Genomic DNA, 71,411 nt, shown 5'->3' with positions numbered 1-71,411 from the left:
TAGGGATCTAATGGGTTTTTACTAATTTTATGCAGAAATATTACCATGTGTGGGCTCCATAAATCTGTCTCACCCTGTTACTAGTTACTTTCCCCAGATGCTTTGAACTCTTGCAAAAAGTTGCTTAACCAAAAAAACACAGCTGCCACATGTTGTAATTTCCTCTTTGGGGGCATCTGTTACCGTCTTTACAAAGGTTTTGCCAACTTTTCTGAGGATTTTTTCTCTATTTGTTGTATTCCTCAGTATCTTTTTAATTTTATCCCAGAAAACCAAACTGCTTGTTACTGTGTTTTCAGCACCTTCCCAATACCCTGAAGGATGCAGTTGCATAAACTCAGGTTATATTCAACGCTTAGTAAAGAAATTAGATTTCCCAGTCCTTTGAACTCTATCAGACAAGTTTTCCAATGTTTAGTGGGTGTCTGGCTTTTTGTCTGACCAACATTGGTGTCGAATTCAAGGGAGGAAAGGAGAGAGGAAAAACTTCCATAAGAAAATAAATGTAAAAAAAAAAAGAATAAAAGGTCACGATGTGAAATTTACCTTTATGTTCTACTGCCCAAATGCTTCCCCTTGTGCTCATGAGTGCTTCTCCTGACTTCAAAGGGGTTATTTTCGGAGAAGGTGAGTAGGACTTGGCCCATATTCCTGATGACAAACACTGACATTCCTTGGGTGACCTCTAAGCCCAACACATCAAAAGTTTTGCTTAAGTTGCACCTACAAAATATGTCTGCAGAGGCACAAACAGCTTCTCTATTGTAAGACAAGCAGGCACATGCCAAAATTTATGAAGCAACAGGCAGAAGGCCATGAAGATCTCTGTGCTCTCAAGAACGGGGTCTTTGAGATGGAAATAAGTGAAATTTAGACTGGGGTAGTGTGCACCACAAAGCAATGGGGGAGCATTTTCAGGGTCCCCCCACGGTGAAGAGCGGCCATCTGGAAAATGCCCGGCCGTGCCCTGCCGTGGCGGTGGTCCGACATTCGACACAGGGAATGGGAACAGCGGTAACGCGGTCCTGATGGGTCTGTAACGCACATCGGGGTGCTGGAGGAGTCGGGGTGGTGCGCTGGAGGAATGCTGCCTCCCTGTGAAATGAAAAATTACCCAGAAGTTTGTGTTGCAATGCAAAATTATTTGCATGAGTGCTCCTGGGTTACAGCCGCATCCCCTCCTCGCTGACCTGGTGCGTGCTGGTGCAAACAAATTGCTTCTCCTCTCCAACATCCAGCAGTGCTGTAGATCACCACTCTTTGCTCTTTCCAGCCCAGAAACTTCCCCACTTTTGGAAAAAGAAGCAAAGTTTGGCAGGAAGGGCACTGGCTGTGTCTCCAGTAGCCACCGCCGGCTCCTCAGGCTTACTTCTAGGTACCCTCCTGCTTGTCCTCAGCCACCACGTGCGGAGGTGAGTCACGGTGGGTTTCCAAACACTGCAGTGGTATGGAGATACGACACAAACAACCGCATGCCCACGCAGCAAATTGGCTCAATTACTCCATCTCTTCTGTAGTTTGCGTTAACTAAATGGTCTAAATAACCGTACCTATTTCCAGACCTGGGGGGCATAGGTGCCATTTTGCAGCGACGTGCTGTTTCCCAAGAAAATACAGAGCAGTTCAAGGAGCTCAAGCAGGGATCTTGACTCATTGTTTTCTAACTATACTTGGGGATCTGTTTGACTGTGTGGCCTTCTAAAAGTTTATTTCTCTCCTGACTAATATGAGGAGTGAGTGAATGATTTTATTTGGCAGATATTGCTCATTTCTCCCATTGTGTTTTTTACTGGCTTTTTTGGGGGTTGTTTCTTTTTTAAACCACAGATAAAATTAGCTGAGTTTGAGTTTTGTTTTGCCTTCTGCAGCTTAATTTTAAGTGCAAACCTTGTCATCATTCCCCTCCCCTGAAGACAAGGAGCTGAGAGAGGAGCGTGAGTAAGCCAGCACTTATCATCTCCTTCCTGCAGAGGAGATGTGTCTCGGGTTGTCGGAGCACTGGTAACTCTGAGATAAAATATCAGCCTGAGAGTAAATGTTTGACTTTTCCTTTTAGCTTCCTCTTAAAGAAGTCTACCTTTTTCATCATGGCTAAAGCAAATTTGATCTAAAAGCTGGCATGACTCAACAGGAGTCGCCTGTTGCCATGAATGTCAGGGTCCAGAGCCTGAGTGATGCAAGAGGAGCGACCCCGGTCCCTCACTTCTCCTGCACACTCCCACGTGAGCCACCACGTGCCCCGTCCTACAACCAACTTCCCAGCAGCTGGAGAACCAGCAGAGAGCTGGAGCTACATTTGGGGGAGTCCGAGTTATCTTCCGCCTTCCTTGTTTTGATTGCACTGACTAATACGTCTGGGGTTTTTCTTATCTCCCCATCAAGGCTTATGGGCATGATTTGTTTTGTGTCTGACGTTGCTATTTAGGGCTTAGGCAGTAATTACCAATAAGCACAAAAGTAATTATTAGGTATCTCCATAGCCCATACGACTGGCCGTTCATTATAATCCTAGGCTTAGTACCCATGGTAGCTCTGCTCTTGCAGTAATGCAATATACTGTCAGAATCGCAGCAGGACAGTTTTTCAAACACATCATTCTATGGAATGCCAGCATGAAATTTGAAAAGGAAATAGGGGAAGAAAGGCCAACCTAAGCTCCAGGAGCTCAGCACCTCCAAGAGTTGGGCCCTTCGGAAGCAATACCCTAGCAGTGGTCCCTGCTGTCCTTCTCTTTTAATGACCCATTTGACTACAATTTGCAGAAGCAGACTCTGTAATGTAATTAATCTTTGACTATAAAGTAACTGCTGTGCTGCAGTGAGGTTGAGAAAAATATGCCTTCTGGAAAGTGCTTTGTCTTATAATACACTGCTCTCCTAATATGTATTCTAATAACAGTGTAAAGGGGAAAACCATTTGGAAGGGTTTGTTATTTCTTGGTGCTTCGTGTTGGAATTCATGTCACTGTAGAAGTTATTATTGTAATAAAAAGTAAAAATGAGTTCTCAAAATACACTATAGCATATTATTCGGGACAGCCTGTAAGCAGAGCCTTAATGTTAAGCACATGCATGGATCACTCTGAAGTCAAACCAAAGACTTCTGCTGCAAATAGGGATGAATTTAAGCTAGCTGTTTTCCTGACTCAGGACTCCACGCCGACCCTCCAGATAATATAAAAAGACAGACACAAACTCTTGGGCAAAAAAAATCCTAATCATATTAAATCAGTGGTAAATTCCCCTTCACCATATTGCAGCCCAGACTTCATTGCTAGTTTAGGACAGAGTAAATTACTGTATTTGTTTTTAGAAACATTTCTGTGCTAGCTGTGAAGCCAAGCATGCATGTGGCACTGCATTCGTATGCTCCTTGCCATTGCACAGCACCCATTTCAAAAGGGATTCAACTCCATCTTTTGGTTGATTTGCCTCTTCTACAGATATGGGAAGGTCGTTCCAGTCCCTCTTGCTCTGATGGTTAGAAACTTTCCCCACTGCATCCAGGATCAGTTTTGCCTTCTCCCGTAGTTTACAGCTCCTCTCACTACTTACAGGTTCTTCCTTTTCTTATACGTATTTTGAGCCTTCGTTGTACAGAGCTGAGCAAAACCAACCTCTCTTATTTTCCTGTTGTAGGACAAGGTCCATGTTCCAGTCATCTAATAGACCTTCTCTGAATCTGTTCTAGTTTAAATTAATTTTTCTTGAAGAGAGTCACCAGAACCGCACAGTTTTTTGAGATGCCTTTATCTGGACTTTGCACAATGACAGGAATATTCCCTTATCTCTCTTGGAAATAATTGGGTGGACACATGGAGAATTAAGTTTGCTCTATTCATCAGTACATCATGTGTCACAGTGTCGTTATTATGCCATAAAAGTGTAATGCTCCATCTCCTTCTCTTTGGTTTCCAGTTGATGAAATTGCTTCCCAACTTTAACTGTGATTTTTCACTGCTTGCACCTTATCATCCTGCTTCTGCACCTCTGCAGCTTACAAAGCCAGAATCTCAGCCCGGGATCTTCCTGTGCAAAAGAAACCTGGGTTTCTTTATTTCTTATATTCTTGATTTTTTATATTCTAAAAATAGTCTCAGTATTAAGACTATAGCAAAAAAATTTAGAATGATGCTCTCAACATTCGCAGTAGGAAATATTGGGCCCTCGGGGAGGTGTCCCACTACTTTCGTACACATCTCAATTGACGATCAGGTTCACGCTGGAAAACTGAATGCAGAAGGCAGCATCAAACGCCGCGTTAGGCTTGCTGAGGATGGTTCACGCCGTCGTTGCTCGAATTCTAGTAACGGAGAAGGGAAGCCGTAATCTGGAGCGTTGCACGCGCCACGTCTCGCGCTGCCTGCTGCTACCCTGGCAGCAAAACACACTCCTGCCACCAGCAGAGCAAGCGGCTCATCAACAGAGAAATGTAAATGGGACAGTGTTTTTAATAGCGGGGGTGGAACGCATTGCAACGATGTTCATTTTAGACGGCACTTCAGATGTCTAGGCATGAGATCGGGGTCTCTTGAGGTCTTTGTTTATCAGAATAGGAGAAAGGTTTGTTTGGGTGTTGTAACTCAGCTATCACCTCTGGGTTTACACATATTCCTGCAGTAGGTTTCCTGGAGATTTCTCTGTTTTATTAAAGATTTATTGTGTTATTTTCATGCAAAGAAAAAACAGGATGCCTTATACTCCGGAAATACTAATAAGACCATAAGAGCTGCCCCAACAGGGCAGATGAGCTTCGACACCAGCATCCTGTCCCTGAGAGGTGGCTGCCGAGGGAGGGGTGTGACGTACAGTGACCTCGTAGGGATGGCTTCCAAAACGCTCTGCCAGCCCCAGCGACCACGGCTCGGGCACATCACGAGCGAGAGAATCTGCCCCGCGATTCCTCGTACAGGTGCTGCTCCGTGCCTCCAGCATCACCCGGTCCCGCAGGGCTGTGTGTCCATCCACAGCTCTCCTCGATGGTGCCTGATAAACAGGGGTGAGATGATGGCCTCAGTGCCGGCACTAACAAAACCGCAGGTGACCTCAAAGGGAACGGGAAAATCCCTGACTCTTTAAGGAGCAAATGCAGGAGAAGCAGTAAAGCAGAATATGTGGCAAATACAGACTGTCTGAAATGCCAGGAGATCGAAATTCTGCAACTTAGGCTCAGGTTGTTCAGAAGATTTACAAAGTATAATAGTGGCGCATGCAAAACATTTTAACAAACCCTCTGCATAACGTTTCTCATCAAAAAAAACCCCACGTATTGGAGTCAGCACAATGTTTTTGATCTTTTACCTGGTTCAACTTCCATCACCCTGAATTCAGGGGAAAAAAATGCAATACGTTAGAAAGATTTCCCAGCGCTGAAGTTTTGTGAAGAGCATGCCCTGCCTTGCAGGGATCTCTAGCAGGGACAACTGGTGCCACCTAGGCCAGGAATGCTGATAAATCGAGCCGGCAGCAGACAAATTTCTTGAATAAATAATGAAAACAAAATAATGCCCACAGATACACCCACGCAAACTCATTTAAGGCTTTGACACTATATATGAATTAAAATGTTTCATTACTAAAGACTTTTAACTGAGATCATGAAATAGGGTTGCAAAGTAGATGGAAAGCGTGCCAGCAGTAAGTCTCCTGCTTTTTGCTTTTTATTTTTAAACATAGGTGGTTTGGCAATACTTCCCCAAGAGGTGAAACAAGCCACTACTGACCCATACCTACCCATCTGGTGAAACCTGCCAAGACCACAGTTCTGCAAAACCCATAACCAGTCCCTGCTTTATCAGGAAATAGAGTGTGTAATAACCCACACTATTGCCAGTTAACGTGATTCAAAGACGTATTTCTCATCCTTTCCATCTCTTCAAGATAGTTGCTCATTACAAGAACTCATTCAGGCAGAAGTCAAGAGTGAAGCGGCCTTCCTTCCTATCGTGCAATTCGTCTAGATACTTAAAAGAAATGTAGGAAAGCAAACCCGCACTGAGCACCAGACTGACAAGGCAGAGAGCTGCCAAGTTATTATTACAGCATTTTGTTATTATTTAATAGGAAGCATCCCAGACATCTCAACAAATAGGAGTCCCTTGCGGCTATTTTGCACAGTATTTCTTGGATACGGTGACTCAGCACTTTATCAACACCACAATGATATAAAAAATAAGACTCAAAGACGCAACGAACAGCAGTTGCAGCAGATCAGGAGTGCCTGGTGCATTTCTCAGGACAGCCTTGGTGGCTCCTGTGCGAACTGCAGGAGCCCCCAGGCCTCTGGGCTTGTCCCTTCTGACACAAAAGTGGCCACCCCACTGCCCAAAGAAAAGATGCCGCACCGATGCTGGGTAAACAAGGTAGCGTATCTGTCTAAAGGAAGACTCCAGTCATGCTAGCGCGCTTCCCAACCTCCTCATGGTGGCCATATGAGGGATGAAAACTGGTTTCACACCAGCATTTGCTGACAGCAAAATATAATGAAAAACATTTATATGAAACAATGTAGACCACATACTAATTGGCATTTTATGTAACCACCCCGAAGATCATAAGATTTCAATTTAGCATAGCTAATCACAGCATCAATTGCGTTCCCCTGGAGCCGTGCGTTACTCCAAGGGCGTACGGCTCCACTGCTGTCCTGCAGCTCCAAATCACGTCCGTGGATGTATAGTCTCATCTTGTCAAACCCTTCAAAGCAAAAACAATGCTGAGCACAGGAAGCCCGATGGTGGTGGCTGTGAAACGGGTCCACAGTTGTGAAACAGGAAAAAGAAGGAATGAAAATTCAGTCCAGTCCATTGAACTTGGTCACCACTGGTGTGTCAGTAGCTGTTAGGAAGCCTGAAAGTCTCTTTAATCATCTTCAAAGGTACCTGGACCCTGGGACCTTTGGACTTTACATCTTAGGTAAGGGCATATAAAGAAAGGCAAATGCAAGGGGACAGGAGGACATGGCTGTGGAGGACAGGAGGACACGGGCAGGTGAGGACCCAGCAGTTTCTCCACCTGCTGTGTCGGTGGTTCTGCATGGGACAGTGTCCCAGCCATCAGTCCAAGCTCACCCAGGACATTTCTTCTGTTCCAATGAACAGATGCCGCAAAGCAAGATCTGAGCTGATCCTGTTCGAGAGTTGGGTCTGTGTTTTCAAAAATACAGACTTTTTTAAATGTCCAACCCATCCTCTTGCTGGCTGGAAGGAGAGCAAGCTCTCAGCTCTGGGCCACGTCCAGGGATGTGGCAGCTGAAGCAGCACACCCGGCGTGTGAGACCCATCAAGCCGGCAGCTCGGCAGAAACCCTCATTCAGTGGTTTGCACCACTCGCTAACATCTGAGACCTGGCATTACCTCAAGACCTGGAAATGGAAACATTTGTATGCACTGTGACTTCTAATGAAGATTGCCAGGCTGAGCATCTTGCTTCAGACCTGGAGCTCATCCCAATTTTGTCTGTGAGGTTAGCAAAAATTCATGATGGACCTCTTCTAGGAGTCTCTTCTTTCTACCAAATATTTGCTAAGGAACCAAACACCGATGCTGAACTGAATGAAATAATTTCGTGTGCTGGTCATGACCTGCCACTGTTCTTGTGCGTGTATGTAAATGAAACTAGTTGCATCACACATCAGTTTTTAAACTGCTGAGTCATTTCTGTCTAAACATAATTTCTGGCATAGCACCTCAGGCATTTTCTACCTTAAAAGTTGGGGTTTTTTCTTTGCAGGAACCCCAGCTGCTGTAAAAGCCTTACTTTTAATAAGAATCAGGGGTTGGAAAAAGCAGCAGAGACGCTTTTCTCCCTTTTGCAGGCTGGGCAATGCAATGCAGCAGTTTGGTCCCTCTCGTGGTTTCCCCAGGTGTCAGTCTGCTCCCCCAATTACCCCGCCATTCCCCCCAGCCCTCTTTGCTCCATGTCCTGAGAGCCAGAAGCAAAAAAAGACAATGCAGAAAGTTTTGGTGGCTTCGCAGTGCTCTGGCGTGGGGCTGCTCCGCTCCTCCCGCTCCCACCTGCTGCAGACCTTCTCCAAGGGAGCAGCAGCATCTCGCAAAGAGCCTGAAACCTCCAGAGCTGCATTTTGCTTTCCTCCTCTCCTCCCCGCTCCGCTCCGGTCCAGGGCATAAAAATACAACCAGTCACGCAAGAGAAACATTAAAAAAACCCCCAAGAGCCAGCCGCTGCAGCAGCAGGGAGGAGAGGGTGCTCGAGCAGGTCCACGGCTGCTCCGCAGGGCTGGTATGTGGGCGGCCGTGAGCGCTGACGAGAAAGTAGGTCCAAGGTAATCAGAGTTAAAAACAAACCCACCACGTCCCGGGGTTGTTGTTTTCTCGTGTGAGGTTACTCAGGAAGTTTGCAGCAGGATACGCTGATGACCTCTGCTCGGGCAATCGCGTTAACACTTCGCTTACCTTTTCTCCCACAATAAACGGCATGTTTCCTCCCTGGGAATCTGGTGTTGGCTGCAGGTTTCCTGTGCTGGGGAGCAGCTTAACCCTTTGGGAGGTCCCCTGCCCTCGCCCCCCTGGGCACCTCATGGGCTGGTGGGGCCGGGGTCATCCCATGGGCAGGGTGGGAGGGTGCAGGTGGGGCCCCTTTGCTCCCCAACGGGGACACCAGAGCCAGGGCAAGGTGGGATGGGGTCTCCTTGGAGGTGGTGGGGCTGCCATGGCGAGGTTTGGGGAAAGGAAAGAAAATGGAGGAAAAGGGGAAAATGGAAGAAACCAGCATTGGCTGATATTTCCAGGCAAAAAGCAAGCAGTGTTTCAGCTGAGGGGTGGAGGGAGATGGGCAGGTCCAAGCCCGTGGGGATGGGTTCACATTAACCTTTTTTCTGGAGTCACCTGGAGGGAAGCAGCCGTGATGGGGAGGCAGACAAGGCAGGAGATGGGTTCAGCCCTTACACAGGAGCCCAAGGATGGTCCACAGGGCTGCAGGGTGATGGGGAGAAATTCCTGCATGGAGACCTTGGCAAAAGGCAGAGTGTTGGGCAGGCTGCGGGGTGGTGCTGGAGGGAGCTTGCAGGACCTCTCATAACCTGGCAGAAGAAACGCTGCAAATAACATTAGGATAACACCTACTGATAACCACAGGGTATGGGAGTGGAGGACGGCGACCTCCTCCATGTGCCAGGACAGCCCAGCCACTCGCAGGGCTGGTGGGACTCGGCCCAAGCCAAGTGCAACAGTTCCCGAGGTTAAGAAAACATTTTGTTCTCATCCAAACAAACCGGAAAAAAAATCTGGGAACAAGTCGTATCATGACAGTCGGACACTAATAATAACCTGGGGTGGCAGGGAGGCACCCCAAAGCCTGGAGGGGCTCGGGCTGTGGGAGATGTGGTGCAGGAATAGCCCGCGCTGTTCAGCCCTCCCTGCCTGTCCAGTTGGACCCCTTTGGGATACTGGAGCAATTTGGACTCATTTGCTGCCAGCAACGCTGTACTCAGTTATCTGTGCTTTATAGGATGGAAGGAAGGAATACGTAATGAAAAACAAACTAACAGGTTGTTTGTTTGGGTTTTTGTTAAATTGAAAATGAAATTGAAGTAATTTTCAGTCAAAAAATAGCCAAAATTCAGGGTCTATGCAGGGTGCTCTTGCTTAATGCCATGACCATGGAGGCCAGAATATCATAGAATCATAGAATCGTTTAGGTTGGAAAAGACCTTTAAGATCATCCAGTCCAACCATTAACCTAACACTACCAAGTCCACACTAAACCAATTAAGGGTAGACTAGACGGATGGTCCATTCCAGAATCATGCAGACGTTCTACCACGTGGATGCGAAATAAAGGTTTACGCCCCAGAAAAACCATCTTCATTGTAGGGAGTCCTGTGGAGGGACCTCTCTGGAAGGAGCATGAGTGACTCCTCGGGAAAGCCTTCGCGTTGTCCCAAGAAGTGCTCTGTCCCCATTGCTCCCTCTTATCTTGCAGCCCCTAAGAAGCTTTGGACTAAATATTCAGGGCCTGGGGGGGTGGAAATCACATCCTACTCGTGTATTTCAGCCCCTTTGAAACTGGAAGTGCCCTGGAAGAGAGCCAGGAAATATTCTTACCCTCCACCTCTGCAATACCTGCCCTTGCTGGGTCCATCCGGGGCTGTAGCCTTGCCAGAAGGAGCAGGGCAGCACCATCCCCCAGGCTCTGATGGCTCCTACAATCTTGGTTTAATTGCACTTTGTTGCTGGCAGTGAGGGGGGGGGGCCGTGGGGGCTGCAACAATGGCTCGAAAACAGGCTCTGGAAAGAGCGACTCACTTGCTGAGCCATTGAGGATGTTGTTTATATGTGAGATCCTGTTTTCTTCCTCCAGCAAAGTGCTTCTCCTCCCAGGTGCATCTCCCGCGGCTCCCCACCATGCCGGGGTGAGAGCCAGCTTCCTGCCGGTGTGAACCCGCCGGGCTCGGCCGGGCTCGGCCGGGGGTACCCCCCCAAACTGCCCCGTGGGGCGATGCCGCCTTGGCCCGGGAAGAAGCGCTGCAGCTGAGGGCTTGGGCTGGCCAACGTTGCAAGGCCGTAAATGAACTCCCCCTCATCCCCGTGGCGGTGAAAGCGAGACCTGGGTTGAGCACGATGCACGCTGCTGTCTCGCCCGTGGGTCCATGCGGGGCTCCGGGCATCCTTCAGCCTCATCGGGGACTACGGGGCAGCACCACTAAGTGTCCGGGGAGCTTGGGGTGGAAAGGGTCACCATGAGACCCTCTGTGGGTCACCATGAGACCCTCTGTGGGTCACCATGAGACCCTCCGTGGGTCACCGGCCAGCCCATGGAAAGCCCTCGGGAGCTAGTGTGAAGGAGCTTTAGGTGTGCGCAGAGGCTCCCGATGCTGCGGCGTGATTTTCCACAGCAATTATTCCTGACAATGCTTCAAAATGACAGAAAACGGGGCACCGGTGCTGTTTGCAGCACACACTTGCCAGAGCTGCTCTGCAAAGGGAGACATTGACTCAGGGGGACGGGAAAAAAAATTGATATTTTGCTCCAAGGGAGAGAAGCCGTGAGCCCAGGGAGGCTGCGCAGGCGCCACGGCGGTGCCGTGCGTGTGGACATGGTGGTGCCACCAACTCGAGGGGCTCTTGCTGCAGTTTGTCCCCGCGGGGACCCACCTCCCACCCTGCCTGCAGCATCTCCCACCTCACCGGCGGCCGAGGACGCTGCCCGGGCTGACACGTCCCCTCGTTAGGGGAGGGGAGACGGGAACCAGGACATGGGCCGGGAGCGCAGCAGCTGCCAACATGGGAATGTTTGAACAAGGAGCGAAACCTCATTTAAACAAATAAATAAACAAGCTGACATCCTCTGGGCCCAGGTTTATGATAATAAAAACAGAGCGCACAGCTTGTGGGAGGAAAATACATCGTGTATTTTCACATCTCCCATTTCCTCCTAGACTGTCGCAAGAATTTCCTCCGAGTCCATCACTTCCTTCTGACATTTTCGAGCTCAGAAATCCATATCTGAGCCTGGTGCCCTCTCCTTGACGAGTGACGCAGGAAGAAGCGGCTTTGAAGGATACCTCTCAGCCAGATTTTTGCGCCTGGTTGCTTTGAAGTGCTGGAGGCAGGGCAGAGACAAAGCAGAGCCAGGGATGGGAGCCGACCATGTCCCAGCCTGGTGTTTTCCCCTTTTTCCAGCCTCCTAACGACCCCGGATTGCTGTGCAGAGCAGCACTGTCCGTGTTCATTTACCCTCATGAGGGTCTTCTCCTCCAGCCAGGCTCTTCCTATCGATTTCCAGGGGACTTTCAAGCATATCCCAAATTCTGAGAAAATAAAATTCAGCTGAGACCTGCACTTGCATTTCCAGCTGAACCCATTCCATTTTTTTTTTTTAATTAAAAACCTCTCTTGCAGTTTGCAGTTGAGGAGTGGATAGAAAAAACCACCTCACACAGACGCTGCAGGGCGCAGCAGTCATTAACTTAGTGCAAAGCCGTGGTTTTTATGTGGGTAAACTGAGGCACCAAGCAAAGCAACTTGCTTAATCACCCTCCCAGCTCCATGGCAGAGTCTAAAATAGACTCCAGAAGCCTTTATTATTATTATTTTCATGTGAGGGTGCTGAAAACTACCTGTGCTTTCAAAAAGTGGGGCTGAAGCATTTTCCTGGTGCCTCAGCACCTCTCGCGCTAGAGCAGCGCTTAGTTATTTTTCACTCAGTTGTGAATGAGCTTGAAAAAGTTGCGCTAAATCTAAGATTACAGTAAACAGGTTATGGACATGTGAGCTGGGATATCCTGGAAAGCCCCAGCTGCCCTGAAAAGGGAAAAAAAAAAAAACCAAGAAAAAAGAAAAAAAATGTTACCCAAAAAAAAAAAAAAGAAGGAAAAAATGTTACAAGTGCATGCCAGAGTCCTTTAAATTGAGGTGAAGCTGCCCTAACTCTGGCTCCAGCCAAAGCAATTTTTTTTTTCCCAGGGAGTGGATAATTTGGGCACCTTTGCCCTAAAACAGTGACCTCCAGCTTTCACCTCGGGGCCGTGTCCCCAGGGCAGTGCCATTCATGCCGTGCTGGCCCCCGAGCCTGAGAGAGACCAAGCGGTAGTATCACAGGGGAAAAAAATAAAGTCACCTTGGGAAGAGAATGCTTCCCATTTTTTGGCTCTCAGAGGTGTCAAAGGAAGCAATCTGACGTCGAAGGGCCGGAAAAAAACAGCTTCTTGGCTGATGTTGCTCATGTACAGCGAGGTCACTTAGAAAGCTATCAGTGGCTTAAAAATAAATGCAGCATGGAGGTTGCCATTCAGCGATATCCTGTATCCGAAAGCTGCGAGGGGTGTAAGCAGGAAGAAACTGGAATGACCTTCCCTCCCCCCACCCCCATTCCCACTCTTTTATTTTCTTTTTCATGCTCCTGGCAGTAAATCACTGAAATTTCTGCATTCAGGTGATTGCTCTTCATTAAAAATAGCCCAGGGAACGGCCGCCGGTGGGCGATGCCTGGCCGTGCTCCCGCTCACCCCCACGGCCGGCCTGGCACAAGCGGGTGCAAGGTTGGCCCGTGACGGGGAGCCGTGCTCGTAGGCAGCACCGGGGGAATTGCTGCGTGCAGCTTTTGTGCTCCCCACCTGGACATCTGCACTGGACGCTGAGCTGAACATGCACACTGGCCCTGGGCAGCGTGGCAGTGCTAAGGTGGTGATGATGATGATGATGGTGGCCAGCTCCAGGTAGCTAGTAGTCCATGTCCCCATCAAAGCAAGTTCACAGACATGCACATGGGAAAAAAGAAAATCCTCTGTGTAATATGTTTCGTTTTCCATAGCTGCTTCTCCAGCAGATTAAAAATACATCAATATCTTCCTAAAGTAACTTGTCCAGGCAAGAGTTACTGCAGTTGCTGTGGGGATGTTGAGGACGAGCACATGGAAAGCGAAGTTGTTGGCAGCGACGCAGGCAATGCTCGCTTGCTCAAACAACAGCTCAGGGCTAGGAAATGCTCCGACATCTGCAGATCTGGCCCTGCTCACTCTTGCTCTTTGGACTTCACCTTTTGCTCATCTTCCTGCCTCCCTCTGGGTCCTTCAACCTCCGTCAGAGATGTGAAGGAAGCTCTGAACGAGGGACCTGGCTCAGGCAGGGGCACGAGTGGACCCCTTTGGGAAAGAAGCCCCCAGCCCATGTAGAGGCTTAGGATTTCAGGAAATTTAAACATGGAATAAACCAGCCCTTGGTCCAAATGCCTCTCACCTAAGAAGACACCAGGGTGTAATTTCTGCCCCATCACCCAGTATATGTTGGAAGAAGCACCAGCACCAAAACAAGCAGCTGTAAGGCTCCATGGGAACAGCGTGCCCAGGCTCACAGCTTCTCTCCCTTGGAGTAAAATCAGAAACTTTCAATTTTTTGGCCTGCACCCCCAGCTTCAGTGGGGCTGCTCCAATTCATCCCAGGGATATCCATGGAGGGGATGATTTTGGGAGCCTGTTTCTGCTTCTCCCCGTGCCTGGCCACACTGAAAAGTTGGCACCACCATTATCAGCATCAGCAGACTGCTGGAGGCATCTCCCCACCGCAGCAGCACAGCTATGGGTTTACGAAACCAGGTCTGTTTGCTGGCAAGTTCAAGTTCCTGCTCTCCCTTCTGCACCCTGCAGAAAGGACCTTTCCCTTTCCAAACGCTGTCGGTACCTTATCTGCCTACCACTAATGATAAGAATCACCAAGGTAAAAATCTGAAGACAGATAATCAGCTTATAAACCCACTTGCATTTTCTCCTCAGAAACTTCAGAACACAGGAAAGAATCGACACCCAAACGGAGAAAGAAAGAGGAAGAAGATTTATGTCTCTCATGCTTAAAGGATCAAAACCGGCCGTGATGTAAAATGCGATCGAGCCCACAATCCCCTTTTGATGTCTGCAGGAAGGAAAGAAGATGCTGAGAACTTTCTCAGCTCTGTGGACGCCAGCCCTTATTTCCACGTCCAGGGTCAAGAGGTGGTGGAAAGAAAAATAAAGCCCAACCGGGAAATAAGAAGTTGAAAGAGCTCTTTCCTTCCCTGAGGCTGCTGGGCAGGGGCAGAACCATGCCCGGGGTGGTGGCGTGGGCAGGCGGGTGCTGCCCAAGCCCGGGAAGAGCACGAGCGTGCCGGAGCCGCAATTCCATCCCCGTGCCACGGTGGATGGGTGTGCAACGCCCGCATGGCAATGGTGCCTGCAAGCGGCTGCAGAAGTTTGCAAAGGAATCGAGAAAAGCAAATGGCGTCGGTTGCTGCCGCAGGTTGACCTGAGTGTCCCCACCGCGTCCCCTCGAACAATAGTGCGTGATCCCGCTACACTGTTCACGGTGGATGAAAACCCTAAATTTAGATATACCAGCTGTGAGCAGCATGCAAGGTATTTAAGGGCCTATAATTTTAGACTAAGCATAATTGTGAGACATATTTAATCGTGTTATATCTGGGGCTGAGCAATGCCAAATATTTTCCATGGTTATTCATGCAGATCTTTACATGAATTAGCAATAGCCACAACCATCCCTCTCCAGAGTCCGTCACATGGCGGAGAGAAGGCAAAGCTGAATTTTTCATTTTACACTAGCTGGTGTTTGTGAGAGAAGCACTCAGGCATCCACAAGAGCAAGGAAAAGAAAAATCCCCGGCTTGCCTGGGATCGGTCACAGGCAGACAGCTTGCCTGCAACTGGAACGGATTCTGCCCATCACTAAAGTAAACACAAATAAATCAATCAATAAAGGGGGGTTATCAAAGAAGCCAAGAAATTTAGGGAAATTTTTATCTGCTCACAGATTTTCCGCAAACAAAAACAAAACAAAAAAAGGGCTGCTGGGGCCAGGTCAGTGACTGGGGTGAAGCGGCAGAGCTGCCTTGAAGTCAAAGTGCTAATGTGTAGCAGCTGAGAAAATCTGGCTTGGAGGTCCTGGTGAGTCACTGGGTGAGTTCTGCTCCTGGGCCCGCTCGCTGCCCTCCCATGGCCATGAGCAACCAGCACATGCCTGTCTGTCAGGGCAGACAGCCGTGCCCGGAGCCCGGGAGCATCTCGGAAAAATCCTCCAAAAACCACCGCTGCCCAGCAGCTGGGGAAACTAGTTTTGCTTTCAGCCAGGACGGTCATTTCTGCTCGCAGCCCACTGGCAGCCGTGACCTTCCTTCCGTAGGGATGGATAACACAGCCATTCATTTTTACGCCGGTTTCTGGGCAGCTCCAAGATTTTGTAGGAACACTCCATTTGGGACACCTCTGCGTGGCAGGGTCAGGCCTGGTGGGAAAGGGCAGCTCCAGGGCATCCTGGAATTGCATCGGGGTGAGGAAAGCCAGGGTCCCAGTCACTCAGTGCTATAGGCTCAGCAATGTGGCAAATATTTTACTGCCTGGTGCACGCTTGGGGATTTTTTTGAGCAGCTCTGCACATTTTCCTAGACCGAGTGATCAAAGTGAGCCTCTCCTGCTGCAATCGCCCTTCTCCATGGTTCAGGCTTTCATCCCTCTGCCAGGGATGCTGTGCTGCAAAACCCGGAGCACCTTTATTTTTACAGCCTGCTGGATGATCATTCCCAGTCGAGCCGGTTGGTCTCAGTTACCACCCTTGCCAGACAGTGTTTTAACTTATGTCATTTTTAATAAGTCACAGCCAAAATATTGACCAGATCAGTTTTGTTTCTGTCGCCGCTATAAGCGCTCGCGTGCCTGCTTAGAGCTGATTGCCTGTGTTGTCTTAAAAATTCTTTTGTGGCGGTTTGAATTATTCTGGGCAATGGAAAACCCACTCGGCATGCTCCGGGGTGCTCCTCCCAACAGCCCGGCACATGCCGGGGAGACAGAGAGCCTTTAAACTGCACCTACAACGTGCGTTCATAAACTCCCCAGCCTCCAGGAAAAAAAAAAAAGAAAAATTAAAACAGCTTTAAAAGGAAAGATGTGGTGCTCTTGGGGCTCAGCACTGAACAACGCAGCAGAGAGAAATTGTTGCTGTGGAGAGCCAGCACTGCAAACGGGCATGGAGAGAGCTGACCTGGGCAGGGAGGGACCACAAACGAGGGATGGGGTGTCTGAAAGAGCATCTCCCAAACCCATGCAGATGCCCTAAGTGCAAGATCTTGCTGCTCTTGGTCCACTTTGGTGCTTTCTTGAAAACAATGGAAATCTGGAGAAACTAAACCCACTGGATTTTGGTAGGAATGCCAATGGCCTCTCCTGATGTGATGGAGTTATGCCAAATCAAAAGCCATGACTAGTTTTATTTGAATTGCTCTGGGATCTCCTGCAGTGCTGCAGAAAGGGCTCCTGGAAGGGTCCGTCTGTCCGTCATGCTGTGCAGCATCCCAGGAACTCCCACAGGAGCATCAGCACACGTGGACCGGTCCCTCCCCTGCCCGGTGCTGTCGCAGCCGGACGCGCTGCGGCACCAGCTGATCCCAGCTGGCCCCGTTTTCCAGCAGACACATTCTCCATCATGATGGCAACGAGTCTTTTCTTCCCCACAGTGTTTCCAGAGTTTAGTGCTGTAAAGGCCAGATGCAAAGTCCGCTGTAAGGTTTTAGCTCCCAGCACTTCCCAAATAACCTCACGCGGGATTAGCAGGCATTAATAGGCATTGTGGTCTTGGGAGACAGCAGAGTCATCAGAGCTTCTCCGATGGGAAACAACTGTACTTTAAAGCTGTCCTTATTTCCTCCTCTTGTCCCCCTCCCTTCTTCTTTTCATCTTGTATTTCAGGAGGGAGAGGAGGAGGAGGAGGAAGGAAAGGGTAATTTTGACTGATGACAAGGAAACAATTTGGTGTAACTCTAGCCAGTATTTTGTCAAACACTCAGCACCCAGCATCATTTTCTCCATCCTGGGGAGGCTCATCTTACCATACTACCTGGAGGGTGTTTAATGGGCTGCGTCCCTCCCCCTGGCAGGTCGGAGTTTTCCAGACCTCTCCCAGCACAAGCCTCTGCCCAGGAGCTGAAATCCAGACACTTCCATGGGAAGGAGGGGATTTGTGTTTTGTTTTTTCATTTGCTTTTTTTCAAACACGACTTGTGCCCTCTGCCTTGGGGCAGGCTGGGGAGCAGCTCCCAAACTGGCCCCATGCTGCGGGAAGCAGCAGCACCTCTTGGCAAGGAAAAAAATCCCAACACATGGAGAGACTTAAAAATCGCCATTTTGGCTTTTGTACTGAAACATCTTCAATAGGGCACAAAAGAGGGAATGCAGGACTGCAATATTTATGCTGACAGGAGAAGACCGAAATGGATAGGAAAATCGCATTGGAGGGACTTGGTAAAACAGGCTGCAGCTCTGAGAATGGGTTTTAAGAAAAGACAACGCAAAAGCATCAGTGATCAGGAGCTGGTCCAGCTCACATGGGCCACAGGGCTCTGAAATTTCCTGCTAGTGTTTGAGAGGGTTTGAGCCTCCGCTTTGGCATCACTCCCTCCCCTGGGGCCCCCCCAGATCAGCTCGTGGGGCTCCCTCTTAATTTAGAGAAGCCTTTCTACACCGGCATCTTCTCAATGACAATGACCAAGGAAAGGGGCGATCACCCGGTCCTGCCTTAGCCATACACAGCCCTCACTTCACACTCACTGTGCTGAATGCGAATAGTCTCGGCCAGTAACATACTGTACGAGAAAGCGTGGAGAAAAAGGTGAAGTAGCTCAGAGGAAGGGCAGCTGGGAGAGAGGAGTCATTGTCAGCGCATGAATCACAGGTATAGGCAAAGACATTTGTCTGCATTATGAATAACATCCCTTCCTTAGCTGACTAAAAATGATTAACTTCTAAAAAGCCAACTGCTTTTTATTATTAATGTTCTACCTGAGTGCCTTGCACTTGTGAATACAATAAATTTCTGTTGGTTTCAGATTTATCTTCAGGTGGTTTCACTTCAACATAAAAAGTGGTTTGCAAACAAAATAGAGGGGTTTTTAATATGTTTATAATCAAATGGTTTCATGGACATATTATTCTCAAGTCATAGAAGCCTTTTCATTTCAGTTGTTGGGTTTTTATATTTGATGATTGCTGTGAATAAAACAGTTTGGAATTTGTTTGTTTCTTTGTTTTTTTCTTCTGATTTGGGATGAATAGAAGTACACAGCATCTGGTAAAGTTATGTGAGCGTGTGGTTTAAACCTGCCTCGAGGTAGTTGCAAGTGTGTTATGCATATTTATCAGGGACAGAGGAATTATAATACAATTAGTCACCACTAGTCAATAAAAAAGGAATTATCATAACAGCTTCCATTTCACACATGGGATCACATTGCAGTTAGGAAGGAAGAGCCCACAGTTAATCACTCCAAATGCTTTCTTCGTGTTTTACAAGGTACCGAAAGGAGCATTTCCAGGGAGAAGTTACAACCTGAAGATGCTGGGGCTCAGGACCCGCTGCCTCTGGGCAAAGGTGAAGGTGCCAGGACCAAACCAGCGACACCTTCCCACAGCAGGGATGGTGGCAGCTCCACAGCACTGGGCACGGGCATGACTCTGCAGAAGTCTCCAGACAACGTCTCTTTGCCACAGGAATCATTAGGAAGTGATACGACTAAGAGGATTTAGGACCTGAACGACTTCTGCAGGTCTGGGCAGATGTGGTCCTGTATCGCAGCCAACATCCGAGAAAATTTAACCCAATTGCCTTGCATTAATCCCACTATGGAAAAACAGTTTGTGCAGCGAAAGCAGAGAGGGAAAGGGCTGAGTGCTGTCCCTGGACCATTCATCTGCATTAGAGGGGAAGGCGAGGGGCAAAGGGCAGCGGGGACGGCTGTCCCCACTACGGCAGGCTGCTGAATTACCTGTGCAACGCCACGAAGCTGCTCCCGGTCACTGCAGAGTATTTGCTTTCAGGGGATGACAACAGTGCCCATCAGAAAAGGCAGCAATTTCTAAACCGTCCCATAGTCTCATTCAGTACCGTGAAATGGAAGAAGCTGTACATGCTACTGTCAATGTATAGAGACACTGAGGGATTTACGACTCATTTTTCTCCGTTAGCTGCTCAAGTGGTTGCAAGAGTCACTCTGTCATCACCCAGGTTCATTTCCCTGGGCTTCAAGGGAAACGTGCGCTCATTTTCCAAAGTCTGCGCTATCGTGACGTGCATCTAGCCATGGATGTGATCACTGTCGGAACTGCTGCTGGCGCTGGGTTAGTTTGCTGTTGCTATAATAGATCGGTCCTCTTCCAAGCACAATAAATGCTGCGACCACCAGCCCCAGAAGTCTCTCTTCTAATTAAAGGCTTTAGGTATGGATATTCCAAGAGCTGCTGAGATCTGGTGGAAGCGGGACAATGTAAACTCCTTGGGAAATGCCTCAGTTTCCAAATGAGTTCCCCACATAAAAAGCTGTAGTGGCTGATCTACCAGAGCAGACCAGCAGTGAAGCCACTGCGTTGGCCCTCGCTCTGCTAAGCCATCGGGGAGATGGAAAAATACGGCCTATTCCTTCATTCCTGCTCATTACTGATCAGCAGTGGTCCAGAAACTTGGTAACTGAGAGCTATTATTTTTTTCCCAGCTTTTGTATATAAGAGTGTCTATTACTGTTATTGATTCCTGTCCTATTGCACCAAATTTCGTGCTCTGGGATGGGTTATAGGACTAAAAAGCAAAAGCTTTTCTTGCTCTGTGGGCAACAGGGACTGGAAACATTTGATCCACCTTTTCAATGTTCTCTGTGGATTTTCCTTTCCCAGGGAGGCTGTGACCTTGGGCATTGCCCATCAGGGGTAATAAAAGCCATTCTGCCTACTTTGACATTATCTTCCATCAAAGAATCCCTGAGGCATTTTTACACTCATTAATTAAACCTCACATGCTGCCTGGGACATAGACACAGGTTATCCACCTCAATTTACGTTGGAAAAGGTTAATTGGCTTCTTGGACCTCAGAGAGCCAGGCTCGCAGGTGCCCTCCCATTCCTGCTGAGCTCCCAAATAACCTGGGACCAAGTAACCTTGCACCGGTGCTGTTTTCTCTTGAATCCCATCACAGACCACACAGGGGAATCAAGTGAGCGATACCAAAAGAAACCCCTCCTGCCTATATCCATCGCCTGCTTCCCCTCTTGCTTTTCTTAGTATCCAGAAGAGAGAAAGAAAAAAAAAAAATTAAAGGCAACATGAAACCACTCCACACTCCCAATGAGAAAATAAAAATGGATGTTGCAGGCTCATGTGTTCTATACGTTTCCAAATATTTCCATCTGCTCCTGAAATTTCCATTAGGAGTTGCCAAAAAGTCTTACAGAATTGTTAACACGATGGTAAATTTAGATTCTTTTTATGGAGAGACGTTTCCCCACCCTCTTAAAAGTCTGGTATCAATTTGTTCTGTCACTGATAAGCCAAAGGTATTGCTGAATTTGCCCTTTTGGCCTGCTCGTGGGCTTCGTGCAGGCAGACCCGCTCGCTGGGACGGGGATGGGAGCAGAGAGGCAGCACCCACGCAGGGATCGGGTCCAGCTTCACCCCCGGTCTGTCTCCCTCCATCTTCCCAGTATCAGCACGAACAACAGAAATACCTTGCAAGAAAATTATGGGCTGCCCATAGCTGGTTTCCCCAGTCATCACCACATTGACCTGTTCTGTGCTTTGGAAACTCCCAAATGAAGGTCGGGGGCTGTTGGTGTGTCCTGCTCATGCACCACCCGGGCTCCCAGCTCCTGATTAAAACTCCTGCGCTAACGAGCAGGTTTCTGTGCTCAGAAGGGCTCAGGGCAGCTCTGCCTTTAGCTGGAGGAGGGCAGAGGGTGAAGTTGGACGTGTCCCCATCACCTGCCATCAACAAACACGCAAATACGGGAGCTGGCTTGGTGGCTTCGCAGGGGCAATGACGGAGGAGGGAGCCAGGCAGAGGTGGGGACCAGGGGGAGAGCGTCGCTCAGGGGCGATGGAAGCCAGCACAAAAGAGCAAGATGAGGTGGGGAAAGCAGGGAGAGGCCATAGCATCTCCTTGGCCAGGCTCCGGCTGCCACGAGGTTGCTGCTGGCTGCGTCGCCACATGCAGTGGATGCAGTCATGCGTATCTATACGTGCAGTGACGCCTCACAGGCACAGCTTTGGCGTAGCAACTTGATTCAGATGAAGCTGTGTCATCAGGCTGTTTCGTCGGGGGTGGTTTGATCAAAATGCCGTTGCTTTTTCAATAAAACAGGGTATTCTTTCCTGTCGGAAAGTGCCTTTTCGGGTTGGCTCTCGCATGTGCTCCATTCTGTGAATTAATGCTGGCATAACTCAGGGCTGATCAACCTGTTATTAGAGTAACTGAGCAAGAGCACAGTGAGTACGCTGCAATATTATTTTAAAGCAATTACTCTCTGTGACCATTTAATAAAAGTGCTGTTCCCACAGCATAGCAAATAAGAGCCATTTTCCAGAGGAGGCTCTTAATAGAGATTAAAGATTCAGAGCCATTACAAAAAGGCAGAAAGACCACTCACTTCTCCAGCAGCAGGACTGATGCTGAAGAACCGGGGGAGCCCGAGCCTTACACAACCTGCGTTGCATCTTGAGATAGACCCCATATGGCTTAGACAAGCGAGCTCCCCGTTACGACCTGAGCTTCTGTGCAATATCGGAGCCCTTCCCGCAGCTTTCCCTGCCCTCCTGGCAAAGCTGCTCCATTTTCAGAAGCGTTTCTCCATGCGGAGAGGGATGATGCTTCTCCCCTCCCGTGTTCCCAGGCTGTTCTGCCAGGCTGCCTCCCCCAGTGACCCTCCATCTCCTGGGATTAAATATGCTGCACCAGGGCTGATTAGCAAAGCCCAGTGCAAAAAAAAAAAAAAAAAACCCTTACGAACGCCTTTAGTTATGAGCAACACCCTGCTATAGCACCTAGAGAAGTGGGATAGCTAGATGGACACGGTAAGGGCACTATAATGCACTTAGGGACTCTGTAAATCATAACTTAATAAATCTGAGTTTTACTCAGATTTACGACAGAGAGGCAGTGGAGGCCCCATCCCTGGAAATATTCAAGGTCAGGTTGGACGGGGCTCTGAGCACCCTGGTGTGGTTAAAGCTGTCCCTGCTCACTGCAGGGGTTGGGCTGGGTGGCCTCTGAAGGTCCCTTCCAACCCAAAGCATTCCATGATTCTATGATTCTACTCCAGTTAATCTTCCTAAAGGAAGGAGGGAGAGCTGCAGGTCTGTATTGCTCCCAGGACAACATGACAACGAGCCCAGGGAAGGAGAATTAAAGATGCCTCATTTTATCCTTTCTACTTCTAAGATATTCCCTGATGCGTCCCCGAGCTTTGCCCATCTCGGCGGACGCTGCTCCACTTCCAGCTGACTTCGCCTGGCTCCCGGCATAACCCACGCAGCACTGCACGAAGGCCAGCGGCTGGGCATGGGCTGGGCGGGCGAACCGGAAAAATCACAGCGGCTGCCTTTAGAAACGAGCCATTCCCACCGAAAGGAAACCTATTTGATCTCTTCCTAACCCGTTCCCTGTAATTATGCTTATCATATTTCCCTCCTGGTGTATTTCTTCTCTGAGAGCAACATCCTCCGCTCGGATGCCGGCACGGCGTTTCGGGGAGCGCTCTCGTGCTCCGAGACACGAGCATAAATGTATTGCCACCTGCAGCCTGCTTGTAAAAGAGCCGCGCTCGGGATCGAGCTGCTGAAACCAGACTTGCAGGCTGGTATTGAACCTGCTCGTACGACTCCAAATCCCTGGATTATTCAGGAACGAAGGGCATCAGCCCTTGTCTCGTCGTTGTATGAGTTAATTAGTCCACTTCATTTGAAATTTCAGAGCTTGACCTTTTGTCCAGAGATGTGAGCTCGGAGGAAACAGGAAAGTTTCCATCTGATTACATGCTCGGGCAGTATGAATTATTAACTACCTGGGGTAGTGTTATTCAAACCTCAGTGTTAAAAAGATGTGGTTAATATCTTCCCTGCTTTTAATGTTCTCGTCCTTTTTCAGAGCGAAACTTCCTCGCCTTCAGTGCTAAATACACGCGGGGATCCACGGCAGCGCTCCTCAGCTCTGCAGAGACTCAGCTCTGCGTTTATGCTGCCATGCCTTTTAAGTAGTTTTATCTTAAACTGTTAATATTTCATAACATTGCATTTTTTAAGTATTAGCGACTGTGCTCTTAGCCAGAATTTTTTTTTAATATTTGTAGGGAAAAAAAAAAAAAAAAAAAGTATTTGCCTGAAGAAAATATCAAAATTTGACCAGATGGGAGTTTTTACCAAAAGAAGACTGTTTTGCTAAGAAATCATTCCATTTCCAAAACCTCAAATAAAGTTTCATATCTTTCAGCAAATCTTGGACCGGGATTATAAATTCAAAATAAAAATACAGAAATTTCCTATGTTGAGCTTATAAATGCTAGTTTATGACATTTTCTGGTATCTTAATGAGAGCCATGTGACCAAAGTTACACATTATAGGAAATAGCCAAAAGGCACATATTATTTTACAGGTATATTTTTAAATGCAGAGGATTGCTTTTTAAAATTTTAAGACAAGATGTTATTATCCTTTTTTAATTAAAGAATTACTGGGCTATTTTTTCCCATTTTTAATATGCTCTGCACTGCACAAGAGAACCAAGTCCTGTCTCCAGAGTCCCCAGTGCACTGCAGATGGTTGCACCAGGGATACTTGCATTCCCCTCACAGCTCCCAAAAGCTCGGACTCACCCATTTTCTTCCCTGTAAGCCCTCACAGCATTGCTTCGGAAAGGGTTTCGTGAGTGCAGCCCCGCTGATGTTGTTGGATAGTAGCAGCATCATTAAAACACATTTATTTTACTTAAACCCAGCAAACTAAGACAGTGACCATAATGGCACGTAATGGTGTTGGAGGGGAAAGACTCGGGGCGGTTGCTAAGCCTCACCAGTTATATATTATCAGTTTTAGTGTCGCGGGAGACCGGAGCTCTCTGGTCCTCACAACTCGGTCCTTGTAATTATCCCCATCTCCAGCCCCATCTCCGCTTGTTTGTCCCTGTTGACAGCATTGCTATTGAATACCCAGTAATGGGTTGTAGCCTCCAGCGATCCTCCCTCTCAATTTCTAGCTCAGGGAAAACACGACAGATGAGCCCATACACTAAAAGGATGGGAGGCCATGCTCGCTTAAGACAGTGGTTCCCTGTAAAGTCATCAGTGGAGCTCATTCGGGTCTTGGGCACGTGGGGCACACACCAATGATGACCAGTGGCGGTTTCTGTCTATGCAGTGCTCAACGTGGGCTCAAGATTCAGATTCAAATCCCTCAGCTGGGTGGGCATCTTGAGGCTGACCTGGGGAGAAAATACACCAGGTCAGGTTCAGGAGTGGTACAGACTAGTCCTTCACCCCGGGCTGGCTCATGCCGGGAAGGAGCCACAGCTGAAACCTATCCTGGCACCTCAAATCTCCGTACGCTGCCACGAGATCAACACGTATCCCTCAGACAGTCCATAGAAGCCTTCAGTGGCACCAATTCCATTGTAAAATATTTGCATGGTTTCAATTATAATTTAGCCCAGGCAGGCTCGTGAGGCTCTTTGCGATACTGAGACTGTGTAATGGCTGCATTATATCCTTCTTTTTGAGCATTGCTTGGTGGGCCAGAAAACCACTGGGTTTACAAGAGTTAAGGAGTGGGGGCTGGGAATTAATTGACATCTTCCATCTTCGTATGATCTCAGGTGGATACTTTATTTTTTTGTCTGAGGAGGTTTATTTTCCTCCAGATTGATTGGATGAATTGTGTTCCCAGAGATCAGAGAGTTCAGATGGCAGAGGATCCTCTTACCAGAAGATGAAAGCCAATATAATCAACTGCACAACTTCAAAACATGCAGCTTGTTCTTGTTGGCTGCGCCTAAGTTTTCCCTGCAGAGAAGCTGTCGACAATGATTTGATATCAATCCAGTAACAATCCCTGGTTTCTAATAATAATTTGCACTTCAGTAGAAATGTTCATGTGAGGCTCTGAGAACATTTAGCAGATGGTCATTAGCGAAGCTCCCCAGTTCTCCTGCAAGGAAGAGATAACAATTATTAGCCTTGTTTTACAGCTGGTGACACTGAGGTGAGGCACTGAAAGGTGAAATAACTCTCCTAATTTTCCATAATGAGCCAGTGGCAACAGATCTATGAATGAAACCCAGGCATCCTGCTGCGATTACTCCACAAACCCTATATCCTTATCTCTTACAGGAAAACGTGGTCAAAGAGGTGAGCCTGGAAAGCAAAAAGCAAATGACTCAAAGGCAGGATTCCTGACACATTTCTGGAAATAAGGAATTAGGTGTGGGTCAATAAATAACTGGAATACCAGGGGGATGCAATCTGAGAGGCATGTGAAATGAGGATGGATGGAAAAGAAAGAAGATAATGGAAGGGAGGGGAAGGAAAACAGAGTAGCCCTGACTTTTTATTTCCACTCTTGGTTTCAGTCAGTGTTGTAAAACTAAAGGTTGGGGCTCTGAAAGAAAGAAGAAAGCGAGCTCCATCTCCTCCTGTGGGGGTACGCCTGGTGGGTGAGGCTTCAAGCGTGAATTGCCGAGAACAAAGCCCTCCTCCTCGCGTGTCTGATGCTTCGTCACCCTGCAGCAAAGTGCCGGCCGTGGTGCAGCCAAGGGACATCAGCTGTGCTTCGGGTGCTGCGGAGACGTGCCTCTCCCTGGGCAGGGAAACGGGGCTGGAGCTCTTGGGAACGCCGGCTCTGCCCCATGGCATCCGCACACCGTCAACCACCAAAAAACCCAGGTGCTGGCCAGGCGGGAGAGCGCTCACCCCTGTTTTCCTCCAGACATCAGCGGCCAGGCATTAGGTCAGCCGCCAAGCTGGAGGTGCACGGACGGGCGCTTTGGGGACTAATTTTAGCTTTCAGTTACACTGTCTTTTCCTTCCTCACCCAGAACGTCTGGCCTGCTAACGCTGATGGACTGGCTGATGCTACAAACCGCCCTGCTAACATCACACATACGCGACGAGGGGAACACGGCCCAGCTAGCTGGCCCGGCAGTGGAGTTTATAAAACAGCCAAATGGAAGCCAAAAGACTTGAGTTTAATCCCTCCAGTTAAGTCATCTAGATCCCTTCTCGCCACCAGCCATCTGATCTCAATCAACAAATCTTGGCCTTCATCTCCTAACCTAGCCGAGAGTTGCAATGCTGAAGCCTGAAGTAATCTGCATGCAAAATGCTTTAGTAATGATTCCTTCAAGAGGGATTTTTTTTATTATTATTATTATTTCCCAAAAGCACTCTAATGTGAAAGCGGTAAGCAAACAAGAAAGGTGCCTTAGTAATGTTTGCCATTAATAAGCTGTTAATATTCTGTAATGTCCTTCCATTTATTTTCAATACCTATCGTTAATAGAAGCATATTGAAAGAAACCTATTAACATGAATATGTTAAAACCAATCATTGGGTATTAAAATGGGATGCTTTTTTAAGACTGAAAATACTTCCAATTTGGCTATTTCTCTCATAACATTAGTAGGATTTGGCAAGCAAATGAAACAGAATTAAACATCTGTATCTTTAACATCGGCGAACTACATCACCTCTAGATGAAATGTATTCTTAAGAAACTTTGCAATATATTGCTTTCAGCGTCATATCACACACTTTCAGCACCAGAGAGCCAGAGAGAACTGTTACCAAAAGTGTGTTGGAGTGGTAATACCTGGCTTTGTAGCAGGAAACATCAGGGTCATTTGGGAGAGCAGAAACGATGTCTGCGTTGGCAAGACCAAAGATACAGTTTGGAAACCCATAACCACGAACATACACATGGATGCTGCTATTGCCGGTGCTCCTGAGGGGCACCGGGGTCTTGCTGGAAGAAGCGAGTGTTCACCAGCAGCTGAGTGGCATGAAAATTGGGAGGGGGATTTTGGAGTGCTTCATTTGGCGTATTTACATTTTGGAAGCAAATATTACTGCACACCCAAATGAGAGGAGAAGAGAGAAGATGGAGGAGGGGAGCACGGTGCTGCTGTGCTTGGGCTAACTACGATCACATTTTTCATGATACAGAGAAGATGGCAGAGCAGCTCATGCCGAGGAAGAGTGTGTCACCTCAGATATTCTTATTTCCATGCCCCACTTTATAAAACCTAATTGCTAAATTTCACAGCCATAAGGAAATCAAACAGCAGTGGAGCCAACCTGCAGAGCAAGAACTATATTTGGACAAGTATTGTGTGGTTAAAAAAAATTCCTGCAGTTTCTTCAAACCCTTGGTCCATAGTCCTGGACATTGTCACCATGAAGAAGTATTAGGAAAATGCCATTTGTCAGGCCAAAGTGTGTCCCAGTAAAAGTTACAAATCAAAGATGGATTCTAGATATTCAAGGCTGTCTTTAGCAAGAAGAGTTGTGAAACGCATCTCTCTCCAATTTTATAATCTCTAATGACTGCAAATTGTTTATGCCTCAGCATTTGCTTTTTCTTTATCACCTCTTTCTGATTTCAGCAAGCACCACACAAATAGAAAATGAGGACACGTTCAGTGGATGAGGTACTTCCCACAAGGGCAGGGACGTTTCTCTGTGAGTGCTACTTGCTGTGCTGGAGGATCGCTGTTGTGCCATGTGAAGAGAAAATCATCCACAAAATTGTGTGTATATTCACACATGCACAACCACCAGGCAAAGGCATTTCAGCAGCTGTCTCTTTCTAGCTTTGAGGATTTCAGAAAGCCTCTAGCAGCAAATTTATCACCATTATTAGTACAGAAATCCCAAAGCCAAATCCTTGTCTTGCATGGGTGCAAGACCAAAAGGCAGGAGTCCCTGCCTCACAAATGCTTCAGTTTCTGCAAAATGGCTATCCTTCTTTTTTTAACTCAATTCCCTGAGACTGCTGCCGTTAAAAGGTATTCAGGACTTCATTCCAGCTTAATCAGCATTTCTCTTGGAGAAAGTTTTACCTTTGGTGGTGGTCAGAGTGGATTAAGACGGGTGCCGGCAACTTCTAAGAACCCATCACCAACCCAGCGTTGGCCCTATGAGTCACATCCAGTGTGAGCAACTTTGTTTTGGGAAAGTAACCCAAAGAAGGACCATAAAAAGATACGCACATTTAAATATTATCTTGTACAGGGCTGGAGTTCCTGTTCGGCTGTGAGGACCTCAACTTTCACTCTTCTTCTTTTCCTTGTTTCAATGTGACATTAGTTGTGATAATGCAGGACATTATTTCGCAATTTCATTTTCTGCACATATATGAAATACTATATAGTAGGCAAGGGAGACAGAGGGAACAAGATCTGCCATTTCACCAACTAAAATAATTGTATTACAAAGCTCAGCACAGCTTACATTATTGTGCCGTGTTCAATCAAACTCTATCCCAAAGGTGTACACGTATCTACGTATCTCCAGACTATTTTAGGGGTTGGCAGTTGCTTCAGTACACTTACTCCTTTTTTTTTTTTCATCTTGGGGCTTTTAAAATTGATGGGAGGCTGAAGGCAAGAACTGATGCATTGTAGATGACAACAAAAGAGGCTCCATAAAATTGCTTTTGGCATCTCGTGTGCGTTCCGTCTACGTCTTATAAATTACTGCTGCATTTCAGCGATAAAAATAGTTTCGTATTTGGAATTGATTACAGTGAGATAAAGCTCTAATAAAAAAAAAAGTACTGATGCATAGATATTCTGAACATACAAGGGTAATTTGATTTGATAAAATAGCGGGATGGCTCTTAATTTCTTCCTTTTAAACAGAACACACATACACACACACACATACCACAGTGCAGATAAAACTTCGGCAGCTGTTTCGCTTAGGATTCCCAGAAATGGTTATGTGCCTCTTGCAACTCTTCTCTTCAGACATTTTTATGGCAATCTCCGTATCACCAGCATTCCCATCACCGACGCCGGGTAACATTCCCCCTGCAATCTGAAAGCATTCAGCCCAGGACACTGCGCCTTCTTCTACGCCATAAACATTGATTCCTTCCCTGTGCCCTTAAAGGTTATTATATTAACTGGGCTATTTTTGTTTAGTTTGTTCCTTAGCGCATCAGCTCTGCAACTAGTCCTTTTGCCTTAACTGGGACTGGAGGATCAGCAGAGGGAGCTGATATATTGTTTTCAGCAATTCTAATATAAATGGAAGCATAAGTGTATTTACATGAGAAAGAGGAAAATAGCGATTCATGTTTCAGTATGACCCAGACCAGCATGCTTTACTCAAGCAAAATGCTATTTGACTTAGCCTAATAAATTAAGGGTGAAAATTGGCTTTGCATCATGACAAATGCACAGCCTAATAGTTAACCTTTAAAGAAATGCAAGGCTTAATTGCAGATAATAGTGGTGGGGCTGGCAGTGGAATCAAGGGTTGGATCCAGGACCTGGCAAAAGAGCGAGCAAAGCATCATCTCCATTTTCCAGCCTGCGAGCGCAGGGGCCCGAGAGCTGCACAAAATCCACCGCTCACTTCGGCCACACCGCTGCAAGGTGCTGAGCGAGCCGCCGGGCTTCCAGCCCCAACAGCACGTGTTGGCGTCAGCCCCAAGACCCGCACCCCTGGGCAATGCTGGGCACGGAGGCCATGTCCACTTGCAGCCCCTTGAGCCCCACCATCCCCGCTGGAAAGCTGCTTTTTTTGGGGGGGGGAGGGGGGCAGGAAGCCGGCTCCTCTCGTCGCACCAGCGCCCTGCCAGAGCCGCGGCGGGAGCCGGGGCTCGCACCTTTGATGTGGGCTGGACGGGATGTGGATGTGTCTGCTCTCGCCAGCCATGCTAGCCGAAGCGCAGAAAGAAAAACCAACGGCAGAAAGACTGACAATTATTTCTGTAGAGCAGCTTGAGCATTCCTGAGTTTTCAGTAACGTACGATAAGCTGTTAGGAGTAAGATGATCCTTAAAAACCTTCCATACGAATGGGAAAAGCGGTACAAAGCGCGTCCCCAACAACTGGTAGTACTTCCACTGGGTAAATACAGGTAGACTGACAGCGCGTTACTTTTAAATTTCATTTATTTATTTTTGTGTACATTTTTCTTAATTTGACTGACATACCATTGCTATAAAGATGCCCTGCTCTTTGAATACTTAATCCAAGACCACTAGTTCAAGTGTGGTTATGAAAAGTCACGGCAAACATATGACTGGAAAGAGGTGGTTGGTTTTGACTTCCAGGCAGTTGTCTGAAGCATTTCATAGATGCACACAATATTCAGCAGAACACACGCACACACAGTGCTGAGTTTAACACACACACGCACATGCGCGCGCGCACACACACACATCTGGAAAACGGTTACAGTGGTTGAAGTTTCAAAAAGGTGTACTGTCCCCTTCTCTCAGCAGCAGTGATAAACCTTTGGGTATCCTGAGAAATAAAATTGAAGCGTAGTAAAGATTAACTTATTCCATCAGCAAGGTTTGGGTTGTTTTTTTTTTCAAGTTAAATACGTTCTCCCAATCTAATTTTTTTTTTAAGTGAAGAGGTTGGAGGGAAAGGATCTGGGGCAGTCGGGGTTAAAGAATACCAGTTCAATTGTTCCACCAATATCCTTAATCCAGTACAACACGGATCCTAAAAGCATCTCATTAAAACAACAACAACAACATTAAATAAAAGCCTATCTAACGTTACGCACATGGTCCTACTGTCAGTCTCCTACTATTTATCATCTTCATAGTACGAGGAACGGCTTTGAGATGAATGAAGACAACACAGGTTAAGAGAAGTGTTTCAGACGGAGCAGACGTGAAGGCGTACAGGTGGGCAGCCGGGCGACCACCGAAGTACTCTGGAGCGCAGGGAGGACCCTGTGAACTTTGCAATACCTGACTGATGAAATTTCACCTGCTGGCAGAGAGGAATAGGGGCCTGGAGCGATGTTTCGTCACAGCACGGGGCGGCACTGCCTCCTGGCCGCTGGCTCTGTGCTGCTACAAACCCTGGGCAAAGGCCGAGGGGACCTTAACCAGCGCTGAGAAGAACCTGGGTGCCATCTCACAAAGATGACAGCACCTCATTTCTTTTAAATATACCACTAGTGCATGTTCACGAGAACTGGCCAAGGCAGGGAGAGTCTTTCTCAAAGCCTGCTACCTCTGGACCAATCCACCCTCCCCCAAAGCTATGATCTGGGGTCTTGCTTTAGGAGGCGGGCAGTTTTGATTCTCTTGAGGACAGAGTTTCCTCAACGAGGCTAAAAATCGAAAATCACTCATATTGTGTTGTCCTGCCTTTCCATCTAACACTACCTTTTCCGTTCCGCCCATCGATGTGAACACCAGTGCTTTTCCCGATGAGCCGCAGAGCCTGTCTCCCGTGAGCTCCCCTGTGCCATGCGCTCCCTCGCTGCGAGAGGGGTTGTGTGAGGTTACGGGCTGCTAAGTAGCAATGAGCACTGCAGAGGAAACAGGCCAGCGAAGACTTAAGACAACAAAAACAAACATGAAGCAATTAAAAGAAGGATGGGAGATGTGGTCTGATGTACTTTTGCCAAGAAATAAATATTTTACATTGCCTTTTTTAAAAACACTTGCATTGTGTTTTTTAAATCTCCAAAATGGTAGACTTACTCACTCCACCCACCCATGCACAACACGTGCACGCACACATACACACACACACACACACTCTCACATACATACTATGTATGCACATACATATGTATGCACGCACTCTAATGCACATACGTTTCCAGCTTTGTAGAGCTACTGGATTTACTTTGAGACAAGTTTCTTGTGCATTTTGACAATTTACTGTGAGACAAGTTATTTGCGAGAAGGCAAAGTTCATGCATGTCTTTGACAGCTCCACTTTCTCATAAATGGTTTTTGAAAAGCAGAAAGCAAATGAGGGCCAAAGCTCCATTTAAAGTTCACCTCAGATGCCTGAAAAGCATTTATACCCACATCCTTCTGAGGTCCCTGCTTTATGAACTTCTAATGAATTCCACATTCTGCTACCCAACATTTCTTATACATAGGGGGAAGAAAAAACAAACCAGAAAACCAATGCAAGCTGTTTGAAAACAGATGCACCACAGCATTCTTTATCAGAAAGGCTGGGGAGGCTTTTGAAGCAGTAGAGCAGCAAGGCACCTTTGCAAAGAGGAGAAAGGGAATAAAAAGAACAAAAAGCTGATGGTTTTGAGCCCCCAATCCTGCTTGTCTCACACTCGTCACGCTTACGGGATTCACCTCAACATCTCTTACAGAGCAAGAAGCAGCCATTCATTAGTTGCTCCATCATTTCTGTAGGACTCGTGTCCTCCATACCCCGAGCAGATATTTGGCCAGAGGGTGCCTGGGTGGCCCTCAGCCCTGCTTCGAAGCAATCCTGGCAACCCCGAGTCTCATTGGCTCGAGAGCTAAAGGAAAACTCCATGTAAATTTGATACAGAAAAGCCTGGCATGAGACTTGGACAAACCAAGTTCATCACAAACCAGAATTTATTTTTTCAGGTGGAAAATTTTCGTTTTCTCAGAATTCCAGTGCGCTTTTGGCTAATGATGTTGCGACATAGAGCATTTATACCAGTTAAACTGAACCCTGATGCTAGATAATCCCCTCTTGAAGGAACAATTACAACCCAACTGGTGTTTTTCCTATTTAAAACAAAAAAGTGAGTAGGTTTCTTAAGAATCCTCCAAGATGTTTAAAGAAAAATTGAAAAATGCAATTTTTTTAAAGATCCCTTATCCCCATCCCTAATTCTAGAGCAAACCAGGCCACTAAAATAAAATCTAAATTGCTATAAATATAATTTAAAACAATAATTAGCCATCTACTGCCATTCGCCATCCCAGCTGTTAGGAGATACTACAGTGATTCCATATGGCTTGAGGGCAGGCTGGGAGATACCTTCAGCACATCTTGGATAGTACCAGAAATGGATAAATAATAAATAATAAGAACATGAGAAAGAATAATCAGCCTTCCACGTGTAAGGAAAAGCAGAGACTTTCACAGTTATAAAACAAATTATGTTGCTGTAAAAAAAAAAAAATCCTAAAAATAAATCAAATAGGGACTTGCATTACAGCAGGTTGGAAAGCCTTCTCTTTTCTAACATGTTCAAAACACAGGCGCTTTGCTTGTGCCCTCTTCAATACCACCAGACCACTGGGAAGTGGTTGTTTTTCCATTGTGCTCGTATCTTTTTTATTTTTTTCTAGCTGAAAGTGTGTAGAAATATCCTTGTTACAAATTTACCACCATCTCAAGATAAAGTAGATTTCACACCTTAAGACAGAAACTCTAGAAATTTCATGTATTTTGATGCTAAACATGGATCTTTGCCAATAAAACTGTAATTCCTTAAATCGAAGACTTCAGACATTTTTAGACAGTCATTTTTTTCTACGAGAAATGACAAGTTTTACTCCAACACATTTCCAGTTTGCAAGAAACTACGTTTAGCAGCTTCCCTCCAATGTATTGCTATTAAAAAATAAATGCAAAATTCCAACTATTTTGTATGTTGTGACTATTTCCAGCAGCCCCACTGGCACGGTGACAGCTGTCACCAAGCTCACAAGCTGCTTGATTCACAATTATGAAGGAAACAAAACGGTGGCAGAGCTCTGGAAATTCACTTCATACATAGATTATATAGGAAATGTTTGGAGCCAAATCCTGGGTTTGGCGATGCTGTATTTTGAACCAGGCTTTTTTCTGCCTGTAGAGCCCCAATCTGCCAGGAGCCCACCAAATGGCACAGTCCATGCTATTAAATATTTATGCAAGACTCATGTCTAAATCTGGGCTAAATGTGGACAGAGAGCTCTGCAGCTGCACCTGTATGTGTGAAAATTTGATCCCGACTTAACAGCTGTGACAGAGACTGTAATTTATCTTTAAACACACCTTTTTGGCTCTTATGAGGCACTCAATCTACATCTCTTCACTCTGGCTGCATAAATCAAGGACACCTGGCCCTTCCTGACTTTTTACAGTATCTGTCCTGAAAAAAACCATACAACCGAGCTGAGAAATACCGAAGGCTTTCAGATATTGTTCCAGGACACTCTGAGATGGCTGAATGTTCTTTACTAGAGGGAAAAAAAGGAGACGTGGCAGACCCCGATACCTCCATCACACAGCCCCTGGGGAAACTGTATCTACCTTGTTTTTTGGAGGCCACGGTCTTGCTTGCTGCCAGACTGCTCTTTCCAGCCATCAGACTTTGGCCGCCTCTTACTGTAGCACTCATCTCCATCCACCTTCTGGCACAATTTGGTGCGTACCCTTGCGTGACGGGTCACAGCGTTTTGGAAAGACCATGGTCTGATCTCATATTGTCTCAAAAAGAATAATTATCTGGGGCAAAACCAGACTGAATTAGGATAAACCCTGAGCTGGCCTGAATTATTCCTGTAAGAGAAACCAAACAGAAACTTTCCTGATCGGTTCAGTAATACTTGGGGTGTGTTTACTCTTTATTTAAAAATTACACCATTCTGAGTTTCCTGGATTTAGCTAGGCCCAAAAGCGAAAGTAACATATCAAAATACCCTGAAATAAACTTCTAGGAAGGGTTTTCAGGTCTGGCTAAAACCACATAGCTTTGGAAATTGCCGAAAGACGTCTGATCTTTTGAGATTTCCATCTCTATTTCCAGAGCGTTTAAGACGCTTCCAAGCTTTTCCCAGCTTATCCTCACGGTACCTCGCAGCCGCTGGACTTTTGCCCCATCATTTAGAGAAAACCAAGAGCCTTTCGAGGAAGAAAACACAGCCCGTCCTGCAGCCTGGCTGCCGGCAAGGGCGAGCCACCTTGGAGCAAGGCTGCAGCCACTCCGGAGCTGCTCCGCTTCCAGAAAGGGATTTTTAATGCAATGGCAGCAAAGCACGGAAGGAGAAGCTCTTGCTTCAGCTGGATACCTGCAGGGTAGCTAGCCCCTGGCTGCAGCTTCCCGTTAAGCAGGCACTGGATAACAGACAGGCAGCTCCTTCCTCTCGCTCTGCAGATCGCTGGCTGGAGGCCCCTTTCCCTTGCCTTCACTCTGACCCACCGCCTAGAAAAAAGGCTGCTAGTAAAATCCCAGACAGTAAAATATAAAACGTAAAGGTGACTGAGACGTAAGGTGTCGATGGAGGCAAAGAGCTTTCTAGCAACCCAGGAGTGCACCAAAGGAGGCCGTGTAATAAACGTCACGCAGCCAAAATTGTTCCCAGCGGAACAGCACTGCTGGCTGCACAGGCCCCTGAGGAATTCATTTCTCCCTGTGGCCTGTAAATTAGATATTTCCACCATTAGGGCAGTTAGGAACCCCCTTAATATGTTTACCCTCTTCTTTCTCAGCTACAGAGACCCTTCCCATGCTTTCCCCATCATTTAAGTCGGACCTCTGGATCTCACCGACGAGCTCGGCAGGGGAAGCAGCCATGCACAAGGCCACGCAGCAGGCAACAAGCGTCAGCTCGCTTGCAGTTTTTCCCTGTGGGTTTCTTTTGGGTTTTAGATTGTGTTTCTCTTGCTGGAAGTGGGGAGGCAGTGGCAATCTGGGACTTGTGAGCAAACCCGCTACCTACAAATCTGGGCCTGAAGGAGTGCGTGGCAAGAGGAAGGGGAGACAGGCTGCTCTCACCAGGCTATGTACTCGATCGGGTCTGCGGCTGCCTCCTTTGCCCTCTCCTTCTGCTCCAGCCTTCCCCATCAACTCCAGACCTTCCTTGGCAGAGTGGATTGACACCAGCTGCCTATCAGAGGACTCATTTTGTCCCTATGCCATTAAAACCACCCTCGCACTTTACTACGCTCTCTTTAGAGTCCTCTTCATTTATACAGCACATGAACCGTTGTGTCCAGACCACCGGCACCACCACCTCCTAGCTGTGTCTATACGCATCTACAAACACATAAAAGCTTTTAAAACACAGCTTTTTCTGGCCCTCTTTATTAACAAAATCAACTGCTTTTGTGGTGTGGGGTTATGTGAAGGAGCAGCGTCCTTTCAACCAGCAACACAGCTGCCTACTGCACAGAAAGCATCTCTTCCAGCCACGGTCCGGGAGAGCGAATCTCACTGCACTGCAGAGCTCTGGCCTGCCAGAGCGCACGTCAAATTTCATATTATCCATCTGCTCCAGTAAAGGCTGAGCTGAAATATTAATTAGGAGATCCGATCCCTTCTCACCAGAAACAATCTGGATTTTATAGCTCAGCCAGAGGCCAGCGAAGCAGACGAAGCTCTGTGATACATCCTTTGCTGCTGGTTAACGGCTTTCAAGGAAACAACCGACTCGGGGGGAGGACACAGACTGTAAAACACGTGGACATCTGGTCTGTTTTGTCCACCCTTCATCTCCCCCGTGCTCAACCCCCACCTCCTAAGTGCATGTTCAGAATAGAGAGAGACGACTCCACTAACATAAACAGCTATAATATGGCAATAAAGATTAATGAGTAAAACTTGCCATTTTATGTATAATCCGTGGGGATTTACAATCATTAATCTTTATTAGTGTGTAATAACTGTTTAGACATTAAGGACAGATTCTCAGCTGGACAAAACTGGCCTTATTCCAGCCAAGCCAATGGAGCAATGCCAGTTTACACCCTCCATGACCCTAGCTCTAAATGAGACCCATCCCCATCTGTAGGAATCGTATCACTAACAGTATTTCCCCAACAGCAGGGGCAGACCAGTGAAGGCAACTATTTGTCTTTCTCTGTATCCGAAAAAGAGAGCTGCATGTGTCCAGGAAGCTCAACAATAGACTTGTCAATAAACATGAGGAAATTCAATGAAAAAGCAACAGCAACAAAAGGAACCCCAAGGAGCAGGGAAGTGGATGATTTTTGAGGCAAGACTATAAGATCTGGTTTGGCAGGAGCGTAACTAAGAGGGATGTAGCAATCTTTGGCATGTGAAAGAGTGAAAGCACCAAGACGGGCTCCCAGAGTTCCTCTAAGAGGAACAAGATGGAAGAGAGAAACAAAAAGAGCATCTTGGCTGGCTTTTCTGAGAGAGGAGTCTGGGTTTTGTTTTTAATAAAAAAGAGGTCTATTAAACAAGGGAGCTGGTGGGAACCTTGTCTGAACTACATCAGACCAGCCACTAAAGCAATGCTGCGTTGACCGAGCAGGATTTCCTCTTCCAAAATGTCTAGGAAAGAAGGGAAACGTGCAGGTACATACTGAGCTCGCAGCAAGCGTGGAGAAATCCCAGCTAAGGCTGCGCACGCCAGCATCTCTGCCCTCAGCACCCGGCACTGCTCTGCTGCGTGGGTGATGGGCCTGGCAGCCCCTTCCCACCAAGAGGAGGTGCAGCTAGCACTGACCCAGCAGGCACACAGCCAGCTCCCTCTGCACCTGCTGAAGAACTGGGAGCTCAGCTGCATACCGTTTTTTAGAGCTTTTTATGAGTAGTGACCCAACTGCCTCCTCCATCATGCAGGGGAGGCCAGCTGCCTCCGGAAATGGTGTTCCCGCCTCTTTAACAAGCCCGAAATGCCTCCTTCCTCACCAGTAAACCTGACAAAAGTCAGGAAAAATGCAGAAATACAGTACATAGATATCTGTGTAAAGTTTTGTACACCTGGAAAAACTCCAGAACAGATGGGCATTTCACCCACTGCAGCAGCACAAACCTGACATTTAAAAACAGTAACCAGCAAATGCCCTCCAACTCCTCTTTCAAGTTTAAGGGACCAGCGGGCTCTTGGGGACCCAGAAAATAGCTTTCCTGCCAATGACACGTCAAGAGCTTTAGCGATGGCAAGGCATCAAGCGTCCGGGAGGTTGCAGGAACATCAGGAGCTGTATGGTGGAGTAAAAAAGAGGATGAGCATCATGTTCTGGTGGTCCCCTGCTGCCAGCCACTGGGATGGGCTGCGAATCCTTCATGCAGCCCGATAACCACTGCCTGTGGCAGAGCGGAGAGGGCCTCCCTGCCTCGCAAATGGCTAACCATGCTGGAATTAATTCATGGAGCTGGTCCAGGTCACAGCTCGGTGCTGAGCTCCGAGCAGCTTTTCTCTCCTCTCCACTCCCTGGTGTGTTTTTGGTTTGTTGCAGGTCTATGGTACAAGACCTGCTACTTTTGCAGTTTAAAAATCCCAGTTTAGGGCAATCTAACATGCTTCCCACAGTCCTGTGCAGTCTGAAAACAAAAGAGCTTTTTGAAGAACAGCTTTAAGCCTTAACACCTTGTCCCAGAAAGGCAACCTTGTGCTCACGTTATAGCCAAGTAAAGTTCTGAGCACTGACCAAAGGCTTTTCATCTTCACAGAGGTTCCAGTCAAAGGAAAGAGAAAAGAGTCTGATTTTCATCTTGTAGCCCAGCATGTTTTCAGAGCTTTTAAGCACACAGGAGTCCCTGGCTCTCCTCCCTGTGCCGAGGCCACCAGCTCGGGCTTCTCTCTAAGAAAATCCTGGGTCAGGCCAAGCTTTGTGTCCACATGTGCCAAGAGGGATGCAGAGACAGACAGACAACCTCTGCATTTCTCTCTTGCCATAACTGCCTTCCGCAGTGGTGATCGCTCGGATCGCCGTTTTCATTCACACCGGTCATACAGATTCACACTTACTCTGGACTGACGCAAATGACTTTTAAAGGAACAAAGTCATGGAGAATCAGGAGGGAAGTGGAGTGATTTGTTGCATGCCCTATTGTAATGTCATTAAAACAAAGGGATTAGACGGCCCAAGCACTGCAAGAGCAAAAAGCATAAAAGAAAGCACTCAGCCTGTAGTGTCAAGGCATGTAGGAATCATTTCAGAGGGTTACTAGCTGCAGACAACACTGACATTAATTTTCTATTGGAAAATGCTGGTGACATTAATATCTGCTATTAATACTGAACTTTGACAGTATCTCATAAATTCAACCTGTCAATTACAATGGCACTGAAATAAAGGTGCTCTAAGGTCAAGGAGATGCGGTGTCCAAATGAGACTTATATTCCAGGAGAAAAGCGGCAAAAACAATCTTTAACAAAAGCATCAGATCCATATGTAGGAAAACCAAAGGGTGGTTTTAAATGTCATGTTTTTCAAAGCGAGAATTGATGCTGGAACCAACTCTATAAACTGGCTGGCTGGACTTTTAGCTGCAGCTGAGGACAATCAATCAAAACAGCTCTGTGACTCTGAGAAAGTGAGAGAGAGAAAACACACACACACACCATGGAATATGAGAGGGCAGATTATGAGCCATGCGAGGCCTCTTAAAATTACACTGCGAAGTAAAACATCCTTGCGTTTCATCCGCAACAAAATGTAACCTGAAAGGTTCCCCTCGACACAAAGCGGAATATAGAGCTTATCGGTGCTGAGGGCCGGGCAGGCTCGTGAAACACGGCTGAGGAAGGGGAACCTCTTCCCCAAAGCCTGCACGACCCATGAGCTCTTCGCAGCAAGGAAGCTCCCGCACGCTGACTCCTGCGAGCCCTCCTCAAGCCACCCTGCTCTGCGGCTGAGGGGCACAAGGATCAATGAATCCCCACGAGCAATGCTCCCCTATCTGCTTCAATGCTGGCCCCAGGGCAGAGCTGCACTATTTTAGGGTTCACAGCCACCTCTGCAGGCACTGCCAGCCACAGCCGTGGCGGTGACGGTGGCAGCCCAGGCACCGGCAGTGTCTACGTGCACCTCTTCAAAGCGTTTGGCATGGACCTAGCACAAGAGGTACCACCATTCGGGAACACCTGCTCTAAATCCTGCCCTCCCCATCAGCCTTTCCAAGGCATCGCTTCCCAAACAGATGCTCAGGCTAGTCCAGAAGCCCAACCTGCACCAACAGAGACTGGAGCCACTGAACTGGGAGAGAAAGGGCTGGATCCCAGGCTGAACTACATCCTGCACAACTGAAATACTGCAGAGCAAGGCATGCTTCTAGTTGGGATTCGACTCTGAGAGCCTGCACTGAAGTGACGCATGGGGAAGGGAAGCACGCGGAGGGGCACGAGGCACGCAGGCACGCGTGCACGCTCCGGCGCAGCCGCACGCACAGGCACTCTCCTTGGCAAGGCCGAGGGAAGGAGCCACGGGCAAAGGCAAAGGTCCTCATAGCCGAGCGAGGCAGCTATGCAGGCTTGGCTCAGTCAAACCAGCGTCAATCTGGAGCCAGCGGCCTTGCTCCAGACTCACAGCAACCCCTTGCAGCGCACGGTCCCCCAACTTTCTCTAGACAGTAACCATGTTACCTAAAAGCAGCGTGATCTGCTGTCTTCCCCTCCCACCCCGACAGTCCCCGCGCTCCTGCCCTCGGCTAGCAGCTTTCCTCTGAGGACCTGGCCAACAGCAACGAGCTCCTGGTACGGACGGGCTGTGGTTTCCCTGTGTGGTTTCCCAGGCTGCGGCTCTTATGGGGGACACCTGCAGCCCGTGCCGGAGCCCAGTGCTCCTGGCTGCCTTTAGCATCCCGACCAGAGCTGGATGCGGCCCAAACCGCATGCCAGCACAGGCTCCAGGGGAGCTCGCTAGCACTCCCAAAGTCTGTGGGCAAGCACAGAGGGATTGCTGCCGATGCAATGCCGAGAGCCCTGGGAACTCGCACTGAGATATCCCGTTTTTCACAGATGTCGTGCTATGCAGACTGTTATCCTTTCCCATGTGGAGAAGGAGAGAGGAACTCCCTTTTCGGCCCAAAGCAGCTCATCCCCAGCCCGAGGGAGCCCCGGACACTGCAACGCTGCTGGGCTCGCGGGCAGGTAGGGACCGTCCGCTGCAGCCTCCTCCTGATCTTTGTGCAACTTATCTGACAATCTATTTGCCTCTGGGGCTTTTGTCCCAGACACTATCCCAGCAACGTCTTCCCACTCTAGATCCCATTACCCGCCTGATATAGCAGAGTAAGTCGGTGGGACGTAGGGCAAGGGCTTTCCCTGGGCAGGCAGCAGGCTGGCTGGGACGCACCGGCCAGACTCGGAGCGCAGTGTCCGGAGAAGAGGCGACCTCGCGGGACGCTGGGGCCTCCCTCCCTTACAGTGATGCTGCCTCCCACCCTGCCTGCGAAAGCAGCTCGAGTAGCTGAGCCAAGATCCTTGTTTATAAATTCTTTTTACGATGCACATTAAATATTTTCCACAACACAGACACTTCTCTTCTTTCTCTTTTCCTCTGACACCTTTTCCCCAGCAAAGCCCTACAACTATTGCTTGCTGTGGCCTCCTTTAGCATCATCATCGTCACCACGCATTCATCCTCATATAAAACAGAAATCTATTCCATCAAGCACTTAACATAAATATTAAAATAATGGAAGGGACAAAATATAAATCTACATACAACTTCATGACTACCATAGCACCTATTACCATGACAAAGCAAATTCTGGTTCAGGGGGAAGGGAAGGAGGATGAGGAGAAAGTTAGGGACTTCGACTGTCATTAAATATGTAAATCACTCTTTTAAATTTTTTTTTGTTTTGTTTTTGTTTTAAGGTTACCAACCTTATTAAAATTCATTTCACTAACCAGCTCGTTCTATGTCACTATGGATACCAAAGAACCCTTTTAAAAACTTCGGCGAGGCGGGGGTTTCTCAGAATAAAAACAAAACAAAACAAAACACGGCGACTTTCTGTTGGTGCTTTCATGACAAGTCCTGCCACGTGCCCCTCCCCTGCACCCACCAGTCCACAGAAGGGCAATTCATTTACAAGTCCAGTTCTCAGTCTCCCAGGATGAGTTTGACAAAAGAGGCGACGTCTGTCTCTTTGGATTCGTGCAGGGTGAAGAAAGGATGTTGCTGGGAAAGAAATGAGAGAAAAAATGGAAAAGTTTATTATTCACAATGCTGAGGACCAAACCTAAAACCTTTTCAGACAAGCTTCTAGACAGTGAAACAGATTTTGCTGTTAGCATCATAATATCGGGCTCTCCATGTTTTGCAGCTGAGGCAAGTCGGGGAGCCCGAGGGGCCACTTCATGAAGGCTGCAGATTCGTGTTGCCCTCTCAGATTCCCTCTAAACCCTGCCCTGGTTGGGACGGCTGAGCTGGGCTGTTCTCGAAGCAAGGGAAAGTATTAAAAAACATTGCCTCCGTCTCTAGCACGTCGCACCCTTTGGCACACGCTGGCTCGCAGCTCTGCGGTGCCCTGGGAGGAGACGTGCTCCCCGTGAGATGGTGGTTACCCACCCCACCGCGCGCCAGCTCCAACGGGAGCAAGGAAAACCTTGCAGGAAGGCTGACTGCAGTGGGTTTTCCCTCAGCTTCCTGCTTTATCTGTGTATTTACCCTCTGGTGACTTTTGAGTCTCATTTCTTCCCTGCAATTGCTTATACTCGCAGCAGGAGATGGCTACTTTACCCCTAACCACTGCAAAGAGGAAAGCCATCCCGGCTGGAAAGCCATCCGCAGCTGTATGTTTAACTACTTAATCGTGACCAACATGGGAAGACATCCTGCCAGAAAATCTTGCCTACATTTCAGCACAAACGGAAAAATATGTGTAAGGAGAAAAAAAACACAAGCAAATGCCCCTTGACAGCAACAACAAAGCCCCTCTCCACTAGCACCAGCGATTCGGTTTGCTACCGGGGGCTGCAACACATCAGCTGACATCAGCCAACTTCCACCTGCAATCACCAAACACCGTTTGACACCCACTGTCCTGGCAGTTAATTGTATTTATTTGTATGGATGGTGGCAGAGAAAACCAAAAGGCAGCTGGGGCCCCACGGGGCTCACAGGTGACCACCACTCTGTGCAAAATGCTCTTGTGCTTCCCAAACGCAGGCTGGGGGAGCTCGGTTTGATTCCTGAGCCTCTCATTTCAAGCCAGATTTTTAAAGACAATTTGGGGTTTCCAGGGTTTTTCAAAGCTGCCCTTTACCTCAGTCCCTGAGGGCTGGCTATTTCAATGATCATTTATGGCAGTGGCCAAGTGGAGGGAGAAGAGCAGCATTAAAAAGAAACTTTCCAAGGTGGGCTTGAGCAGAAAGTTAGCCAGTGAATAAAAAGAGGCAGCTCTGAGCAGCTGGGAAGCAACCCAAACACACACCAGCAAGGAAAAGGAAGCACAATTATGTGGGAAACAGAGCTGAAATGGGTTGAGGCAAGGATCCAGGCATAATTTAAGGTCTCCCTGGGTCAGACAGTCACGGGAATTGAAGCGTCCTGAATAACTCTTGGACAGATGGCCCAAATGGCCTCTTGTGTTATTATCCCAGCGTGATGCCACTGCTTTCACATCCCAGCTAAGTCGCACCCAAAGCAGAGCTACCGCAGCCTGGAAGCACCCGCAAGCGTGACATTGGGTGGCAGTGGTGGCCTCCAGCCCCATCTCTCAGTGAACCCAACTTCTTTACAACAACTGAGTCTGGTTATAGCACAGAACACCCTGTGCCAGGTGGGATGTGCTCCCTGCAACGTGCAGACCACCAGGCAGGAGTCGTGCAGTAGTTTCACGCTCCACTTCACCTGGGGAAGTGGGTTTTAAAATAAAATTAAGCATCCGTATCAGTTTCCCTGATGCTCAAGATAGCACAGAGTCATTTTTTCCATGAGAAACCTCAATTCCACAGGAAAGCAAGGGAGAAGTCTTGGTCTAAATGACAAGTCCAATCCAGTACCGCAACTTAATGCCATAAGAGAGAGAGGACGGAGAAAAAAACCCCAACAAAACAGCAACCCTCAACCACAGGACCTCACAACATTCATGTCAGCCATAAAATACCACAGCATTGAGATACTCTGAAGAGGTGATCCAAGAACCTCATTCAATAGAAATGTGCTCGCTTGCCAATGGGTATTAATGCTGCAGCAGACGGAGCTGCTCCGGTGAACCTTTTTGATAAAAGGCCATTTGGCAAACTTCAGAGATTTGCTTAAAATATATATGTATTTATTCAATAATAAAAAAAAGGGGAAAAAAAAAAAGCCATAAACCTTGGGCCTCCCTTTGTCTGAAACCAGTATTTCGGCAAACTGTGTGTAAATCAGATCTATATATAGTCTAATTGCATTACAGGGCCCAGCAAGAAATGCCACAGGAATTATTCATTGCTTACAACTCACGCTCGAAAGGTACATGGATTTCCAGCATGTCTTGCAGCTAGAGAGCACCTTAAACCCTGGCACCTTTACACCACAGAGGTCCCAACACCTCCGAGCAGACGGCGTGAGGTAGCAATGAGGCAGACCCCCTGGATGGCATAACGCACCTCCTACAAGTTATGGGGCAGGAGACACCAATGCCTGAGGAAATTCTGCAGCAGTTTCCACCCTTAACCCACAAGCTCTTGCCAGTGGCACCAGACGGGGGTGGGCACGTAGGGACAGGCAAGCATTTGGGTCAGGATCTTCAGAAATAACAAAGTTAGACACCGTCCTGACTTAAGCAAGCTGTGAATCAGGTGAGAGTAAAAAAGGGACTAGATGCTTATGGGAGTGAAACACCGGCTTCCTAAGCTCTCCTGCTTTTTGCTGGCTATTAGGAGCACCAGGATCAATACCAGAAAGTCAGGAGAGAGAGAGGCCATGAAGCTGTGGAGCCCTACCAGAAAAATCTCACCACAGGCCCTGTTCTCGCCAGCTCCAGCCCAGAGCTCTGGCTGAGTATACGCCAGTGTCTGCACTGCTGGGAGTTCATCAGCAGCTAAGTGCATCTGACCTCAAAGCCCCGCACTGCCTTGCATTTCCCTCATCGTAAGCCTTTATCAGCATTTTCTTCCTTAGTTACTCCTCTGTCCTAGACGTGCTCACAGCAAACAGTCTCTAAGCAGCAGATGAAATTCAATAACCGGAATTATTAGTCACAGACTCGTCTCTGTCCCTAACATCCAGGAATTACTTTGTCCAAAAAGTCTCCTTTCCAAGGCACCACGACAGTAAAGCCTAGCAGGCCTCTCAGCTCCTGCAGCCCACGTGGAGCATCTGTGGTGCATCCATTTCGCTTAGGTGTCTGACGCCATCACACAAACCCAAGAAGAGGATTTTATCCTCACTAACTGACTCTTCACAGCTGCATTCCTGTCCCTTAGCAAACTTGTTAACTGCTTTTACGTATTTTTCTCCCCTGCTCTGACTGGGACAGCACCTGAACAACATTTCAAAGAGCGTCTCTGATTTGCAGTCACCTTCCCAAGACCCTGAAGTGCCATGGTTCTCACATCTGTTATGAAAATAGAGATGCTAAGTATCCCCAGTCATCAGCTGCTGTTGGAAACCTGTCCTCAGCATCAAATTGTAATCCACCTCAGATCTGAAGCAATACACTGCTTAATGCAGGCACACTCACCATAAGCTCTGGGTATGTTGGCCGTTCTTTGGAATTCTTCTTCAAGCTTTAATGAAAAAAAAAGAAGAAAAATTTTAAAAGTTACATTTTGTATGTAATTTAAGCAAGGCCATAAAATTACACCATGACAAAAGCAAAGTTTCAAGGCCCTGCAGAGTAAGTTCAACTACTCATCCGTATGTTAGGCAAACAGCTGAGGCCTTGAGGACACCTACGGCCAACGCAGCCTGCACATGGGCCCCGTACGATACACAGTGCTGGGTACACACACGTGCAAGTGAGCTCAATCAAGGTCAAACAAGAGATCCCGAGACACCACGTATACCAGTCAGGACACTGCCTGTTGCTGGGGGCCAGGTACAATTGGGGTTTTGGGTACTATCCAGTAGGCCAGCAACTAAGGGAATGGATACAGCCTCCAACCTCTGATTGGGAGCGGTGACCGAGTGGCTCTGAAGCACGTGTACAACTATTCGTTTATCACCGTGCTGTTATCAGCGGGGACGGTTACATGGGACATCCTTTTTTTCTCCTCTCCTACAACAGATGGCTCTGGAGGGTTGTAGCTGGAAGTTATTTTGGTTTCCCTCCAGCAGAAAATAGCTTTTAAAAGACAGGACGTAATCTCTACTCACTTCCTGACAGTGTATTTAGGGGAAAGACACTTGGAGCAACTTGAAAAGATCTTCACACACGTACACGTCGGTGGCGGGGAAAAGGTGTCACACTGAGCAAAACAAAAGTGAGAACCTCAGCGATGATAAGTCGCTCTTCTGCTGGGATTTGCCGGAGCCCAGAGGAAGCAGAGGACACACACTGAATAGATATTTCCTGCTTGCTATGTGTAGTGGACTCATGTTCAGTGTCATGTTGTGAATGAACAGAGGAACCTAGTAACGATACGTGCCAATATTGCCGAACTGAAGGTACGGGATGTGTCACATCCTCTGAGCTCAAAAGCACCCAAGCTGAGATGCCAAGGTGAATTTGAAGGTTAGTTGTATCCAGAAGCAGAATTTGGGTATAATCCTCCTAATTTAGACTCTCTACAAACAAAAACCTTGTTCCCAGGTTCCTAATACCAGGAAATCTGGTGACAAGTTACTGAAATCAATGTAAACCTTCAGGAATGAAGAGCCATATTTGGATCTGATCCTGACTCAGACATCCCAGGTACTTCCCCATAGTGGCTATAGGTAATCAGACTGTGGCTGCCCCAGGCAGCAGATGGTGCGATTCACTCTGCGACCTCTTGAATTTGAGACAGGCCTAAGTGAGGCCAATCTCGATACACTGAGTTGACGTGACCTGGTTCGGTGTCAGAAGAAATTCTTAGACTCCAACAACACAAAACTAGTGCAATCTGCAGCCAAAGCGCGCTCTTCCGAGTCCATGCCACTCCACTGGTGTTGAGGGATCTTCAGTGATCCTGAAGGATAGGATTTGCAAAGAGAGGAACCGCCACGTGCTCCCCAAAGCATGAGCTTTCAAGACACGAGTGCTGCTCAGCGGGGACATTCTTCTCACTGCAACCATCGTGAACGGCTGCGGATATCTCACTCCTAAATGAGCGCACAGCTATAGCTGCAAGACACCGTGCTTGCAAAAGCAAAATATTCAGTGGGGAACAACAGCCTGCCTGGCACAAACAGGCAACTTTGCAATAACAAGTAGTGAGCCAGCAGCACAGGAGAAAGGCAGCTGGTCCAAAATCTCAGTGTGGGCCTTGCAAAAACAGTGGGCATTTTGTGAGAGGGTTTTTCCAAGCCAGCTCCCACCTCTGATAGACACAGAGCAGTGTGGGCACGGGCGGGTATTCCCCAGCGCAGGTCAGTAGAGAGGCGTGCAGCTGAATCATGGCAACCTCGAAAAAATGTTTGAACGAGACTCTGAAGAATCTGAGTGTCGGTACTTAAAGTCCCCGGGCCGGAGTGGCTGATAATCCCCTTCCTGGGTCACAGCAGAGCCGGCCGGGCTCCAGGCCCTGGCGCTGGCAGCTCGGGAACAGTCTCACATTTCTGTATTTGTCGATCTGCCGTCCTTTCTTGGCTACCACGCAAACCCACCATCCACCTGCCAACTTGGCAAGCCGCGGATGGCACTGCAGCGCCTGGAAAATAAAAACGCCTCCCAGGCGGTTTCCAGGGAAGCTGGAGGGAGAAGCAGTCAGGAGCCGCGGGGCCGCCGCCAGCTCTCTTTGAACCATACGATGAGGGCAGCTGTGAGTCTCCTCGGGTGCTGGGAGAGCCTGTGCTTTTATGCAGCTCTCGCAACCTCCAGACAGCGCGCATCTGCTCCAACCCTTTTCCTACACCACAGCCAAACTCTCCCGCTGCTTCCAGCTCCGAGTCCCACGGAAAGCAGCGCAGCAGCTGGAGGGCCCCGGTAGCGGGATGGCTGCCGACGGGGGCCACCACGGGGCAAACTCCGCGCCGTCCCTGCCCTCAGAGCCGTGTCCCCCCAGGAGCGGGAGGCAGGAGGACGCAGCCATTCTGCGCCCTGCTCCCCTTCCCCGCCCCGCGCGGCCCGGCCGCAGACACCCTGTGCTGTTGATGTGGGGGCAATCGGGTTGAGAAAGTCTCCTAAATCCCTTCCTCCTGCGTGTCCCCGCACAGCGACCAAGCCTGTTCCTCGCCACCTCAGGCGGGGAAGACCCCCGCAGCCGCCATCACCGGTGCTCTGGCAAAGGGCGCGCGTTGCCTGCACAGTGCCAAGCCCCAGCCTGGCCCTCAGGGCTCAGTGAGGGCATGAAGGCCCGTCCCTTCCCTCGGGGGGATGTTTTGTTCAAAAACTCGGGTTGTACCCCAGAGAGACGCCTGTGGGGACAGGGACGCAGGGGGCCGCCGGCACTGCCCTCCTCGACCTCCCCACAACATGGTGGAGGCGGGGAGGGCCGGGGCGAGCGGGAGCAGGGCGAGCAGGGCCGAGGCGGGTATTTTACCATTGCGAGGTAAAATCGACGAACTCCGCCGAGAACTTGTCTGCCGGGAGCTGCGGCGATGGCTCCTCCACCACCTGCTTGAGCTGCTGGAAGGGCGTCCCCCAGGAGTCGTAGGGAAAGCGCAGGATGGCCAGCTCGATCTGGGGAGACAGAGCCCGCGCCTCAGGCATCGGGGGCGGACGCCCCACGGCTCGCCCTCCCGCCCCACAGATTTCGGATTCCTGTGCGCCCACCCAGAGGTGTGGTTTTTTTAGGACCCGCACAAATACGTGGCATTTCCTCACCCCACCTGGCCACAACGTCTTGCTTAACCTCCCCCAGCGAAAGGGAAAGGCCTGAGGAGACCCAGCAGTCTCCATATTCAGTCCTCCGTTCCCCTCGTGTTAGACGTTGCTTGGGAAAGCTCAGAAGTTAAAAAACAACCCACGTTGCAAAGGGTAACTGCGCTATAAAATGACTCTGCAAGCAGATGGATTCCCCCAAACGCTGCGTGGGAGATGCCACCCATCCCTCCTCTTCTGAGGGGGACTTTGCTAATTGCTAAGTGCTGGGAGTATTTTTTTTGTGCTTGAAATCCAACCTGCTCCAAGGCGACAGACATGCGGCACCGGACGCCCTTGCCTTAGCCCATGCTGCCATCTCCCGGCAGCCCGCGGCCACGGCAGCGGGGTTGTCCCCACCAGCGTGGCACCCCACCAGCGTCTCCAAAGACAGCAAGGAGCCGACAAAGCAGCTCCATCCTCCTTCGCTTCAACCCTGCGGTGCGCTCCCTGGTACCCCCAGAGCTGTATTCCCATTCCCGCCCCCCACCACCGTCCCAGGAAACCAGTGCCACCAGTGCCAGGGGGGCTATGGGGAGGAAAATGAATCCACGAGCAATGCTCAACCCGCTTGGCATGGCTGCGAGCCCCCAGGTCACCCTACCATTGTGATCCCCAGGCTCCAGATGTCAGATTTGACGCTGTACCCCTTCTGGTTCAGCTCCGGGTTAATTCTTTCAGGCTGTGAACAGAGACAAAGGTGGTTGAGGAACAGGGACGGCCCCAGTGCGATGCCCGCACCCAGGGCTCACCGACCTCAGATGGGTCTTTCATGGTGGCAGGCCAGGACCACTTAGCCCATGCCACCAGCTTGCTCCCTTGGTTGTCATGGGCCCTGATCTGGTCCCACATCCGTGCCAGTAAGGGCAGGCAGTGAAATGGGACACCAGAATGAGATGGTACCTGCACCAGGGATTGTAGTGGTGGAGCTGACCCGGCACATCTGGCACGTAGGTGGTGACAAGCCTCAACTCTCCAGGACCATTTTCACCCTGTGCAAGTGCTCCACAGAGAGTGAATCCTGAACAGCAGCTCCCAGGAGGAGTCTGAGGGATCCAATCCCTGGGGACTGTTTTTTCTCCCAGATGGAAAGTACTATTGTCCCCACAGGGCAAGCGGCAAAAATGCAACACAGAGTAACTACAGAGCCTTCCTCAAGGTCACAGGGAGGTGATAAGGCAGCAGGAAGCTGTGCCCAGGAGATCTGATCTGACCCATGAGATCTGTCTCCCCTCTCTGCCCCTCTACAAGTAACTTCAGGGATACATCTTCCAAAACGAGTCCCCAGGACACATGCCAGAGGCTGATCCTTCCCCCTTTAGGATGATGACCCGATGCCCAGGCTCATGTTCCTCTGGCTGTCCCGCAGCACCTTTCACATGCAGCTTCTCCGCGGCTCAACTTACAGCCATGTAGGGTTTGCATCCTGCATCCATGGTTTTAGCAACCGAGTCAACGAGGTAACCGCTAATTCCAAAATCGCACATTTTCACCTGCCCCTGCGTATTGATCAACACGTTAGAGGGCTTTACATCTGCAAGAAGGAACACATACCACAGTCACTGTCACGCATGGGTGGCTGTGCCAAGCCAAAAAAAGCCAGAGCTTCCTATCAGCAGAGGGCACCAAAGGTGCAAACCCCTGCGCTTTGTGCACGCCAGAAACCCGGCTGGCTGCAGATACTGCAAGTTCAGGTGACTGCCTCATGGGCCTGTCATATGTCCTGTGAGCGTCCCTTCATGTGTAGACTCTCCTCTCGGATTTGGGGGGGGGGGGGGGGAGGAGGTAACCCTGCATGTAGCCATCGCATCCTGCCATGCAGGAGATGGCCATGGACATCAGAGCACTCAGCAGGGCTGGAGGCATCTCCAGAGGATGTCTGCAAACGGCTGGAGCTCTGGCAAGTCCCCAGCTGGATCTGGTCTCATGCCAGCAAAAGGAAAAACCCATGGGGAAAGGATCAGAGGTGGGCAGGAAAGGGTGAAGAGCAGCAGGGGTTGCAGGGGAAGGAGGGAGCAGTAAACTAAGACAAGGATCAAGATTTCAGAAAGGGCCTCCAATTTTAAGGATACGAAGCCTGAAGGCAATCTGAACAGCAGCAGGAATGTGGGTGCTCCACACCTTATGGAAATCAGGCCAGTGTCTCATCTATTTATTACTGCCAGATTTATCTGCTTCCCATCACAGCCTTATAATCCTTGGTGCGTTCACACTTGCATCACGCTCATGAAGGCAGTTATAATCACCATCAGAAAGGGAAATTAAGGCCCAGAAAGAAGCTGGTAAGCGATACCCACGAGAGGTGCTTTCCTGCACAGGAGGCAGTCGCTCCCTGTGAGGCTAATCCCAGAAGAAATCTCAACACAGTGCAAGGTAACACAGGCTGTTTTCTTTTGTCCCAGCACTGATCCTCAAAAGGGAGCAATCCTTTCCCTGCTGCCACCCAGAATTAAGAGGTCTCTTCTACAAGAAGGTCCTCTGTCTACATGTGATAAACGATTAAACAGAAGAGCTGAAACACCATCCAAAGGAGGCCAGAAGCTGCTTTTGAGTCCTGCTTATTAGAATTGGGTGGTTTACAGTTCATTAACATCTGCTCTCTAATCAGCATTTTGCAATCAAAAGCTTTGGGTATGTGAGATCCTCACCCATCTGCTACTATGCTGAAATAAGACAATTTTCAGTGGAAATCAAACAAGTAAACAGAAATCCAGAATCCAAGCAGCATTTTCCACCTACTGTAAATGATACAGAAGGCAGAAACGCAACCCCCAGCCACAGGCAGAATGCACAAAATGTGACTGCCTGCTAAAGCTGAACTCTGTTCGCTTCAGATGCTCCTTTCGCCGGCAGTCACACGCTCCAGAGAGGGCTTTTTCCTCCTCATGACAAATGGAAAATGACCCTTTAAAAATAAAGGTGTCAAGCAGCAACACTGCAAATTTGTTTCTTTCGACGTGTGTTCACGGCATCTTTGAGATGCTCTAGAGGGGAAAACGTCAGAAGAGTTTAAGGAGGGTATTTGTGACTTCACTTGAGGCTATTTTAGGTATCAAACTGTGCTGCCCCACCAGTGCTCAGGGAAGCGCACAGAAGGGGATGAGGATGGTTAGATCACCGCACGAGGCATCACGCTGGCATGGAGACGCCTCTCACCGCACGTCAATATGGAGCCGTCGAGCTAGGGGAGAAGCCTTCACAAAGCCTGATCCAAAGCCCACCAAGGTCAGAAGGAAAAGTCTGGTTTAATTTTGCAGAGGTGCTGAAGCAGACCATGGATTTAGGCCGTGCATTAGGGAAATGCAACCTGGGGGAAACAGCCCTTTCTCTGCCAGCACAACCAGGCTGGAGCTCGCTTCTCCTCCACCTTGGGGAAACGCTGGGACCAGCATGCAGTTTTTAAAGAGCAAACCAGCAGACATTTCCTCTGACTAGGTTTTGCTAGTCATGAGATGCTGGGGAATATTTTTGCTGTCAAAGGCTCATTTTATCTCGGGTATTTTGGGAGCTCTGTGCCTGGCCGCAAGGCCAGCCCTTGCGAGGCTGAGTGCGCGCGGTGCAGGGCGGACAGACACCAGCACGGTCACAGCTGCGTGCCTGGCACTTACCTCTGTGGATCACGGAGAGCTTACTGTGTAGATGTTCTAGTGCTTTTACGATCTGAAACAACAAATCGAGAGTGAATCACAGCTGGCAGCATCATGAGGAGGAGGAAATGCTATCTGGCTTCACCTGCCCCATCCTCACCAGACCTCCTTGGAGGGAAGGAACTACATCTCCCACGAGTCCTGCACCCTCACAGCAGCCTGAGGTGACGGTGGGTACCCAGGGATCTCCCGGGGGCACCAGGATCCTAACGAGAAGGCAAAGGAGCTGCAGGGCCCTTCCCACATCTCACACTGTGCCGCCCCTCAATTACGTGTATCGGCACATTTGGGGTGTTTATGCCTTACAAATAATATCACCTCAGATGAGATATTGGAAGCCAGCTAGGAATGTTCACGTGGGCTGGCCTGTGGACCATGCTATTCCCGGTGCAAATACAGCAGGGAGACTGGGTCATGTAGGACTTCGTTTAGAAGGGAAGCACCCCTTCCCTTCCCTCCTCGCCCTGCTAATACTCACAGAGACGGCTATTTTTCCTAAGATGTCCTCAGGAATCGTCAGGCCTTTGTCAATGACATGTTTGTAGAACTTGTCCAGTGAGGTATCCATCAGCTCCATGCAAATCCACACATCTCCCTGGAGGATAAAGAAAGCAAATATCTGCCCACTGGAATGAAGCATCCTTTCCTTTCCTTTCCTTTCACACACAAAGGTCGTCTTTGGCATTTGCCTTTTGCTGGCCTGTTTGCCTCTTCCCTGCCTTTTAAAAGTCATCCAACAAAACTGTACCGGGCTTTCTCTCTCCCTCCTCCCTGGCTGGAATGAAGTGCCGACCACTACCATTTAGGATGTATTTTCTGCTGTCTTTTCCCAAAGCAGAGTCCCAGTGATTTAGGAGTCCTGAAAGTTATCGGGACTGAGGTTCCCTACATGCTCAGGTCACTGCAAATGCTCAGCCAGGAAAAGTTCAGCTCTGCAGAGCTGTGCTTAAAACTGCTCAATAAATCTTGCTCTTCAGAGCTTTCCACATTTTTCCTCCATGTGGCTTTCTCATTGCAAGTCAGGATAATATTAACACTAACGGATCAGGCCGTGAGTCGGTTGTCCCCATCACTCAAACCCACCACCAAGCCCCAACATCTCGGCACAGGGGCCTCGCACATTCCTGGCACCGGGGCTTGGCTGCCGTTGGCTCCTCCTCGCGTGGGACTGCATCTCTCCCCGCTCGCCAAGAAGTAACTGTACGTGACAGATCCTTAAGCTGGGATTGAGCAAATCCATATTGTACCAAGTCTCCATGTCTAGATGGAGATTAAACCCCTGGCACTTGGAGGGAGTCTAGGCATGGGAATTCAGAGCCTGGGAGAGGATCCAGTCTCCCAGGGGCAGCACAGCTGATCTCCAGGATGCCATACCTCTCGGAAAAGTGCCCCGTAAAAGGTGACAGTGAAGGGGCAATCTACCGTCCTCATGGAGATATCCAGATCCATCAATAACCTCTTCTGCTCCTGACTGTTCACTGTGGCTCGGATCCGCTGGAAGACAAAGCATTTTAGCGTTGGCTGTCAGCACCTCCGTACCACGCTGCTGCTGCTACAGGGGACTCGCCACAGCCATACCCGTGCTGGCCGCAGCGCCTTGACATCACACCTTTACCCTTTTGTCACACCTCTTTGTGTTACCCATTTATCACATCTCTTTGTCATAGGCACATCACAAGCACAGCACCCACGGTAGGAGCACCCCAGTGCAACAGAGGCCAATGGTGGCTGAAAGGGGTCTTCTCACCTCAGCCCAAACTGCAGGTGATTTTGCTCTTCCCTGCAAATGCCACTCTTTTTGCAACAGCCAAAAGTCACAGTGGCTTGGGAGAGGAGAAAGGAGCAGGAAATCAAATTCTAGGCTGGTGGAAACCTGTGACTTTTGGAGCTGCAGTGGACATCCATTTACATCAGCAGACTTTGGTCAAGGGAGAGGGCTCCAGCCCTGCAGCCAGAGCCCACGTGCTCCCCGTGGCTTTGGAAAACGGACATTTCCCAGACTCCCAGGGAAGAGATGTCATTTATGTGAAATACCTGGAGACCCTCAGCTGGGAAGCACCACAAAGGGGCATGACACAGTCCAACACAGGTCACACATATTCCAGGCTCCTTGGCCAAAGCCACTCGAGGTCGTAATGTGATAGAATTAAACTGGTCAGCATCACAGATGCAAGTAATAGCCTGACTGTTCCTGCAGTACCCTCTTCAGATCTTCCATCACACTCAGAGAGGTCTTTTGCTGTTTGGTGAACACCAAAGCAAACAAGAAGACCAAATGCAGAGCACAGCGGCCCTGAGACACATCCCAGCATCCCCGGCAAAGTCTATCCACAACTGAGGAGCTACGAATTTTCCTTCAGTTTGCTCATAGCTTCCAGCTCTGCATCTTTTTTTTCTTTTTTCTTATTCTGAAAGGAAACTTGAGCTAAAATTCAGCCAAGCAAAAATTGGTCCTTCCCAAAATACAAATTTTCCCATGACTATTTCCCTAAGCTGCAAGCTTACGAGTCTAAACTACTTTTATGTAAAACTTTTCATAATAGCATCTACAAGCCTGTCATGAATCAAGATCGCACTGTAGCAGACAAAACATGAAAATCCCAATAAAAATTTCCTGTTCCAAAGAGACTAAAAATGTCCCAGCTGAAGAAAACTATCTTATGCAATTAAATTTCACAGTATGTTCTTTTTTACAATTACAATTAGTGTGCAGAGCCCTGAATCTGAGGGTATATCTACATTAGAAAAAAAAATGCATATTTAAAAAATGATGGCAAATAGCTTGAAAAATCCTAGCAAAAACAGGAATGTTGTAGACAAAGGTGAACAATACGTTTGTATGCACTACAGTGCCGGAAACACGTTGAGCATCATACTTTTGAAACACCCCCCTTTTTTTTTGGTTAAATGGCCCAGATCTACCTCGGCACTCTTTGCCCCTGTGTAGAAAGAGGATTTCATAAAGAAAGAAGTAAATCTCAGTAAAGGCATGCGTCAGAACACGCGAGATTAGAAATGTGCCCCAACGAGAGCGCAGAGGGTGCCCACGCACGACGACACAGACAGAAAGCACCTCGGGAGGCTCACTCTACCTTCACGGCCATGATCTGCCCGCTAGGCATGTGTCGCATCTTCTCCACCACCCCGTACGCACCTCGTCCCAGCTCGGAGATGGGCTCCAGGTCATCAGCTTTCACCTCAAAGTTCTGCGGGGGAAAAAAAAAAAACATCAGCGCGAAGGTGGCCGCTGGGAGTATGTGCTACGTGAGGAGCGAAATGCCCCGAAAATCTAGCCCTGCTTGGCACGTAAATTCACCCCTGCGCATCCCCCTCCCTATCTGCGTCCATGAGGCTAGAAACAAACCCACGGTCCTCAAGGGCTGTCCGGATGATTAACTACTGTGCAGTAATTAGCAGAGTTCTGAAGAGGACGTGCCTCGCAATGGCGTGAGCGGGGAGCCTGTGTCGACGAGCATCCCGAGCAGGGCGGGCGGAGGAAGGACCGCTGTCCCCCCGGCCACCCGCACCCCAGTGCCCCTCCCAGCCACCTTCAGCTGCCAGCGCTTCCAGCTTCTCCGTCCTCGAAGCGCTGGGATGGAAAATGCTGCAGCAGCTTCTCCCCTAGGAATCACCTTCAGTCTTTTGTGGGTTTTTTTTTTCCCTTCCATCCTCCTCATCCCACAAACAATCATGGAAATACCTCCGGGTTTTTTTAATGCCTGTAAAAGCTTATTTCTCCAGACCTGTAGATGGGCCAAATACCAGCTCAGTGTACCCCATTTTTAAACCACGGAGGATTTATTTTGTCTAGCGTTCAAGATCTCTTTCTCCTGGCCTTACACAAAGGATGACTTTGTCTGGAGCCGTGCATTCTAACCTGCCCTGCTCCTTTCTGCCACGATATTGTGCAGCAGCTCTATTTTTTGCTTATTATTATTTTTGGAAGTTTAAAATATGCCTTTGCTACTAAACCCAGCCATTCTGTTTGCTGAACGCACAACCACATCAGTCAATCATCCTACAGAAAGAAGCGGGTTATAATGAACTGATTCACAGTGCATAATCCCACACTGCTTTTTGCCGGCACAGCAGAAAAAAACCTGCAGCCTGAAATGTGCTGGCCGGGGATGCCACAGCGTGCAGGGCCCATACACTGCGTTACTGTGCGCTCGGGCTCCCGGTCGTTCGCTCGCAGTTACGCCAGCTGCAAAAGGAGCCCTGACTAACATTTTTGTGTTACGGCAGAGATTTAAGCATCTCTGCTTGCCAGACACTGCTCCTACTGTTCAACAAGACCCTCTCCAAAAAAGCACTTTGACTCTCTCAAGGCCACTCTTAAATTTAGCAGCAAAGTTTAAAGGGAGAGGAGGGGAAAGTGGTTTTCCCTAGGGATCAGGGGTGAGTGCAGAAAGGCTGGTGGAAGAGGGAGCACATCCTAGAGGAACTTGCCTGGACAAACAGGTAACAGATCTATGGGAAACGCAAGCCAGGGCAAGTCAGTCCCTCCGAGATAACCATATATCTGTGTCTGTAAAAAAGACTGAGCTCCAGGCTTTACAACTGCGTTTCTCTTTGCACCGTCCAACATGGGCTCTCTGCCTCCGTGCATGGAGCCTTTTTGGAGCGCTTGAGCTTTTCCTCGTCCCTGGGACTGCAGGGGAGAAATGATTTTCTTGGAGCAGGCGCTTGCTCTAGCAGCAGGCATTTTCTCTGCCTCAGTGCTGCACCATTTTGCTCCAGAGGCATCTCGCACTCTTTCCACCTTCTAGCCCCTGCTCCATGCCAGGGAAAATACAAAATCCAAAATGAAAGAAAAGCATCCAAAGATAGACATTATAAAGCACTACTGGATTAGCATTTCACTTCATAAATTAACTTGCTGACACCAAGGCCTATCTTTTGCACCTAATAAATTTATGGCCCAGCCTTAAAGTGCTTTTATGAATGCTGCTGTGCCATTTTCTCCTATCAAAATAGCCGTCCTCGGTTTTGTTTTTTCCCTGCTATTTTTTAGAACATCAGGTGGACTGTTTTCCATGCTGTCAGAAGGATTTGCTTCCAGGACAGGAAGATCTACCCTGAGTTAAACTCCTGATGGGATGGCCTTCAATATTAGTGAAGGGAAATACTTTGGGTGAAGGCTTTAAATCAGCAAAGGAACTGCAAAGGAGAGTAAAATCTGCCGTTAGCAATCCCCTTGTTTTATAATCGCTGTTTCCAGGGGATTAGCTGCCCCTTATTGAGGCGAGGAAGGAATTTCCAAGGTGGAAAACATGAAGGGGACCCAGGTGTCATGGGATGCAACGGGTGAGCGTTTGGGGGCATGTTCATCAGAGCGGTGACAACCAGGAGGTCACGCTGCAGCTGGCCGTGGGGCCATCGGTCCCACGCCGACAGCCCTTGTTGGAGAAGCACGAACACCAGACGCTAGTCAGCTCTGTGGCTGGAGGTGGCTGTCAGGGCTCACACAAGCTCCCAGGCTGGCTCTTCTTAGCTTTTATTCATCCAGCAGCTGCCTTCCATTTCAAGCAAAATGGGCTACATTTTTTTTTTAATAGCTGGTGTTTATTAATCTGCCTTTTTTTTGTGGGCTGAAGTTAGGCAACCCCACAAGCAGCCCGCCTGGACAAGCAGCCAGCACCACAGCAGCCAGCCCAGGATGGTCACCTGTCCCCAGAAGTCATCTTCTCACCAGAACTCCTAGTCTTACCTCCTCGCCAATAGAGATGCAAGCCTTGGAGTCTAGATCTCTGGGTGGCCTGCAGGAGAGAAAAGGGAAAAGATGTGAAAAGGTCCTTACGAAGATCAATTTTCCCTCAATGAGTAACTACAACCCCCATGGACCCCAGGCCATCCCCTCGCACCCTCAGGCCAGCAGCCCTCGCAGCCCTGAGCAGCCTAACCAGTCTCCTAGCTTTGCAGGATCAGCAGATTTAGCCAAGATCCACAAAGTCACCCCAAAAAGGGGTCAGGAAGGAAGCTGCTGGAGTTGGCATTTCTCACATCCAACTTCCTCGTGCCGGAACCCAGAGAAATTCATTGTGAAACGCAAAGGCAGCAAGCACCAAATCTCTGCCAGCCTGTACGAGAAATGGATTAAACAGGCATAAAGGTCTAAAACCGCTGTAAATTATTACCCAAGTCATACAGCACAGGTTAACAGGCTAATAAAAGTCAATCCTCAAGGAAGCAAAGAAAGCCAAGCAGGCTGGAGTTGCACAAATTGCCTTAAAAACAGAGGGTTTTCTTTTGCAAGGCTGAGTATGTAGGGAAGGGGATGCATTTTTATGCCTTGACCAAATGCATGTTACTCAAACTGGGTGGCACAAGTGCCACATCGGTTAAAATCGGGTGCCCGTTCGGTTTTTTCTTTTTCCTGGGCACATGAGACATGTACCACAGGCAGGGATGGCTAAAGGCTGAGACCCCCTGGCTGTACCTGGGGCTGCAAGAGAAATACAAAGCTGTTAAGTCACTATCCTCCCTAATGGTGCCAAAATTAACCTAGGCGTTTTGCCCGTTCCTCGTGAAGGGTCCCCGTTATCCCAGACCTGCAAGCACGAGCCCCGGGTGCCGGCCGTGACCGGCCGCCGGCCCCTGGCCGTGGCAGCGCAGGCGCTAGCAAAGGCTGGAAGGCAGCTGGGGTTCGTGGTTTTCTTTTTATTTTGCCTTAGTGTTTGCAGACTTACGTGGAGCTTGTCTGTGGTTGCTCAAATGCTTCTTTAGGAATTTTCAGCCCAGGGTTTCTCTTCTTGCCTGTGAAACAAGAAAGAGGCAGAATTAAAGAAAGGCTTTTTTTTCTTGTTTTGTTTTAATTTGCAAAACACAGCTTGTCTATATTTGTTGACCTTATTTAACATAAATGCCCAGCCAGGCTGGTGGTGTAGACTCAGGGCACAGAGTTCAAAACATAAAGTGCCTTTGTTCAGTAACGCTTCATTTAGACCTGCAAGGTCTGGCTGCCAACTTGGTACAGAAAACAGGCAAGAGCTCTGGCAAAGGCAAGCCATGTGAAAATGCAAAGTGAAAGGTATTTCTCCTTCGTCAGCCCTACCCACGTAGGATCCCTTAAAATGTTTCTTAGATTTTAAACCATTCCAGATACATAACTGTGAACCCTGGCAGGATTAAAAATCTTTTTTAAATTGAATCTGAAAGTCTAGAACTAGATTCTGATTCTGTTTAAATGGATGTTTCACCTCTTGGTCATTAAAGTTGTGCAAACCCAGCAAAAACAAAGCAGAATTAAGTTTGCAGGCTTCAAAGCCATTTGTTTCTGTTCACACTGACCAGCCAAACTTTTCTGAGCTGGATGAAGCTCAAGCTCTGAAGTAGTTCAAATGCAGGCTCTCCTGTAAAGGGGGTCCAAGCCGGCAGACACAAGAGCCAGGCAGACTAGAGAAATACAAGAACCTTTTTATGACTAAACATATACAGCCACATTGCAGCACAGGGTTTTGAATTCATGGATAAAATAACCTGAAAACATAAGTCATGTCACCAAAACCCCAAGGTAAGCATCTGGCTGTTTGGCTGTGTAATAAAATCCCCGGTCCCCAAAAACGGCACAAACATCTAATTTAGGCATTAAACATTTTTAACCTAACGATTTATATCAATTACTGTCTTTCTTTTAAGCATGAGTTTTACTCTCTATTCCCAACACTCTCTTTCAAACTTCACCTATACATGTTTGAGTTTGTTTTTCCTCTTGACATAAACTCATGTCAATAGATGCCTGTGCATCCCAGTGCCGGAGGGTGCTACATCAAAGCGCAGGCACCCAGAACTGAAAATGACCTTTTTGAAGCAATTAGTCAATGCAGATTGCCAATCTTTTTTTTTTTTTTTGAATCTTTTTTTTTTTCCCCTCTTTGTCTGCTCCAAAAGACAGGATCGCGCTCGCTCCTTTTGGCAAAGAGTCATTCCAGGATGGGACAGGCTGCGACAGCCCAGCTGACACCTCGTGGGAAAAGCATTTATTGGAAACCACTGTGCACACTCGCTATTGTTATTAGAAACCTACAGAGCTACAAATTTACCAAAGGAGGGGGGGAGAAGTCAATTCTCTGCTCCAAAGAGCTTCCACTCTAGCACAGAAAAAGCAAAATAAAAGAAGCAAGGTCACTCAGAAGCACGAAGAATAGCTCTCAGTTTTTGCAAGAGGTAAAAGCTGGTCTGTAAGGAAGTAAAAATCTTTGTAAAAATAAGTGGAGGAATTTCTACAGTTAGCAGAGCTGTTCTTTGACCCTGTTCCTTCTAGTTTTCTTGGTTGTACTACAAAGGTCTCTAGAAGGCACAACTGAGAAGCAAGCCCTGCTGTGCGAGATGCTCTAGATACCATTTCTTGCCCAAGCTGCTCCCAGTGCACATCGGATCCAACAGGACGCTAAATGGCTAACGGTGTTCTTGACGTTGTCATGTTTTAGCTAAAAAAGGAATCTCCAAAATACAGGTCTTGCAGTGCAGGCAAACAAAAAACCCTGTTTCTCTGGCAATTTCTAACTCTGCCATCCCAGCGTCCTCTCTGGCTCCAACAACCTGCCCGCATCCTCTCGCAGTTCAAGCAAACAAGACAACCACTGGCAGAAGAAAAGCAGTATTTTCATCCTTATTTTGCACGTGGGAATCGAGACACAGACATTTGTCAACTTGCCCACGGAGGGAGGAGCTTCAAAGTTCATAACACTCACCAGCCAGCTCTTGGCATACTTCTACACATTGACCATCCATCCACCCACCCCGCTGCAATGACATTCACACAACCACCAAAATCCAAAGCGAAACAAGCACAAATCTGCTCTGTTCTTTCCTTTTTTCTTTTTCCTTTGTGGATTTGCTTGCACGATCCCATGTGCTGTACCTGAACCTCAGGAACCTGCTCCCAGGCAGCTCTGGGAGGGTAAAAACGAACCTACTGGAAGTTAACCTAATTTGAACGTGAACCCAAACAGGTTGCACAGCATTTAATCTTATCGTGGTTCACAAGTGGTGTCAGCAGAAGAACTAGGTAGCAAAATGCCAAACCCAAATAAGTATTAAAAGCCTTCCGCCTTCTGGTGAAATAAAATCTGCACTTTGGGGAGTTTATTTTCCTTGTCTCTTCTTCACAGAATACAATATTTTGAAACTTTGCCATTTTTTTGAAGCACAATCTGTTCGCGTATTCGAGTTGCCAAGACACAGACACAGTTTAACGTTCTTTGGGGTTTTCTTTTCAAGAAAGAAGAAAGCAACAACAGTAGCAAGAATAAAACACGGATTTCATGACGGCACCAGGAGAAGGGATTGCAAACGGGAATTGCCATGGCCAGAACTCGCACCTGCAGCACCAACAGCTCCTGCGGGATCAGCTCATGGTGCGGAGGGGGAAAGCGGTTACCTCCGCACCGCGGCTCACCGCATGGTTATTTAATGAAAGTCACGGGCTGCCATCAGGCAATTTCATGCCCCTCAACCGGATCAGGCAAAGTTTCAGAGCTCCTTTTGTTCCAACATGCAAAATGCTTGTCTCTCCGAGCCTTCCGGGGCCAGTGTCTGCAAGGGTCTTGCAGGAAGCATTAGCAATCCTGAACGTGACACTGCCTTAAAACCAGAAGCACAGAGCAGCGGTCAGCAGCCATGGCCACCACCCCAGCAGGCTGCAGCGGGGTGCGGGAACCGGGGTCCCCCCTCGTCCCGCGCCCCAGCTCCCCGGCTCCCAGCTGCATGTGGGGGGAGCTCAGCTGAGGCTCTGCAGCTGCGCCGAAAAACAAGGGTCCAGGTCACACATGCTTGAAGGAGTTTCTCCCCAGACACTGACACTTGGAGGGCTTTTTTTTTAAGAAGAAAAATAATTGGAAGTCCCAAGATCAGTTCTCTTCAACAACAACTGCCAAGCAAGTATCTCGCTGTCAAAATAAAATCCCCCAGTTTACCATAGCAGACATCGGCTTTGAAAGATGATGCTGCATTAAATTGCAGCTTGCAGAGAAAGTCATCTGTACAGGAGCTCAAAATGTGGAGGCAGCTTAATAACATACAAAATTGGATGTTACCTGTTCCATCCACCAGAAAACCAGTATTTTCCAGAGTGTTTTTATGAATCATTATTATTTTTAGCTTTGTTTCCTGAAGAAAATCACCGCATGTGTGTATTTGACAGTCTGTGTCCCTTGTGGCAAGTTTAAATCCGCTGGCCAATTTTCAGCCCTATCTGACAGAGAAAATGAGCTTTTGGAGATTGCAAATCTGATAAAAACAGGTGACTAAATAAAGAAGTCCCCAATTCAGAGGCAGGCTGAAGCACAAAAGCAACCCATGGCAGACACCAGACATCCATGTTCAAGCTGTGCAGAAGCCCCAGGTGTCTCAGACACCAAAATAACAGCACGAGGCTCAGTCCTGAGGCACAAACCAGCCAGGGCCTGAGCATCAGTGCAGGGGGATCACGGCAACTCCTTGGGATTTGCAATAAGGAAAGCCCCAATTAGCCATCATACAAAGCGTAAAGTCTAAACGTGGCTCCTTCTGCAGAAGGGTTCGCAGTCCTTGTTGATCAACAGATGGGATCATACATCTGCTCCCCAGCATCCAAAAAGTCATGAGTTTTCTGTGTAAACAACCACTGGTGGCTTTCTGGTCTCTGAGCCTTCAAGCTAAAGCTCATTTGAGAGCTCTCCCTGCAATTTTCCACACGGAGACTTCCACAAGTACTCTACTCAAAAGCCAAGTTTTAAGAATAATTGAGGGAAAAAAACAGACTGGTTTGGAGCGATGCTGAGAGACGTCTCCAGAACCGAGTTTTGATTCAGCAAAAGATCCAGGGTATCTGCAACGTTAAACACAAGTTTAAGTCTACTTTCTTTCAGCAAAGCAATTACCCAAGGTAAATATTGAACTGACTGGTGCTAGAGAAGTTGCCATCTTTAAAAAAACCTCTCTGCTTTCTCAGCAAGTGCACTGGTCAGGACAGCAGTAATGCAAGCAGTGGGATGCAACATCACTGCAACCTTCTGCGCCCAGCTACTCACCCTGCGTGCCTTCTGCACGGGCATTGCCTAGACCAGCCCAAGAAAGTCAACGCTGAGAACGAAGAGAGGTCTGCAAGCAAAATTGTAATAGGAAAAAGAAAACGTGACTTAATGAAAACACATTAAATACTTCCCTGTGAAGGTCTTAAACCCAGTTCCTGAGGCAGGGGAGAAAAATACAACTTCCAATGGGCTTGTTAACCTCTTCCCACCAGCACTGACAGAGCGTACAGAGAGATTAATGTGGCTAGCCCCTTTCAATTAGGGCAGCGTTAAATATCAATATTGAAAAAGGCAACTTCAAAGTTTCACAGCAAAAGGGTAGGAAGCGTAACAGAGAATAATAAAGAAAGGGAAGACAGAGGAATTCACTACCCACATAGACTGTAACAGAAAATAAACTTTTACTTCTGAAGGAAAATCCCATTCCCATTCTCCAGACTTTTCACTGCAGTCAAAAACTTTTTATGATATAATCCAAAGTAAATGGTTCCTTGCCACAAAAAGCTCCTATTTCCTTCAAAGGATATTAACCAGTTCTGTCTTCACCACAATTTATTATTAAAGCTGTGTTCAATAGCCATGTAGCAACACTTTCTTTCAAATAACACTCTTTAGCATATTATTTGCTGGTAAAATTTCACAGGTGGGAAATGCCTCTTTCTCCCACTTTTTCAAGAGATAAAAGTGGCTCATTTACTATTCCTGTCTTTCCTAAGGATTTTTTGTCTGATTTGTTGAAAGGTTTTGAAAGCCAAATGATCTGCTTTTCCCCTATCAGCTGTACTCAACTGTGTAAGCAAAACCCCCACCCCTAAAATGAGGGCAAAATGGAAATGCTTGGTGTGTTTCCATGGAACAAGAGTGAACTGGCATCTCGTGGGCTCTGCAAGACTGAGCCCTGGTACAGGTCTCAGGTGCAAAACCCCAAACTGAGATGGTTCTTGCAAAACCCAGAAATTAAGATTAACTTTTTTTTGTCCCAGATGCCCTGGAAATGCCCAGCAGGAGACAGCTCTTCATACAAAGACTTGGTCTTCAACTGCAAAGGGCATCGCTTACCCATAGCCCAGTTCCAGCCCCTATTTCAGCAAGCAATGGTAGATTTGATTCTGCTCAAGAGAAGCTCAAGCCTTGCAGGCCAGGTGGAGATACGCAAACCTCTGAGAACTTGGCCCATTAACACGCCTGGATGCAGGCACATGAACACCAAGATACCTTAAAGCTGCTCATGGCACCCAGGGCAGAGCAGGGTCACCTGGAGCAGCTGCTGCTGTAGATGTAGCAATCTCATGTTTAACATCAGTCTCACACAAGATGACCAAAAATATTTTTTAAATGAGTATTAAAGATCATCTCACAGGTTCATTATTTATGCTTGCAAATTGTTAAAGGTTAAGGCACACATAATGGTTAGAGCTGATACAAACCCATCTTGGCACACATGAGAGCTCAAGGGCTGGTGATGGACTTGTCCATCTCCTTTGGTCCTCAATCATCTGCCCCAGCAACAGGTTGTCACCGCTCATCAGTTCTCAAGGGGAAAAGCCTTCAATTCCGCCCAGGTCTCTCCACCAAGGAATCCCACAAGTGGGGATGCCCCAGCCAAGCGTAAGAGGAGCGGGAAGGCCGGGTGCATTCCTGGCATCCCCGCAGTCAAACACTCACCGCCTCTAGTCTAAACAACAGTCATCAAGCAAAGACGCCTGAGATTCCCTGCCAAATAGTTGCGCTTAAAAATTAAAATACACGTAGATAACAAAGTGTATTTTAAATGAGTGGGTCTGAGGGAGAAGCCATGCTGCCAGAGCTGTACCTGGATGTTTTTACAAGCTGGCTCCATTCCAGCTGAAATGGAAATCAAGTCCTGAGTCAAAAAGAACAAACAGAAATGGGTGTAAATTCATGAACTAGCCACTTCTGGTTGTTTTAGTAGTACAAATATATCTTCCTGGGTGGCCACTTCCCAGAGGCAGCCCCACTTGCCTTCCCATGGGTTGTTGTGGCATCTGCACAGCCGTGACCACAGTGCCTCCTGCATCACCACTGCTTTCCTCCACGGGCTTTGGCTGCGTGAAAGCCTTTGAATTTTACCATACAGGCAGTCAAAGTACGGGATCAGACCATGCCTTTTCAATTTAAATGTCTTTGGGACAAATCTGCAGGTGATAGGGAGGCTGGTGTTGGTGACGGTGGTTTGGTGGCTGGGGTAGGGAGGCACGGGGGAAGCTCTCCCACTGCTTCTGCCGTCACTGTTGGGTTGCCTGTCTTGGTAACCCTTTGGTAAAGCTGCATAAAACCACATTGTGCAATGCTCGAAGCAGGGTGCCAGCGACAGGGCAGGTGAGCACCTGAGCTGTTTTCACCACCCAGTTTGTAAACACAGAGCTTTAGCCAAGCCCTAGTTTCTGGAGAAAACCAAAAGCTAGATGTTCATATAAGCACCAATGATGTGGAAGTGGACCTGAAAATTTGTTTTCCAACCCCTCATTAAGCCACAGAAAAAGTATTTAATGTGCAAGAGATTCTTAAAACCTGCTGAAGTTTCAACCAAAGGCCAAGGGAAGAGATGAAGTGGATATTGTGCTTTATTTGCCTCCTTGAAATATAATTCAGCTGCTCTCTCCTTAGCCCTGTCCATAAGTAAGAGTGGCCAAGCGCCACTGCTCCTCCATCTCTGCCATGAGCAACTGGGTCCGTCGGAGACAAATGGAGACGCTCCAGCGAGGAACACGGTATGTCCTCTGCGCAGGACAGGGATGTTTCCTGCACGTCCTTTATCTGTGGCTTCCCTCGCGGTTGTTTGCAATAACTCCTTGGAAACGGCAAACTTGAAATCTGTTTCCTTAACAACTCGTTTCAGGGCTGCTCAGGAGAAGGGAGCCGAGCCTGCCGCGGTCGTGGGGCTGAGACATCTCCCAGCTCCGGGCTTTCTTCCTCTCGTTTCGGTGCCGCAGAGATGCCGGCTCATACGGGGGCTGTTGACACATCCCCGAGTGCAGCATCAGTGCTGCCAGCCCCATGTCCACGATGCAACACCTTTATGTCTCAGGAATTGAAGCCCCCCCCCCCCGCCAGGAACCACATTCCGGGACAGGAACTGGGAAAGGCAAAAGCACTTTTATGACTGTGATGGATTTTGCCAACGTGTACCAGAATCAGGATACACCTGAAACACCGCGCCAGGCGCAGAGATACCACGGGACAGCCCTAATTGCCTCTGAAGTCCTAGTCTTCCACTCCACCTCTTGGGTGCTTTTCTCCAAAAATAAGTAAATCTCATTTCATACCAAACCTGGAAATGCCAGCAGGCTAAATGGAGTGCTTGAGTCACTTCTCCTTGCTCTTTCCCTCTGCCTCTCCTTTCTGGCTCTGACTGATGGCTGAGACACACCGCACCGAGCGGGGCGAACCTGCTGCTAGACACCCCCAGAGACTTCAACGCAGCCAACACATCGCCCCAAATGCAACCAAATTTGCTTTGGCAAAGAGGAGATGACCTCAGAGCCACAGCCCAGAGGGGGGTACTTTCTTTTCTCTAAGTCACTCTGAGCAATGAGAGAATATGGAGGCAGAAAAACCCTGCATCTCCATCTGGAAAACCAACATCTGGAAACGTGTACAGTAGGAAACCCTGAACCGCTGGCGCAAAGCCTGAGCAGATGATGCTGCATTCATCTTCCATTTTCATTCCCGAGGCTCCTGAAGATAAGAAGAGCGTTGCATGCCGGGGCCTGGGCACAGCTCACCCAGTCACCGTGTACCGGCCAAGCCCGAAGTACTCGCCGATACCGTTAGCACCCGCGTTGCAATGGTGAAAGCGTGATTTGCTGTCCTGCCCCGGCGGCGGCTGTGCCCCAGCACCCAGCTGTACCGGCGGCTGCCCCGGGCTTTCTTTGTCACGGGGCTCAGCTCGCTCCTCTGACTCAATGCTGCAACCTGTAATAAACCCAGCGCAGGAGAGGCCCCAAACCAAAATAGCAGGGCTTTTGCAAGGAGCGACGGAGGTGCACCGAGTGAACTGCGTGGCAGAGGTTGTGCAACGTCTGCTCGGATCACGCCAGGGTTATTTGCGTCTTGGGGCCCGTCTCCCCTGCGTTTTCAACCCGCGGCAGCTGACATAGGTCAGCTCTGCTGAGGCACAAACACAATGGAGACAAAGATCTCCAGCTTTGCTGCAAGGTAACATCGCAAGGTCAGTCCTTCGTGCCTGCCTCAAGACTGGCCTCCAGCAGGAGACGGTTTGGTGGCAAAGCTCTGAACAGCACAAGAACAGAACGCTGGAAGAAGGCGAAGCACAAAGCTTTGCAATAAGGACTCCAGCAGACTAATCTCTGGATCCCGCAGTGCAGAAACATACAGAAATGTCACCAAACTGTGCAAATATCAGAACCTATTTGCCTGCTTTTCAATAAGCTCTGTATTTCAGTAATTCAATTTTGAAGGTAATTTCCTGATTCAGGCTAATCTCTCTTACTCTGCCCATTTGCCTCTTAACACATCCTGCAAAAGGGCTGCAGGCCGCTGTGTTTATTTGTGTCAATACAGAAACCAGAGGGAAGCAATTTCTTCTTATCTATCTGCACGTTTTGGTTACGAGAGTCTGTCACTCTGATAAGGGTGCATCTCTAAATTTTAGAAGAGTTAAGACCTTCTGAGTGTGAAGCGGAAGAGGCACTTCGATAGAGATTAGACCTGAGATCCTGTGCTGAGACACGCACCGAACGCAGGGCTGCAGGGCCTCTGGAGAGGGGGCTGGGAGCTGATACAGCTTTTGGCCAATTCTGTACCCTCCTGTAATCCCCCACCAAGCAAACTGAGCCCCCCTGCAGCTCTGGTCCGCAGGAGCTTGCAGGGAGCGCTGCGGCGATCACGTGCCGGAGCACCCTTCCAGCAGGTTTTGTGGGACACCTACACCCAATGCCAGTTTGGAGATGAAGAGGGGCCGTCCAATGGAGGGGGTAACACAACGCGGCTGCACGGGAGAGGGTATGATGGCCTAGGATGATCTTTTGTGTCCCACAGAAGTTGCTGCCACCTCACTGAGCTGTTTCACGGGCTCCAACACTGGCTTGGACCTTGCATTGCCAGGACCTTAGACTTCACTTCCCAGCTGGACTCCATCCCGATGTGTTCCCTGCACCCCGCTCCAACGTCTGCTTGCAGGAATACCAACGTGAGAGAGGAAACAGGGCCTTCAGCGCCCATTTTCACACTCACAGACCAACAAAGAGCAGCCACATGCTCCCTTCTGATGCTAACAGTTCAGAGGAAACGGGGAGGTGACAACAAACAGCTCTTCCAGATAATGTCCCTTCGCAGCCCAGGCGCAGCATCGCTCCCAGTCTCAGCGAGGGAACTGCAGGCACAGCGTGGGGCCACCCATCATGTTCCTGTTGAGCTGGTGCCAGGACCACATCGGTATCTGCAGACATGACAAGGCAAGACAGAGTCCTCCCCTGACATCCCGCAGTGCCGAGGCAGCCTCTAGATTAGCCAGTTTTTCTTTGGAAAACAGATGCAATGCAAAACAGCGCTAAATCCATCGTACTTTAGGTGCTAATGCAAGTGGGAGACGGTAGATACAAGTGTTTTGCCTGTCTATGGGTTTCAGCATAGGGCGCAAGAGACTTTAATATTAAAACCCTTTTACAACACTTTGGCTGAACTCATCTGGCGTGTGCATCCAGCTGCAACTTCGATGGCCTGGGGGAAAGGGCACGGCTCCTCTCAAACAGCAGCACCTCTGCGCAAGCGGTGGCAACATCACCTAGCAGGAAAGGCACTCGAGGCAGCGGAGCTGGGAGCACGTGCTGCCACGGAAATTCCACACAGGTTGGGACTCGGCTGCCCCGAGCTGACCCCCAGCACCAGCCCTGCCCCAGCACAGCTCTCCAGGGATCAGCACCTTCCTCCTTGGTGCAGGGATCTCCCAGGTGGGTGCAAAGTGGAAATGCTCGGTTCTCTGCCAATTCACCCCAGCTGCAAGATGCTCTGTCAGGGACGGGCGCTGCCTCGCGACCCATGGCATAAAGAGGGGAGGAGGTGGTGGAAGGAAGGGACAGGGCACCAGGATGCACACGCTCCAGTTTCAGCTCTAACAACCCCGTCCATGGCCACAGGGAAGTTAATCATAGAATCACAGAATATCTCAACTTGGAAGGGACCCATAAGGATCATCAAGTCCAACTCCCAAAGTTGCACAAGCCTTGTTTGCGTGCGTGTCCCCTCTCCGCCTAACACACAGGTGTGCTGCAATAACAAATTGAGAGAAAAACACCTCTGTTGCCTTGAGCTCTGACTCACATCCACCAAAGCAAAGGACCTCCATGGATGAGGACGTTGGCAGCTGCCAAAGGATGCTGCACGCATTGCAGGCGGGGCACGAGGCAGCACGGGCTCACACCACCGTTCCCCTTGGCACCTGAGAGTACTAGCCCAAACCCACTGAGGTGGTTCAAGCCAAGGATGGGAGAGCAGCACCAATCCCCACCAAATCTCAAAGGGTGAGACTTCTCTGACACTCTTCAGCTGCAAGGAGACACCTGTCCATGCCAAGGCTGGAGCCGTCTGTGTCTTCATGGTCCAGACATGCTGGATCCTCCAGAGATGGTCATGGAGGCACACGCACAAAAACACAAAACGCAAAATTCAATGGTTGGCCTACCCACACCTCATCTCCAATAGTCTGATGGAAATCCTAGAGGGACCAAAGCCTCTTCCTCCTTCTCACCTTGCTTTGCCTATTTTTCCACCTATCAACTTAATGTCATGGGTGCAACCAAGCCTTCCTCATCACGCACAGAGAAAAAACACTTCTCTCCACCCACCACACCATCTCAAATGCCCTCAAATCCTGCAATTCACTCACAGCTGCCCAACGGGAGGCTGCAAGAGCCAAAAGCTTGGGGAGATCCTACTGGGGCCAAAGCGATGCCAAAAAAGACTTTGCTTTCTGCTCCTTGTGGTCGCCGGAGCGGGTCGCATCCCTCACAGGGCTCCTGTGCCCCCGGCATTTGGGCAGCTGCAGCCTCCCGTTGCTCTGGCAAAGACGCGATCGTGGCGGAAATCCCACAGAGCAACCGAGGCCACCGGGAGCCTCGTGGCCTCTCCCCTCGCCCCCATTATCACGAGAAATCACAGCAGCGGGGCTCCGGGGAGGCGAGCGGCAGAGGCAGTCACTCCCTCCAGTCACCAGTCCAGCATAAATCAAGCCCGTATTTTCCCCCTGCCAAGGTCCGCTGGCTTCGCTGCCTCCCCATCCCAGAGCCTGTTTTCTTTGCTGCTTATCTCAAATTAGGAAATCCACAGGAATTGCAGGCCGGGGAAGCTGTTTGTCAAGAGCCTCCAGCCCTCGTGGGGATTTTTATGAGGGACTTTTGGTTTAGTTGCTGCTTTGTTTTCAAACCTTCGGCTGTCTGCTTGCAGTGGGAGTTTGCTGGAATCAAAACTGGAGAAAAGCTCTTGGAATTCACCCGGGGAACAAAAGGGCTTTTGTGCAGGAGGATTTGGAGGACGAGGCTGCTTTCATTGCCGCTACCTTCATTTCTATTTTCTCCCTGCCAAAGAGCACCTGCCAGCAGCGCCAGAGGAGGTGGGCTGCTGCCCGTGCACGGGGGGCGGACGCGCGGACGCGCGGGCAGGAGGACGGACGCCTCCCGTGCCTGCAGGCAGTGGAAACAGAGCGCTGCAGGCAGAAGGGTGAAGTGCTTTCCAAACTTCCATGCGTCGTGGCGTGCAAGGCTTACCCCAGACTTTCAGCCAAGCTTCCTGCTCCCTGCCCTGGCTCTGCCCCTCGCACGGAAGGCAGGGTGGGCTCTGCTCCTCGGTGCAGCGACAGCATCCTAAAAATTCCCCCAAGGGACGGGCAGTGTCAGTGGGTGCTCCCACGC

At 48.7% G+C, this 71,411-nt stretch overlaps 1 protein-coding gene across 1 annotated transcript; it reads right to left on the bottom strand.

Annotated features, from left to right (window-relative positions):
• Positions 1-42,028: 42,028 nt before the first annotated feature.
• Positions 42,029-55,611, bottom strand: MAP2K6 (mitogen-activated protein kinase kinase 6). Its single transcript, XM_075719713.1, has 9 exons — positions 55,600-55,611; positions 53,882-54,001; positions 52,986-53,102; positions 52,469-52,520; positions 50,267-50,394; positions 49,465-49,542; positions 48,541-48,680; positions 45,600-45,645; positions 42,029-42,106 (listed from the first exon to the last, which is right to left on the bottom strand). The coding sequence occupies exons 1-9, from the start codon at positions 55,609-55,611 to the stop codon at positions 42,029-42,031; spliced, it is 771 nt and encodes a 256-aa protein (XP_075575828.1).
• Between the last annotated feature and the right edge of the window lie 15,800 nt (positions 55,612-71,411).

This window comes from Pelecanus crispus, chromosome 12, assembly GCF_030463565.1.
Source record: "Pelecanus crispus isolate bPelCri1 chromosome 12, bPelCri1.pri, whole genome shotgun sequence".
In the NCBI taxonomy this organism is placed as follows: Eukaryota; Metazoa; Chordata; class Aves; order Pelecaniformes; family Pelecanidae; genus Pelecanus; species Pelecanus crispus.
The sequence above is the reverse complement of the archived record's forward strand: the minus strand, read 5'-3'. Positions and strand labels throughout refer to the sequence as shown.

Excerpts from the sequence above, each read along its gene's own strand:
- MAP2K6 (XM_075719713.1), bottom strand. Across the intron at positions 53,103-53,881 it reads ACGGGGCACTTTTCCGAGAG|GGAGATGTGTGGATTTGCAT; the intron begins GTATGGCATCCT and ends TTTATCCTCCAG. Across the intron at positions 49,543-50,266 it reads GATGCAAACCCTACATGGCT|CCTGAAAGAATTAACCCGGA; the intron begins GTAAGTTGAGCC and ends CTCTGTTCACAG.